Source organism: Cinclus cinclus, chromosome 1 (genome assembly GCF_963662255.1).
Source record: "Cinclus cinclus chromosome 1, bCinCin1.1, whole genome shotgun sequence".
NCBI classification, from domain to species: domain Eukaryota; kingdom Metazoa; phylum Chordata; class Aves; order Passeriformes; family Cinclidae; genus Cinclus; species Cinclus cinclus.
This window is the reverse complement of record NC_085046.1, coordinates 105488989-105550670: the sequence shown is the minus strand read 5'-3', so window position 1 is coordinate 105550670 and position 61682 is coordinate 105488989. Positions and strand designations below refer to the sequence as shown.

General features: G+C 39.5%; 1 protein-coding gene across 1 annotated transcript; it reads left to right on the top strand.

Moving 5' to 3' along the window:
• The first annotated feature begins 4373 nt into the window (after positions 1-4373).
• Positions 4374-59770, top strand: TMEM241 (transmembrane protein 241). The gene is made up of 15 exons (XM_062501179.1): positions 4374-4510; positions 7998-8044; positions 9834-9911; positions 14241-14322; positions 17517-17594; positions 18972-18997; positions 20671-20722; positions 21850-21898; positions 23912-23957; positions 24909-24944; positions 31189-31223; positions 32474-32543; positions 35233-35326; positions 55711-55775; positions 59175-59770. Exons 1-15 carry the CDS (start codon positions 4439-4441, stop codon positions 59233-59235), a joined length of 891 nt encoding a protein of 296 aa, XP_062357163.1. The 5' UTR covers positions 4374-4438; the 3' UTR covers positions 59236-59770.
• Positions 59771-61682: the final 1912 nt, after the last annotated feature.

Below are 61682 nucleotides of genomic sequence, written 5' to 3'. Positions count from 1 at the left end.
GGAGCACATGTGCCATGAGGAGCGGCTGAGGGGGCTGGGGGTGTTCAGCCTGCAGAAAAGGAGGCTCGGGGGTGACCTTTCCGCTCCAGAACCACCTGAGAGGAGGCTGTAGCCAGCTGGGGGTCGGCCTCTTCTCCCAGGCAACAAGCAACGGGACCGGAGGACATGGCCTTAAGGTGCACCAAGGGAGGCTTAGGCTGGACGTGAGGAAGAGTCTCTTCACAGAAAGGGGGATTGGACATTGGAACGGACTGCCCAGGGAGGTGGTGGAGTCATGGTCCCTGGAGGTGTTTAAGGAAAGTCTGGATGTGGCACAAAACGCTATGGTCTTGTCGACTTGTCGGTGTTTGGTCATCGACTGGACTCAGTCTCAGAGATCTTTTCCGACCTAATTGATTCTGTGATTCTATGAAATGAAATAGTTGGCATTTGTTCTTATTTCAGGAAATAACTGAGGGAACAGAAAAAAAAATACAACAAATTAACCAAACAAATTATTTTGATCCCAATTCTCTAAGTCACTATAGATGCAAATTTAAATAATTTGTGTGTGACATGCTGCCTTTTACATCTCAATTTTATATGCAATGTTTATCTGGAAAATAGTATTGTGACTAAAATGCCCTATTTCCAGGACAGCAGCAACAGCATAGGGTTTTGCTACAACACATTAGGTCTACTTGTGCAAGTTTCCTTAAAGGAAGGAAGCAATGCCTAGAAATCTCCTCTGGCCTGGCTCATCACCAGCTGTTGAAGGCATCTGTCTGCAGTCAGACAAATGCATGTCACAGTCTCTGTTGATAATCTGAAGATCAGCCTGGGAAGGCTGGGTGGCTGCAAGGGCAGAAGTGGTAAGGGATTCTGTAGCCTCTGTGGCATCCCCCAGCCTGCTTGGAGTAAGTTCCCTGTTTTACATCTAGCAAATCCCATAGTGCCAGGCAGGCCCAGTGAAGGCTGTTCATATCAATTCTCAGGCACACAAGAATCAGCGTCGGCCAAAGTTCCTCTTATTTGTCCTTAGCAACCTGCAATGACATAACACATTACCATCTCCTAAGACACTGTTCCAGAGTTCATTACCCCAGAAAGTTCCCAGCTAAAAGACAAACCATTTGGAAGAGGGTAGGGACCTGGGTTGTAATACATAACCTGCAGGCATGACACAGGCTTGTGCCACGAAGGCACTATAGGATCATAGGATCCTTTAGGTTGTAAAAGACCTTTAAGATCATCAGGTTCAATGGTTACCACAGCACTGCCAAATACTGGTGAGAGTGGCTTTGTGTGGTGATGCAGTACCAGCATGTTTCTTACCCTCTCTGCACTTAGCCCTGATGAAAAGACTATTTCTTCCCCTTTTCAGCTGCCTTTTGGGGTATGAAGATTACTGCCATGTTCCCTTCTATCTTCTTTGTCTAAAATTAAGTTTTATATATGGGCAGAATATCAAAGCAATGTCCTGCTGCCCTGGGAAAAATCATTATTCTTGCACAGCTGTACAAGCACTGATTAAGAAAATGGGTTTTGGTAGGTTTTGATTCAGAAAGACATGAACAGTGACTAAATATACCTATGTCTTCTTATTGCATTTTTAATTTCCAGAAATAAGTCTTCTATTCTAGTCTCTTAAATATTTCCTGATTAAGCCTTGACCTCTTATGTGAATGGATCAAGTTTTGAACTGAATTGTGTTAAGAAGAAATGTTCTGTGAAATGATGTGTAAACAAATAATTTGCAACACATTCATACCTCCCAATAAAAATAGTTAAAAATCTAGATAGAGCAGAAACTTCCCTTCATGTTATCAAAATAATTCCAAAGCTGCATAGTGATTACTTTGTATGTAATTAACATCAGTGTTGATAAACAACATTAGCAGAAATTAACATCTCCATTCTCAATCCCTCACTGTAAGTGGCCTTCAAGAATTCAAACCTGCTTCTGTATGTGGCTGTAAGAGACTATATCATATTTTCCCAAGTCTCCCACTTGCACTAAGAAATACTTCAAAAAGCTCAGAGGTATCACTGTAATATTTTGCATGAAAATGATACCCCACTGTAATAAAAAGTCAAAAGTACTCCTACTGCATGCTAATGTTAGTCTTTGTAGATATCCATAAACTTTACTTACTCTTTTTTAAAGCTTTACAGGCTGAACTTGTGGCACAATGCAAAGTCTGCCTTTGTTTGCCATATACACATTTGACATTTATATATAAACAGGTGCTCTGCAAAGTGGAAATGCTGTATCACTTATCCTGCCATCTCTAACACATCCATTACAGAGGCTCATCAGTGATCTCTGTGAGCCTGCGTGGACCAAACATTTCAGTATGGGAAATCCATGTCTGTGTTGGACCACCACCTTACAAACCAGGTAGGATCATGTCTGATGCACCAAAATGCTTGAATTTACCTTGGTGCAGGTCAGCTTTCAGCTGTTGCACTCTGATGACCTTGTCTTTTGAGGCTAAACAGCAGGTTAGACAGGCTCATTTTATGGCCTGGATTTGACAACTTAGTGCCTCCCTCCCTCATTTAAGCCATGCTCATAAATAAGATTCTTTATTTATGCTGCTTTGCTCCGTCCTCTAGAAAGAGACTGTACGTGCACAGAGAGGACCCTGTACTTTGTGTTACCTGAGCAAAGTCAAGGTAAAGATAGGGCCTTGCTAATACCAGGTCTGGGAAAAACAAGGCTTACCTAGGCCATAATAAAAGATCACCCAGTAACCATGACCTGACAGGGTGTGTCTTTCACTGCTTCTCACCTGCCTGGGATATTTATAGTTCACATGTCACCTGTGAATCATAGAATCATTGAATAGTTGGTTGGAAGGGGCCTTTAAAGTTAGCCATCTAATCCAGACCCCTGCAATAAGCAAGGTCTTCTTGTCATGGGTGGGAGTGGGAGCTTCAGACAAAGTTTTTTAGAGAAGCCCTTTCACTGAGCCCTGAAGTGCAGAAAGGACCCCCTTGCTTTCTAAATTCCTTCTCAGAGAGGAGCCAAGGTGCAGCTGGATCCAACCTTAGCCTCAGACTGTCAGTGGTTTAAGAAATGAAGGTGTGATTGAACCTTTGTACAACTTCATCCTGTAGGATAAATGATGACAAACCAGATCTATTTATATAAAAATGAATGATTCATTATGATAAATTATTAGACAAAGAGATCTTAATCAGAATTATTTACTATGCATTATAGAAGATAAAACAACTAGGATAGGGTGATGCAGTATGCTCTATCAAAACAACCACATTAAAACAACTCTTAAAACTAGCAAGAAGGAATAGTTATTAAAGCAGAGATTGGTGTTACTCGCCCATACCAATGACCATGGGCAAAATCTCTTTCACTCACTCAGCCTTAAGGACTGACTTTGAGGGGTGTCCCTACCCAAAGGAGGAATCTTCACATACACTCCAAGAAGGGGTACATTCGAAGAACCTAACCATATGAAAATGGACTGGACTTTTATAGTGTAAAGGGACTGGCTGCCAGTCATATATCTGCAGGTAAGCTCAACAGCTTGTCTGCCAAATCTTTACCTCACTGTCAGGATGTTAATTTGGGGTTGATGTGTCTGACTGGTGTTATCACAATTCAACACCGAAATCAGCTTGATGTCCTCTCTCAGTCCACCACTGAACTGACAGCCTTGTAAATAGGGCATTGTCCAAGTTGCTTGACTACGTTCCAGGGCAGAGCATCCTGCTAAACTTCAACTAGATAGGTTGCTCTGAGCCCCATCCAGCCTGTCCTTGAACACTTCTAGGGATGGTGTATCCACCACCTGTTCCAGCATCTCACCACCCGCGCCACAAAAAATACCTTCCTTACATCTGGTCTAAATCCGCCCTCTTTTAATAGCTTAAAGCTATTCCCCCTACCACTACATGCCCATATGAAAAGCCCCTTTACAGCTCTCTTGCCGGACCCCTTTAGGTACTAAAAGGCTGCTGTAAAGTCTCTCTAGTTCTCTTCTCCGCGCTGGACATCCCGAACTCTCCCAGCCTGTCTTCACAGGAGAGACGCTCCAGCCCTCTGATGATCTTTGCGACCCTCCTCTGAACTCGCTTCGACAGGTTTTTCCCGTGCCGAGCGCCTCGGAGCTGGACGCAGCACTCCAGGCGGGGTCTCTCAAGGGCAGAGGAGAGGGGACGATGTCCTCCCTTCCCGGCCGGTCGCGGTTCTGCCGCTCCGGCCGCCCTGGATCCGGCGCGGCACGGCACGGCACGGCACGGCACGGAAAGGCATGGCACGGAAAGGCACGGCATGGCACGGAAAGGCACAGCCCAGCCCGGCCCGGCACGGCACGGCACGGCACGGCCGCCGGGCGGCAGCAGCGGGCCCGCAGAGGCGGCGCCGGCGGAGGCGACGTGTCCCTGCCGGGCCGATGGCCGCCGGTCGCCGCGCCGCGGTCCGCGCCCACCCATGTACTTGAAAAGACCCGCGGGAGGCCTCGCCTTCTGCCTCTTCTACCTGGCCTCCAGCTTCACCAACAAGGTGAGCGCGGGCGCGGGGCCGGCCCGGGCTCGGACGGGCCGGGCGGGGCGCAGGGAGGTGCGGGGGCGCTGGCTGCCGGTCCGCAGCTATCGGAGCGGGGGGCGAGGGAAGTGCAGGGATCCAGGAGCAGGAGAAAGAGGAGAGACGGTGGCCTCTGCTTTCCCTGTCGTGCTCGGGGAGAGCCAGAGGACCAGCCGTTCCCGGCCGGGAGTACCCCACTAGTGAAAAGTCCGTGGCTCTCCTTCCCGCTGCCCATCCCCGGTGAGCTCCCGAAACTGCGGATACCGTGCTGGTTTCGTTTTGCTCAGTGTGTGACATCTTTACATTTCCACGACAGATAAATTACATTATTGTCTTTTTTTCGGGAAGCAAGGAGGTTGACATCCTGTCATTCCAATGAATGAAGTGTTATAGACCCACAAGTTATGCTGCACTGCAAGTATCGCTGATGCTGTATATATTTCATTACTGGGTGTCTGGCAGCTGCGCTCAATCCCAAAATAATATATATCTGTTAACTAGAGCAATGATATCAACTATCCAACGGGAAAAAAGTGAAAAATTCGAAGTATTATTTTTGTAATGAAACAAATATTAACTTCCGTGGCAACTTTGTTCCTTTAACAACTTAATTAACCAACGAATTAAGGGCAAGAATTTTGTTTTCCACTCTGTGACAATTTCTTATTAGTGCTGCTGAAGTGCCTAAGCGGAAGCAGGCTTAGACATTTTATTCACATTGTGAATAAAATTGTATCATTTGAGAATAGTTTGAAAGTAGTTTTTTCACTCTGGGAGGAGGAGATAGAGTAACTGCTCTGTACTATCCCACTTGTCAGGGAGCATGTCTGTATTTCTGTTGCAGATTTCCGAAAGAAAAAAATATTGGTGAAACAATCAGGGTATGAATATTCTGAGGGAGGATTAGAGAAAAACAGCATTTCAGAGGTGAAAATGAAGTATTTCCTGGGCACTGGCCAGTGATTTCTGTTCCAAGATACATTTGACATTAAGGATGATCAGAAGTAGACTGAAGTCCAGACATGAAGCAAAGGGAGAGGAGAGATAATACACTTGATTTGATAGACTGCTGGGAGTAGTAATTAGTTAAACAGAAAGAGGCTAAAAGAACTGCCAGGTTGCATCATGGATTTGGAAGGGTATTTATTTGGCTTGACTGTGCTTGAGGGGAAGTCATAGGGACATTAACATAGGGCCCCCCTTTTCAAACCTGAACGTAGGTTTTAGTGTAATAAAGTTAAAAATAATCAGAATATAGACCTTTCAGTTTTTTGCAGGTGATGTGTGAGTGCAAGCAGGGGTACAGATGTGTAGGTAGATCATCCTGACTTAAATAGCACGTGACAGTTCTGACAGGTGCATCTGTAAAAGGATATGTTGTGAATCAGTGTGTCTTGTCTCTGTATACTGATGCCAGCTTCTTAGTGACACCCCACAAACCTGATAACTGGACCTTGCAAGGTGCTCAGCACTGTTTTCTCTCTCCTGAAAGCTTTCAGCTTCTCCTTTTGCCCTTGACAGCTTCTGCTGGCTCCTGGAAGGAAACTTTATTTCATCTGAGAAAGCTTCCATCATTCTTCTCCTTTTCAGAAGTTGTATTTAAATACTTCATTATGGGAAGTTGTTAGACCTGGAAGACATATATTTATACCTCACGTTTGCATATATACATATTTAGTGTGAAGAGACACTGGCATCCATAAGTGCACACCCAGGCAAAGCAGGCTAAAGCAATGACACAGATTTTGCTTTTTACCCCCATGTATTACATCTCTGATGGGCTTTATGGGCTGCTTAATATTTTGCACAAAAGAGGGTGTAAGCAGAATATTAAGTCTGTATGATACATTAATCATAAGGAGAAAATTATGTTAAGATTAATGCTCTTGGTTCTGCCAAAGACTGACTCTTTGGTATGATATGATTTTAATTGACTGTGCTTATGACTTTTTGTTCCTGTTAATCCTTTTCCATGCAGTGTGATTTATGGACTCTGCTCAGAAAGTGAAAATGCAGTTCAGATGAGAGCCTCCTCCATTGTTTGGTCTGTTCACTCCATGCCCCATGTACTTCAGTGTCTGTTACCTTCCACAGTGCCAGAGGCAGCACCCAGCAGTTCTGGCATGGGAAGTGTTGTGAATGGGTGTTTTAGATCACTCAGAGAATCACCAGCAAAGGGAAGGGCAAAAACAGATTTAATATTAAAGTGAAATCAAGATGAAGTTTGTTGGCAAGGTTCACTCTACTACCATCAATGCTACATTATGTATACTACATTACTACATCATTACATCTACAACATCATTATTAGATGGTTAAAAGCAGACAGAGGAAAATCAGACTAATATCAATCAATCTAAAACCAATCAGCCTAAAATTATCTACATGGAAGTAAGAACAGGATAAAAGAAATAAGACACTCACACTGAGTCACAGCATTCATAGTGGAACCACTTGCCAAACTTAATGCCAGATTTGATCAATGGTTTAGTCTAAAAGTTTCAACAGCACTTAAACATAGCAGCTCTTAACCAAAAGCTTAATTTAAATAGTTTAACAAAGGATTAATATAAAATTTAATATAGGCACGACAGTGACTTGCAGGCCTATCTTACCTACAAACCTAATGTACTTAAGAATCAAAGACAGCAATATTCATAATGAATTTGCTACAACATACCCGCATTCACACACACTCAGACCTAAAGGAACATATAGGTGCAAGGTATACCTAGGAAAAATTCCTCTCAAATTCAGTGAAGTACTCACATTGGGTGTCCTTGCATCTACTTAATGGGAAAAGGGTTGAGTCTCGAAGAGTGCATGGTATCAGCCCATGACCCATCATCATCCTTTAGAGATTTCCAAGTGTAGCAAACATGGGAGTTTGCTGGCTTTGAGAGTTGTCCCACTCAGAGGGAAGTTGCTGGTTGCATCCTGCTGTGGTCCAGGAGAGCTCAAAGGGTCTCACTCAGGACTGCTGCTTAGAGGGTCACATGAGAGCTGGATTTAGATGAAGTAATTTTCCTTCCTTATCTCAATGTAGGCTGGTAACTTTCTTTGAAAATTCAATAACAAAAATTATATCACCCCAAGTTTTTCCACTTGGGTTGTCATACAGGCAAGAAAAAGAAGTCTCCAAGGCTTTTAAAAAGCAGGAGCTCGTTGGACAGCATTAAGTTGCTGAGAGCAGACAGTGTTTCTGATAAACTCAAGTGGAACTTAGCCCAGATGCTGTTCATCAAGATTGAGTCCTGTCAAGGATTTCAGAGATCACAGTGCAGCCCAGTGAGGGAAGGGGGAGGAAATACACCACAACAAGTGAAATTGCTAAATGTTTTTTATTTTTTCTACCAAAGTAAAACAGAATGAAAACTTTTTGTGTATGTTGTGTTGCTTGTGATTGTTTGTTGATATTATAAATTGTGGGTGTTTTATGTCCATTAATTTGCTATTTGTTTTCCAGTATGTCCTGTCTGTCCTGCAATTTACCTACCCTACCCTTTTTCAAGGGTAAGTATGGTTTAAGAATTGTTGTTTGAAAAATTACTTTGACATCTTGCTGTTCCATGCTGAAGCTAACTTTACTACCTCTTGTCCTTACTGGCTTTTGCTTTCTAGAGAACATGCTTCATGAGGCCTTAATGAATCATTCATTAGTGTGTCTTGGTTAATTTTTAAACATCATGGAGGTGATGTAATTGAGATAGATAGAGCCCATAATTTCTCATTTTCCCTGAAGTCCTAAGCTTCAGCATAAAAACGTAGAAATTACAGTATAGCCTCTCTTCTTTGGAAGACAGGAAAATGTGGAAAATGTGTAGTTATGGTGCATTCTTTTGCTGTTCTAGACAAAACGAACCTTAAATCCGTATTTAGGCATTCACAAATACTATGTTTCTTCTTTTCATGCTTAACCTTGCTTGTAATTCTGCATCACAAGTCACAATCATATCTTAATGAACATAATGAGAAATTTAATGTTTTAACAAGTGTCCATATATACCATCAATGCTGTTGATGAGACATTTAGTGAAAATCTGGCCTCTTAGAGCCAAGACTTCCCCCATTTTTGAGATTATTAAAATTTTGAGATTATTAGTTAAAACCTGGAAACACTGGATATCTTTACTTCCTTTTCTGCTGCTTAGCATGACTTACATTTTTTGCCTGACTTGCAGTCCCAGGACTGCAATCAACTATAAGAAAAATTGCCTTGGGAATCTCCACTTACTTTGAATATATTCAGCTCAATTAGATATACAGTGAATGCTTTCTTCAGTTTTGGCACACATACAGAGACTGTCTCTTGCACAAGGATTTTATCATATGGGGAGAGGGTTTTGAGTAATTTGTGTAAAATAGTTTTGGTAAATCAACAGAAAAGTGTAATTTAATGGCAAGCAACTGCCTTATGGCATCTGTGTTACCACAGTTATTTCCTTTTTCTATTATTTGGAAATGCATTTCAGCATCTTAATATTTTTCTGCATGTTCTGGCTTTTAAAAGTAACCTTTTCTTGACATTTTTTTAAGTGGCTCAGATGCACTTTCATTTAGACCTATGACAGATGAGCAGAGAGGAAAAGAATGCAATTCTCAATTCATGCTGTTACTGTTCATTGTTCTTGGTTTTGTTCCCTGTATCATCTAAGATTATACTGCATAGTTCTAAGCGTCTGAAACTGTCACAAACTTCTGTCCCTTAAAACCTGAGACAAGAAGAAATTCTTCACTATAAAGTTGATGGGATTTCACCACTGGCTTGGATAGGGCATAGTCAAACCTGCAGCAAATGTCAGGGAAACCTGGCTTTTCATCTCTCATATGCTCTTTATAAAAAAAAAAGGTGAAGTGTTCTGTGACAGTAACATTGAATATTTACCACATCTATGTGGAAAATGAGCCCACTCTTCTCTGACAGTGTCCAACTGCGCTAGTACTGCATAGAGTGAATATTTCTTTATTTGTGTATGCGTGAGCAAGATTTAAAATAATTGCTTAAATGCATTGCAATGAATGTGAAAAATAAACAAGCCCACTTCAATACCTGTTATAGATGTTAATGTCATTTAGCATTTTAATACAATATCTCTGTCTGAACTGTGCTAGATATTCAAGGATTTTTACCCAAGAAACATGGAACACCTCTCTGAAAACCACTAGTGTAAGGAAGAAGAAAACTGTTACCTTACTTTAAAGTGTAAAAGAAATCAGTGTGCATTACTTGCTACTTATTCTAAGTTATCTGCACATATTCCCTAGGCCTCAAATATTATTTCCTACTGTTGTTCTATTTCAGATGGCAAACATTGGTGGGTGGACTTCTGCTTCACATCTCCTGGAAGCTGGGCTGGGTGGAGATAAACTTGTGTTCAAGGTACTGTAGGTTTTTTGGTATCTGCCAAATGCTTATTTTCTGTAGCTGGATTACAAATAGTTAAGTTGGTCATGGATGTTATTAGCTGGCTAAAATAGAGTTTGATGTGTGTAGGGGTGTGGGTGTTCTGCTTCACAGATGTAGAAGAGAACTCACATTTTCATTAAATGGGTGTTCAATGACACACACTTAAACTGAGTATTAATATAAAGTGGATTGAATTTAACCTTGGTAAGACAACCCAAGAGCCCTTAGTGAAAACAGTAAGGATGTCTTATCCAAACATCTGTCCATATCTCTTCCCTGGATTGATTTTGTTGTAAGAAAAACCCTGGTAATGTTAGTTAAGAGCATTGACACAACCTTCTGCAAAACCCTCAGGCTTGTGAAGTCTACAAATGTGATCTGCCTTTTTCTGAGAGCTGTGTTTCATAAATGGGGATCACTCACCTTTTCTTAATTAATGTTAACCACGAAACTGCAAATTAAATCATGCTTTGTAGACAGAGTTCAACTGCTTGAGCTGAGTGTGACATCACAATTCAGAAGGGTCATCATGCTGTACTCTGCTCAGGTGGATCCATTCTGCAGCATGGAATACAGTATCTATTTTATTGTGCAAAATGGTATCATTTAGAAATGTATGCCCACAGCAATCATTGGATCTTCATCTCAGGAAATACTAAAAGCTCTCCTGGGCAACAACCTGAGTAATGGGACTTGACTCTGAAGATGTGAGAGTTTGGACTAAATCACTACCAGACATCCCTTCTAATGAACTTTTTCTCAGTCATTCTGTATTAGCAAGTGACAGTTGATGAACTTCCTGTTTGAGATTCAAGCAGTTGGCTTGAAAAATTGAATCTCCTCACTTGGAATGAAATCCTATGAGCATGTCAGAAAAAACAGCCTGTGTTCTGTTTTTGTATCCATACAAGTGATTACATCACCATGGAAATATAAATGAGGTCGTAAATGAAAACAGACTTCAGTTTCCTATTTTATAGCTGCAATAAACTGAGGATATTGTAAAAGCTGTCAGTGATTGGCAGAGACAGGATTAGGGTGCAAACCTTGCTTTACTGGCAGTTACTGATACATATATATATTATTATCAAATTTACATTGTTTATGCAGAGCAGTCTAGAGGAATGCAGCCATCAGTAATGTCCTTTTATAGTTCAGATTTTCATCACTAATGTTTCCTTCTGCTTCAAATCATGAAATTGAAGAAGTTGATTCTTTTTTCCCCAGCTTTTCATCTTTTCAAAACCTGGGAGGACATTAAAGAAAATAGAGGACAAGAACCGCTCGCTGTTGTTGAAGAGGTTGTTCTTACCTAAGAAAGGCTTGGATGAAAAATTAGTTCATATTTTGACTCGGGAGACTTGAGGCCACTAGATGTCAGCACACTGTAGGGAAAGGGGTTGAAATCCCTGTTGAGAAACCTCTTCATTAGCTTAGTTAATACAGAATACCTGTTCTAGAATAGACTGAATGGAACAAGCAGAATTAATTTACATGCTTTGGCTATAATTCATCCAGGTATTTAAGCATGAGTTTAAACCTGCCTTTCTTTGCAAAGATTAGGCACATGCTTTAATGCTTTGCAGAGGTGGATTTGTAACATTTATCTCCTGTATTAAAAAAACCCAAACAAATCAAAGCCAAAACAAACAAACAAACCAGCCTGAAACCCCTCTAAACCTCCAAAGCACTACTAAGCAAAAAAACTCACCAGCAAACAAACCAAAAACCAAATATATTGCACAAACGTGATTTTAATGCTACCACTGGGATATGAACATATCCATCCCCCCCTTATAAAATATCTGTCTTTGAATCTGTCTGCTGGTTTGAGGGGAGGGTTTTCTCTATGTGTAGGACACTTAGGAATATCATAGCCAGTCTTCAGTCTCATCATGCTTCAAATAATAAACTGCCATCTATTTGTTTGTTTATGTCCACGACGTCTTGATTTTTCTGTCACATGGACTGATCTCATATTCTTTCTAAGCCAGTTCAGGTTATCCCAAAGTGTCTCAGCAGAATTAAATTATTATATAGAGATCATTGCCCTTTTGTCTAAAGTCCAGAATACTAACCACATTATAAAGACCAAATAAAAACATATTATATATAGTAATCTCACTCAGGTTTTGTGGATAGTCTGCTTTTCATCTGCTTCCTCCTAGGCCATACTGTAAGGGACTCTCCATCATTGCTTCTAAATAGCAAATGTTGACCATCTGCAAAGCTTTTATCCAAAACAAGGGCTCTATGAAGCACAGAGCAGCAAGCAGCATCTGCATAATGCTTCCAGTCTGCTGCCCAGCTTCTGCCTACCCCTTGTGGGCACATAAGTCTGATGTGTTCTGATTGGCTTTTCTTGTAATGCTGCATTTCATCCACAGCTAAGCAGCAGCCTAGACCCTTTCTTCAAGTGTTGTTTGGGGGAACCTACCCTTTGCCTATTGGGGGATTTAGATTTAGTCCTACAACAACCACAAATTCATCATTCTTTCCCTATTTTGTATGCACATCACTGTATTGCCAACATGAGAAGCTGCTAACTGGATTACATACAAGACAGATTGTTGATGCTGACACGTTATATCAAACATCCGTGCATTCTTTTTCAGTCCTGAAATTCCCATTTGGCAGCATAAAATTCTACCCTTACATCATGGAAAAAGCATCTGAAGTACTTTTCCATTGCACTTCGCAGAATTGCATTGGAGATGAAGGCATATTTGGGATTCCTACAATTTAGTGGTGGGGAACATGAAAGAGTGATATTTTTATGTTCTAAATTAAAATTTGTTTTTCACCATGTGTTCCTTTTATCTTCCCAGACCCACTTTCTTTTCTTCCCTTCCCCTTTCTTCAATTTGTTGCCTTTCCAATAGTATGGGGGTAATTTTGTTGGTGTCTGATGTGAATTCATTGGTAATGAGGTATGACAATATTGAATCTTGGTCTTGATGACATTCCATTTGAAGTCATTAACCTCAAAAGAAACTGTTTTTATGAAAATTTATGGTGACTAGTCAAGAAAACGCAGAGCAAATATTTATGCCAGTGAAGGGATCTAAAGATTATTTTTGTGACCCTGGGATTTTTATTATCTTGGAAAATTATATATATATATATATATATATATATATATATATATATATATAACAGAGGAAATGTGATATTTATGGTTTTTCCCTTGTTTGTGATTACATGAATCTTTGCACATGTTTTATCTTCATTCATACTGTTCTGATTTCATTGTTTAGTGGTCTGTTTTCTTGTGTTCCATGAAGTGTGGTGGTGGTGTACCAGTATCTGTGATTGCATTTCAGGTCTTACGTGTTAATTGGAAGTGTATTGCAAACTAAGGAACTAGAAGCAGTTTGGTTTTGTTCTGAGAACCAGCACTGCCCACTAATGTTTTCTCCACTTTCATTCAAAGCTTGGGAAGAGTGAATGGGTCAGCCATGTCTTTCTTCAGTCCTGGGATGCCCTTGATTCAGGCCTTTACCTCACAGCTACTCCTTCCTTCCCTTGCCAAAAATGTTACATTATTCTCTCTGAAATTTACCACCTACCTGATCCTTTTTTTCCCTTAAGCAACAAGATCAAAAATAGGAAGAGCGCAAGTTCTGAAGCCCCTTCTCAGAACTGAAACCTGACCCTACTGCAGTAACCGTGGCTAAAAAAAAAAAAAAATCAGATCAATCTGATGACTTCATTCCTCCATTAGTTCTCAAACTGCCTCTAGGAGTTTGGCTTAGTCGAAGGAATATCATTAGGAAATCTCAAGAGGTAGGCTCCCACAGAGACAATCTGATCTTTAGGAAGAATCTCTTTGTAAATCTGGCTGAGAAATGAATGTGTGGGTGGCCAAGTGTATTTGTACGTAGTGCAAATTTGTGCTGTTTGTGCAAGTAAGCCATTTTATGCCTTCATTTGTAAGGTTTCGTTCCTTTCACAGAACACCAAGGAAATTAGTTGAAACGTCTCTTCTTGAAAACCAATGGGAGTAATTTCTAAGGGAGGAAAAAAAGAACCCCACGATTTTGGAGGGAGAGGAGCCAGGGAAAGAGTAAAACAAAAAATATATCTGCATTTAGTTCCTCTCTTGGACAAAAAGAATAATTTCTGACTTGGACTCCTTAGCAAATGGGAGGAATACTGAGCAATCAGATACTGACTTTAATGTGCATGTTTGAAACTAATGTACATATATGCATATTATTAAATTCCTTGCAAACAACTGTTGCTTTTTTAAAAATGTAAACAGAATGTGGTGAAATAAAGGGGTTTTAATTGTTTTTGCAGATCTGAAATCCTGTCATGGCTTCCTGCATCAGTACTTTTTGTGGGCATTATTTATGCTGGCTCCAGGGCACTGTCTAGATTGGTAAGAAATGAACCAGTAGAAATCAGTTCTTTATTACCTCTACTTTGTAAACAAAGATCATTCCCTTCACACAGTGTTTAATGCTGCTCCTGGGTTGAGGGAGAAGGAGGGAGGAGGGGTTTAAATAATAGATCTATTGTTAATGGACCTAATGCAGTGGTCCAATTCTACTAAGTATCCAGAAACATCTCTGTGACAGTCTGAAGCACTCAGCATCTCTACAGAGTACTCAGTGTTTTTCTGAACAGTTCATCAGTGGTCTGAATTGTACCGGTGGTAGGGAAGAGGCTGAACAAAACACTAACTGTAACTTTGCAAAACGAGGAATGGAGTTGTGGGATCTGTGGGAAATCCTTCCAGGAAACTGATGAAGACCATTTCAGTGAGAAGGATTTGATTATTTTTCTTTGAAAAAATGAAATAGAAAGTTGGAAGTAGATTGTGGAAAGGGTTAGATTACTCCATTTTATGATTTATTTGCATCACAGTAATTTACCAAATGTTTACAGAATGCCAAATCTGCTTCCATGAAACTTGGATGTTTTATACTTAAATTATACAGTCTTCTTTTTAAAAAGTAAAATAAATTAGTGGCATTTATTTTTTTTAAAAAACCAACAATATCTTGCTGCTGTTGGGTAGTCTGCAAGCTCAGATCCTGCACTAGTTCCCTTCTGCATTCTGTCAATGCATCTTAGTGTAACTCCAGAGCCAGCTTGCTCCTGTCACCTCCTCAGCTCTAAGGAGGATCAAAAGAGCCTTTTTATCAGATTCTGATTGTAGTGATTCCTTGAAAATCTCAGTAGAGAGATAGAGCAGAAAAGAACAGGAGGTATCTGTTCTCATAAGCAAGGGAGGGGGGCTTATCTTGGACACAAATAATCTTGGGAAAGCACAGGCGTGTGCTCAGAAGCCCCATGCTCCCAGACCAGCTCTGTCTCAGTGTGATTGCATTTACTTCCTCTTGCTTCCTTGTCCAAGGAAGTTCCATTGGACTTCTTTGGTGGTAAGCAAAGTCTCCTAAAGAAAGCCCTGTCTGGAAGCACCAATAAAACCTTGGCAACAGCATCTTTTCTGCTTGCTCCCCTGGGTGATGGAGGAGCTAAGAATCACATCCTCTCTGTTATTTCTTCTTACTTCCTTGTCATCCTGAAAGTTACTGTATTTACCTCCTGCTCCTGCTCTGGTCATTCATCTGTGAACTGCACTGGAGTGGCAGAAGGGCTGTGAAGAGTTTTGATTTGTATCCCAAACCTTTCTTAAGGCACATCTCACATTTCTTAATGGCTTTTGTTGTGCATGAATGGGGATTTAGAGATCTAATTCTGTGGCCATTTTACTAGGCAAGACAGAAGTACAAGCAGTCTTAGGCAATAATTATCATGTGCAGCCTTTTAATGGAGCTAAATTCAATCCTATGTAGAAGCTTTACTTATAATAACTTTGTGTACAACAGTTTTATGACGCAGTGAGAATGAAAGAGGACTCTCCCAAACTCATAGATGAATTGGCTCAACAGCGTATTTTAATTAAGTGGGTTTATTCCTAAAGCAAAAATTATGTGTATTTTTATTACCAAATCCAAGGGGACCCACTTTCAAACACTCCTGTATACTGGCAAAGCTACAACTTTAATCTCTGTTTGTGCCTCTTCCCAGAGGTGCTGGCAATCTCCCCAGACCAAGGATTCAGGGCTAGAACTGGAGGAGGACTGCTTAGCTCTGGACTGTGATGATTAAAAAAAGTATGCAGAGCCATGAGGGGAGATTTGTGCAGAGTCTATTCACCCTGCCTGCCCAAACAGTAAACCTTTCTTTTCATGAGCATTAAGCCCACTCACAAATTTAGGAAATACTTGCATCAAAGGCAATAGACATATGGAGAAGGTTAAGTGGGCTAGGCAAACTGGAGCCATTGTTGGCTCCAAAGTGCATTTGGAAGAGCCAAAAGCAGAAGAGAGGAAAGAAAAACCAAAAAAGTTGGTTTCACAAAGGGAAGAATGCAAATTCTGCTGTCAATTTTCCTTGTTTATGGGTATTTCTTGTATTTCCTATTACTGTGTCAAGCTCAGAGTACTTTTATGTTAAATACTTCTGGGTTTATGTTCTCAGTTATCCAGCAACAAGATTGAGGATTGGTTTTCAGTGCTGGTGAAGCTGGGTCCAGCAACTTCATACCAGTTGTGTTTGTGTGATTTTCATTCTTATTTTGGTGCAACTCTTGTGGTTATGGATATACCCCAGTTGTCATTATGACTTAAAATGTTTAATGAGCAATGCTTATTGGCTTTATGTTAAAGAAAAGAAAATTACAGAAAATCTGCAATGTCACATTTGAGAAATATTTACTGCTTATATTACCTGATACTTAAAGGTTTGGACATCACTAAGAAATTAATTTGTTCTCTGCTGCTGTGATTTAATTACCCTACACGAGTGGGGAAATACTGCTTCCTAAAATGGCTTAGTCCTTAGATTATCTTAATCAGAGCAGAGAATTGCTTCTGTTTCAGCTGTCTGAGAGACCATGAATCTCATTTGGAGGAAGTATTATGAATTAATTCTGGTTGGGTTTGCCTGGGGCAATGGGTGTTTGATTCATTATTGTTATCATTGGGGTTTGTTTCTTAATGCTTTCATGTTGGGATGGTGTCCAGATACCTTAGTGGGTATAATTTCAACATCATTTGCGTATGAACTATTGCATTTCTATCCTAATTTTGGGCAGCTCTTCCTAGGAGTAACTGAAAGCAATCACCTAAAATCATCTTGCCTACAATTGTGTTGCTAGGAGTCACGCTGTATTCTTAGTACCAGCAGAGATGGGACAACAAATGAGAACTGTTTACTGTGGAGGCTGAAGATCCTGGATCAGAGAGGGAAAACTAAAGGCAGAAACCTGGAGCAAATCTCACTGAGGCAGCTGAGTACAAACAAACTCACTGAGCACTCAGCAGTGGGAGACACAGCAAGTAGATCTGCAGCAGAGTCTGCATTTAAAGATGCCTGTGATCGTGTGCTAGTGATTGGAATGGGTTTAGTCTCTTTTAGGTGGCATGGCATGGGTTTACAGCTTCAAAAACAAAACCCCAAACCACAGACATGTGGGACAGCTGTCTCTAGGAAGAGTGCCCCTTCCTATGTGTGTGACTGCTGTGGGTTGATATGAGCATTTTTGTTCTCTCCCCATGGCAGCCGATCCCGGTGTTCCTCACTGTGCACAACGCAGCAGAAGTCATAACCTGTGGGTTCCAGAAATTTGTGCAGAAAGAGGTAATTGAGCTATCAGTCAAGGTAACTCCTGTGGTAGAACTGCTCCAGAACAAGATATCTAATTTCTCTTAATACAGGCATTAATGCCATGTACTTTTCTAGACTCACTCTAATAGCTACTCATTAATGAGACCCAGAGAGAGCTTTTTGCTGTTGACAAATATCTATACTGATGTCTCCTTTTCCCCTTTGGTTGATGAAACACTACAAATGCATATCACCAGCTTGATCTGCATTTTTAAGACTGGCTTGACCCTGCTTGTTTTTTCCTTTTGAAAATTAATATTCCCTCTCTCTCACGACCCACATAAAGAAGCTCATTGTTTGAGCTGGGAGGAACAAGGACTATGCTCTTAGGTCTAATCAGTATAATAGATCACGTGTATTGTATGATTACAGATAGATCATATATCCACATAAAAATGCAGGAGGAATGATGCATTTTTGAATTTGTTTTGAATGCCTGAGATTCTGCCCCTATGAAAGTCATCAGAATAACTCCTGTACCCTTTTGTAAGAGCTAGGTTTTTTTCTCACAAACTGCATTGGGGACCCTTCTTTTTCTACTTTTTTTGAATTTTTTTTCTAACTGATTACAGAGTTGCTGTGTGAGCTAACACTGGGAAATCATTCATCACAAAGTTGTTTCTACAGTGGCCTCTGGCTTGCTGTGAAAGGCATCTTCCATTCATTATAACTGTTTTCTGTATAGAAGGCAGATAAATGAGTGTTTACTTCATCTAACAAACAGAAGAGATCACTAAGGTTATGCTTAAGGGACATAGCAGTCAGTACCATGGCATGTCCCTGTGTCATTGTCCTCTGATAAGTGTCCCTGTCAAAGTGTTTCATATTTTCCTTCTATGTCACAAGCTTATGACTCCTCTCTTTAAAAACAAAAGCACTACAGACAAGGATAATGCAAACACAGTCCTGACTGGAAGCTTCTCAGGAATAATTTCATATCAAAGAATTGGGAAAATTTAATGAGTTTAGATCAAGACTGATTTTTATGAGGTAGTACCTAGTTAGGAAAACTCAATATTTGAGTACATATGTTACATGGTTTTGGTGTAATTCAAGTCAAGTTTTAGGAGCAGGTATAAGGTTCATGTCTGGGTTTAGGTTTACTTGATGGTAAATAATCTGAAAATACAATTCAATGTGAAGTAGGCTGATCCATAAGTCTGATTTTTCTTCAGGAAATTAAATTTGCTAAGCAGTGCTCAAATTTTGAGTGCTGCTCATTGAAGTTTTAAAGTGTGTGGTGCAGTAAGGTCAGCTGTTGTCACTTTCCAGTTTTTGGAAGGAGAAAACACTATTTTGCCATTTTTATCATTACATTTTAATGTTTTAATCATGCTTTCTTTTTTACAGCAGACCTCTCATCTGAAAGTCTGTAGGTAAGCTTTTAAAACTACTCAGATTCAGACTTGTTTTGGCTCCAGCTTCTGTATTTGCTTCAGATAATGGCACACCAAAACAATGAAGAATGTAAGGCACATTCCTCTGAGCGGTGAGCCTAAATTGCAACATAGGAGTAATTAATTTTTTTTTAACAATTACTTGAATAGTTTGATATGTTTTTTTGTCCTTACAAAAATGAAATGAATGAAAAAACAGTTTTCATCACAATGCCTTTGGAAAGGCTTGCAAGGTTTGAACTTCCAGTGGGTAATTGTAAACAGTAAGAGGAAGATAATTAATGGGTAAGAAAGTAGCTGAAAATTCCCTTCCTTAGAAATGAAAGGTACATGAGATCCATTTCTGTTAGAATCATTGATAGTGAGCTGGGGGTCAGCCTCTTCTGCCACGTCTCAAGTGAAGGGACAAGAGGAAATGGCCTTTAATAACACCAGGGGAGATTCAGATTAGATATTTGAAAAAAAATTCACTACAAGGGTGGTTTGGCATTGGAATAAATTGCCCAGGGCAGTGATGGATTCACCATCTCTGAAAGTGTTTGAGAGTTGTCTGGATGTGGCACTTGGGGATATGGTTTAGGATGATTTTGGTGGCACTGGGTTGACAGTTGGACCGATGATCTTGAAGGTCTCTTCCAGCCTTGAGGATTTTGTGATTATTTGATATTAAGCTGCACAACTACCAACCCTTGTTGGCCCTGGTTATTTAGGCTTTGAAAAAGAGATGAAAAGGGACAAAAAAGTCAACCAGTCATGCATGAAAATTTTGATTCTGTGCCTCCACATTCTCTTGAAGAATGGATATTTGTTGTCTTCCACATCCTGTAATCTTTGAGCTGTACTTTAGAATGGATAATATTGAGTTATTTAGTGTACTTAAAGGCATTGTCTTCCTAATTTCTTCCTGTTCTTTCCATTATCTGACTTACTGTGGCCTTGTCTTCTCCACTGGATTATTGTCAAGGATACAGTTCTTTTATAATCTTTACTCTGTCTTTTCCCATGCCCTTATAGAATAGGAAAATAAGCTGCAAAACTAAGTGTATGTTAATATTAATAGTGACAGTCCACAGAAATTCCACATCAGTGTATTCCATGTAGCTTGAAGAAATGCTGACTCAGTCACAGGTTAAGAATTTATTTAGCCTAAGTCAGTGGTCTAGCAGAGGACTTGTGCTGTCCTTAAAATATTTCTAGTGTAACACCAGCTGCTTCAACCTTGCTCTGTGCTCTGGAGTAACAATGTCACTTGTAATGGAGTCATGTCTGCTGGAATTGCTGTAACAGGCAATTCATCTTAATGAAAGAAATTTTTGGTAGCCATTCAGTCAGAAATTTGAGATCTTGACTTTCTGAAAAAGCCTGGGGAAGCCAGATGGCTAGTGGAGAAAAATATTCTCTAGCAAAAAAAATGTGTTTTCTGTGTTTTCTGCTGCTTCTCTTCTCATAAAGCTTTGCTGTGTACAAGTTGTGAGGAATGCATAATGTAAAAATTCTGATGGCACAAATTACTTTTTAATACAGAATAAGAAAATTAAATAAGTGAAGTGTCAGTGTAATATTGACTAGAATTGCCTCTACTTTGCTGAGAGTACAAATCCAGGTTGAAAGCTTTTGGTCTTGCAGGTTTTTTTTCTTTCTCCTCTCCATAGTGTCCTGTTCCTCCTGGCAGCAGCAGTGTGCCTTCCTTTGTGTGACACACAGGTGAGCTCTGCTTTGTAAAGCAGCTCTAGCTAGGCCTTGATGCTTGACATCTTGTTAGCATATGAGGGATTCAGCTTTTACTGGTGAGCTAGAGTAGGATTCCTGCAAGGGAATTGTAAATGTTTGCTCTTGCTATGTTTTAGGCTTGCTGTGTTTACTGTTTTTGCATCACGGTAAAGCCTCTGAGCAGTGTGGGCATACAGTTCTTTGGTGAAGGTGGTCACTGGGGAAACCACGATTTGACTTCTTAAGAAGGCTTACAGCAAATCATTTAGGTTTGAATTAATTGTGTGTACTTTCAGGAATTTCCTGAATTAGTTTTGTATTCACTGTACACACTTTCTGTAGCTACCTGAGAAAGAAAGAAGGTACCTCCAGAGAGTGCTCTGTCCAGCAAAGATCTATTCATTGGAGATTCTCTTTCAGAGATTTAGGAAAACTTGCTTTAGGTACCTCGGTTAATATCAGAAGTCAGATGAGTCTGGAACTTGTCTGGACACATCTGATCAAATGTGGCCATTGGAAGTGTTGCACCTGCACTAGCTCTCGTCATAATTCATGATGCAGAGCAGGATCTCCTGGTACATAATTTCTTACCTGAAAGCAGACATCTAAAATATGCCAGGTGAATTCCTCAAAAATGTTTGGTTTTCCCTATTGGTTGGGAAGAGGACTTACTTTGCTCGAACAATTGTCTATTTGAAGACCTCTTTTGGATACTCTGTTTAGTTGGAGCCTTGGGGAGAACTGCTTAGGGGCTTCAGAGGTTCAGGGGGGGAAGGAGACAAGACAAAAACCTTTGTGATGGTCCTCTGATTGCCTTGCCCAACCCTGATTGCCAATACAAGACTAAATATGCTGGGGCCCATATGCTCAGACTGCTTAAATTGGTGTACACATCTGAAATAGAATTATTCTTGCTGAGAGCCTGCATAATTGGCATATGCCAGGTTTCTGAGTGTGAGAAGAAGAATTTCAGTCCTCCTAGTCTCCTTAAGTAATTTTCCTTTTCTTTTTAGCACAGCTCCCACTCACTGTACTTGCTTTGCAAAGCTCACTGCAGAGAAATTGCAATATGTATGTTTACATGATAGTGCTTTTATTTATGTAGACGTTCTTTATTGCAGTTTGATCCAAATGGATATTTATGGGCTCTAATTCACTTGATCTGTGTTGGTAAGTAATTTTTTTCAAGAAAAAGAATTAGGAAGAGTAAATGTGTTGGAGAAACCAGTTTTATCATGAAGTTACTTATATTTGAGACTCTATACATAAGAAACTCTTGGAAAGAATGAAGATCAGTAAATATAAGAAAGTGCATTCTTATTATAGCTTTTTTGCTGAAAACAAGAACAGAACAAACTGCATATTGCAGTCTGTTAACAGTGGATGAGAAAATGCGCACACAATATTAATCAGGATAAAGCTTTTCTAAAAGGTTGTTTTTTGATGGTTGCCTGCTGAGAGAAACTTCTTTCTGAGGGGAGAAGAAACATGAAAAAAACAGGCAATAACTTGTACTTGGAGCTCTATTGTGCACACAGATTTTGTTTTAAAACTGAAAAAAATGTAGTAAATATCATGGATTATGGTCCCAGAGGAAGAATGTTGAAATGTTGGAATTTTAGGCAATTATATGCATTTAAAAAAAAATAATAACAATGAGTTGCATAACCTATCAGGTTTTCTTTTGTCTCTTTTTCAGACCAAATGTTGATTTGGATAAATTGTAGCTGTTCTTTAAAAAGCTAGAAACAGTCACACCAGAAAATCTGAAGAAAACAAGAGTAGTAATATTTAACTAGGAGATTTTTTTCTTTTTAAGTGTTTTGGGTGGATAATAAGAGACTTGTATTTGATTCTTATCTGTCCTATTTACTGAGTGAGTAACTCATTCATATGTTAAGTCTTGTCTGCAGATTAGGGATGTTTCCTTCTTTATTTCTTCTATTCATATTGTAAAATTTTCAGGGAAGAGGTAATATCTTTATTCCTAGGGAGGTCTAGAGATCCCCATTTGAAATGCTGTTAACCTACATGTAAGAACTAGTTTTTGGTTTTCTGAGAAATATTGGATGGCAAACATTTGCTCATTTATATAAAAAGTAAAATCTATGGATTTTCCACTTCAAATACTTTTTTGCTGTGATGAGTGATGTTCTTGCTTTCTCAAAGCCAGGGAGTCCTATTTGTAAACCAGTGTTTGGTCATGGAGGTGGAAAATTGCTTAGAGAGTCTTCAGAATGCTTCATTTGTGTGTTTGAAATGTGTAGGAAGTGCCAACATAATGTTTATGCTTAAAATATAGCTGCCTTCCATTTCTCTTGGTTTTGAGGGTTGTTGATATCACTATTGGGAGTCACTTGTGTAATTAGATTTCCTATCAGCTGAAATGAAGGTGCTACGAGAAAGGGCAAACAGATAAACTATCTTACTGCATAGTAAATCAAGATAGAGCATTACAGAAAGGACATGTGTTCTACCCTTCAACTTGTGTATTGGAGGCAGAATTGAGGATATCTATTTCGTAGTGTTCTACTGGATTTACTTTTCATATTCTGGTTTTCTCTGTCAATCAAAAATATTAGCCCAAAGCCTTAAGGAAAGAGTCTGAAAAAATAGAGCGTGAAGCTGTGTCATTTCTTCCTTGAGTGCTCAAATCTTTACCCAGGACAGAAATGGAACCTAACAAGAGTGGATGGGTGGGTCAGGAATATAAAGGGCTTACAGACACTAGAGCTGAGAGAGCTTTGAAAAAGAAAGATGTCTCAGAGCCAACAGCTCTATGTAGATGAACATATTTATCATAGAATTTACTCCCAAAATGGTGTGGGCTGAAGAATCCATTCTGTGGATTCTACATACACTTTTCTGTGTGTATTTACACACAAAACCATGCACACACACACACACAATTCTTCTTTGTTGTTTCTGTGAGCTAGGAGATGTCTCGTCCTCAGAAGGATAAGCAGAACCACAAGGCATAACTGTGCTCAGACCTGATAACATTTTGAAAACCATTAATGTGAAACAATAGGTTCATTTTACTCATGATTTAGGAATCCTGTGTGCTGTGTTGCTAAACTGCAATTCAGAGAGGTTCCATGTCTGCTAATACCACGGCCAAACATGCTGTTGTTTGTCAGAATGATTGCACGTTATGGCAATTACATGTCATCTCAATTACAGGAGCTTACAAAGTATTTCACAAGCTGTGGAAACCTGGATCTTTAAGGTAATGTGTTTTCTTATTCTTTTATCAAGAGAGATGACTGTGATGCAGGGAGCTCTTCATGATCAGCAGGAGCTGGGCCACTCCTGGTTAATCATTAATGACTTCTCTTGCAAGATGAGCCTTATTTATTGTTGGTAACAAAAGTATGTGGTTATTGATAGTTATACTGCTAACTGGAACGCTGAATTAGTTTTAAACAGTATATTACCCAAGGGTGATGACTCAGCCCTGGAAAAAGAACCCCTAATTACTGGTACAGGTGTTAAGAAGAAATGTTAGTCTGTGTTCCTGTGGAAAGCTGCATGATTTTAATATGTCAGTGTCTCCCTTTGTGACCCAGTCTCAAAAATGTTCAGCAGCTGGTGACTTACCACAGGATGGGAATGGCTGAGTACCCTAAATACCTTGAAACTTTGCACTAATCCCATGTGCATGTTAGAAATGCAACTACACAATAGAAGTCTTGGAATCAGGTGGCATTTCATGTTCACAGTATCTGTAATGTGCTGTTTTCTTTATAGATCGAGATTCGTAAATAGACACTGCATAAGATGTATAATATACATGCATGGATAAGCTTATTTATATAAAAACCATTTTCTATCTCTGGTTAAAGGGTCTTAATTTTTATCAGTCTCACTTTATCTTCACTTTAAATGAAACTCTACTGACAGTAACAACAGAAATAATGTGTGGATCCTGTCCAAATTAATATGTTGGTTAACTGATAATTAATTTATTAGTGTTGATAAAATTATTACTCTATTATGTTTATAATGTATATAACTATAATGTTAGTATTACCCAATATAACCTTATTATATAGTGTAAAATTAATATAATGTAATATTACAGCATTACTGCATATTACTGCTTAATATATTGATCTATTACACCAAATGAAGTGCATTGCTAAAAATAAAACCTTTTTTTCTTTCTGTCCTCTCCTAGTGATCTGGACCAACAGTACATCAACTATGTATTCAGGTAAAATGAATAAGTCTTTGATACACCACAGCTGTTTTATTGTGGTATATGTTTTCATTTTCAACCATTCCTTGTTGAAGAAACAGCTACCACTACTTAAATGTATTTATTTAGCAGGAGATTCACTGAAAGAACAGTGCTAAACTGTATGGTTTAGCAGCTGAATTTTTTTGGCTCCACTTGTAGATGGACATGCCAATATATACCCGAGAAGGTAACGAGGTGTTAATTATGAATTTTTAAATCATCTTGTGCACAACTGATCTATCACTTCCAGAAATAATATTTACAGAGTAACTCCCTGGCAATACCCACTTCAGAAAATAAAACTTGTACAAAATTGCCATATGAGGAGGTAGTGATTACAAAAGTACTGTGTTCAAAGAACATGAGCAGTAACTGATTGTTCAGAGCACCATTAGTGGGATTGAGTAATTCTGACTTTCAGTTGTTTTTCTGATTTGGAGATATACCAGTGGCTTGTTATTTTGTAGCTAGTGAACGAGTCTGAGTCACTGACTAGATTCCCCTGCTTTTTAAAATCCAGTCCTTTCTTCAAGGAGCCCCAAACCAGGACATTCAGTGTACGTGGCTTCTGCTGGGTTTTTGTGAGGCTTTATTTCAAATAAGGCATCTGGAGACTTGATTCAGTTATCTTCCATCCTTGATCACACCTAATATATGTTGGCCTCTTTTCTTGAGTTCATACCTAAAGTCATTTGGGAGCACTGTGAAATATGAATAATAAATTCAAAGAAAATCCTTCTGGTCAGAAGGAATGAGAGAGGGAGCAGAAGTTGGGAATAAGTATAACAAAAGTGAAGTTGTGCCAGTCTATTTGATTAGATGGATATATGCTCTTGTCTGACCATATGAAAGATCCTTGATAGGACTACATCAGGGACGCCAGTGCAGGACAGTTGTTTTCCTTCAATTCCCATTATCTCGTGAGCATTGTCAGTAAGATAACACTGTGCATCTCTTTCTGTTTTAGTTCAATCAAATCTCCTATTTCCATAAATAAGTAATGCAGGCCTCTGCTTTTGCTTTTATGATTCACCAGGGTCCCATTAATGGACAATATCTGGATATCAGTTTGCTTGAAGTAGGCTCTTGTTTAAGTCAGTTGTTGTTTTCCATCTACTATGAAAAGCAAAGCAAATCAATTTTACACAAAGAAGGTAGGTGTGTTTATTGAGATTTTGGAAGAATTAGTCATGGAATTTACAAATATGCTGCCACATGCAGAAATAACCTATGAAGTCTGGAATGAGATGTAGCTACTTCTCTGTATTGAGGGGAAATCATGAACCAAACAGTAAAATCAATTGATTTTTTTTGTTTGGCAGCTGCCTGACTATCTCTCAGTTGTCACTTTAGTTGAAAATTGCGTCTAGATCCGAACATTTAAATTCAGATTTTGGCAGAAAGTCTTAATTTTTCAGCTTTGAAAAGTCAGGGCTGGGTTGCTTCTCTGTTAGTTCATAATCTTGTTCCTTTGAAGTCTGTGAACTTGTGTCCAGCAGAGAGCAGGAGTCCCACATTACATGGAAAGTATGATAATATATTTGAAAGCTTTTGAAAGGGAGAAACTTCTAGCTAAGGAACTGTGAGTTGCAGTGGTATATGTATCTTAAAACTGTTCTTTTTACAGAAAACAAACAAACAAACAAACAATCCAACATTGGATTTGTGCAAATTGGAAGATGGCTATTTTCAGCATCTGCTTAAGAGCAAAAATTTGTTACCAAAGCTCCCACAGTTTTTCCCCAAGAAGAAGCTTAAAGGTCAGCATAGCTCACCAGATGATGGTGCAAAGCAGCTTGCTGGAAAACAGGTGGCCTAAGGGAAGTGGCAAACTAGATGCTTATTTTTTTGGCTTGGGTCTGTATATATCTGTATGTCTATGAGTCTGTATGTGTATGTATTTCGATGTGTTAGAGAAGCATTTGGATCTCGTCTTGCCTAGGGAAAACATGCAGTGCCATGGACAATGGGATAAGTGACATCTGAATTATTTTAGAATTTTGTTTTGTCAAAATAGCTAATGTCATTTGAAAGGGTGTAAAATTTGGCAGAAGCTCTCTCCTCATCTCTGTGGCGCCATGACATGCCACCTCAGTGTCTAATGGGGCTAAAATCCTTCTGCTGCAGGAGGTACTGGCAGGGTTTGTCTCTGTGTGAGACCTCTGCACATGTAGTTATCTTAGAGATCACTGCCACTTCCCAAATCTGGATGAAGCTGTTCAGTGTGTCTGAGAGCTGTGTGGAGCTGTACACACAGCTTTACTGCACAAACTTCATTTCTGTAGAAAACAATCAGAACTACTTTAAAATATCACTGACTGAAGGAATCCTCTCTGAATGAGCACTAATTCTTCATACAGCTCTGGGTCAGAATTACTGGAGACGTGGATTGTCTCTGTCAGAGGGTGCCAAGTGCTGAATTTTGTGATTTAGAAGGTGTTAAGGTATATGCTGCTTCTTCTTTTCAGGCCTTCCCAAGGACTGTTCTGGCCATGACAGGTTCCCAGGACAGGACAGTATAAGGTGGTACTAAAGGCCTTGTCTATACAAGCATGATTGTATGTTCCTGTGATTTATGAAGGAACTTGCCAGTGTGGTATCAGTGCAACTTTCTGCTCTTAACACTATTATCCATAGGTCTTTAAAGCTCCTTATTTCTTACCTAGATCAGACAGCTGACATGCAGCTATGTGGGCACAGCCAGATAGTGTTTCGAATCATTCAGTCTTTTAGGTTGGAGAAGACTTGAGGTCATTGAGAGTATTAACCAAGCACTACCAAGCCCACCACTGAACCTTGTCCCTAAGCACCACGTGTCTCTTAAATGCCTCTAAGGATGGTGACTCAGACACTGCCCTGGGAAAACCTGTCCTGATGCTTGAGTCCAAATTATTTTAGTGAATTAATTTTTCCTAATACATAGAAAAAATACATAGGATTATTGTAATAGAGGCTGTTCAAAGTATTTCTCAGTATGAAAGCACAGTTGTACTCTACTGAGTGTAGAGACAGCCTGCATAGAGCAGATGAAAAGATCTGCCACAAATCCCTGGATGTTAGAATCTATCAATATGTTAGAGTACAAATAAATAAATAAATAAATAAATAAAAAAGAAGGCTCTGTTGGATGCTGCCAGAAGTGCAACTGAAATGAGCAGTCTCCTAACATATGCTGTCCTTACACACCATGCACTGTTTCTTGTTTTAAAATATGGAACAGTTTGGGAGAAAAAACACCCTAAGTAAATGTACATGAATGGGAACTTTCCAGAATCAAACAGATCTGAAGAAATATTTGCTGATTTTGAAAGTCTGGTGTTCTTCTCACTTCATCACTTCCAACATGATTATTCAATGGCTTTTAAAAAGGGAGACAGACCAGGAACAAGTGTAGGAGGGAAAGCAGAGCTGTGCTATGCAGAGAAGGGAGGGGTCATGTTGCTTCTCTGTGGCCAGCCCCATCCAATTCATCCCTCTCCCTTGTGTTTAAGCATCTGGGGCAGGGAGGAAGTGAAGAGGGTCAATGTACTTCCAAGATCCTGCCTCTAATCCTCCAATCCTCTTGATCCCACTTCCTTTTTTAAGCTGCAGTTTTGTATTTCTCTGTACTCTGACTTCTGCATTAATGTTCTACTTCCTAGTGTTTTGTTTTGTTTTTTCTTGTAATCTTACATTTTCTTTTATTCCTTTCTGTTCCTCTGCTTTTTTATCAAAGGAGGAGCCAGATTTCTCCTCCTCAGCAGGTGGAGAAATGTTACTATGAAGGGAGGGGTAGTAATGACTGCCTGGCATGTTGAGGGAGACATAAATGTCTTAGAAGCAGGTTATAGCTCATCTTGGGCTTTCTCCTATGCTGAGGCAGTAGAGAATTTTTACTTCTTGTGAAGAACCTCCAATAAAGTTTCAGTACACCCCAATATCTGTCCCTGTCTGAAATTTGTTCACAAAGTCATGCCCAGATGGCATAGCAGCCATTGGTGAGGAGAATTTCAAATGGTGGATAAATGGCACTGACAAAGGTATGAGGTAAAGGCTCTTCTCTATGCAGCAAAACTACATCTGGCTTCTGGAAGAGCTGCTAATCTGTCACTTTTGTGAACTAAAAATGCTGCAGTCGATTTTCTGCAATAGGGGAGGGCAGCTTTGCAGGCATAAATTGCTGTTCTTGCTGACAAAACCTCTTTTGAGCCAGAAAGGAAACCACGAGTGACCAATCCCTCAGTATTGAGTACAGGGGGAAAAGAGAGGAGCAGAGAAATCCAGTGTGGGGAATTTGTTTTTGCTGCAGCCTCATATCCAGGCTGTCCTGCTAGAAACCTCTGAATCCCTAATCTGGTTTAACAGCATCATCGTGTCTTTTTTACTGATGCTTCATTCAGAGCAGAGCTACAGAGCAGCTGTAATGCCATCTAATCCATTTGCCTTAACCTGCCCTGCACCTCACATTTAAGGTTTTGTTTTCTTCTGATGTTTTCTTTTGGACCAAAACCTGGGGTGTCTGTTAGGCTTATCAATTCCTCTTAGTTGCAGAAGGAAGTTTCTCTCTGTCTATTTCCCAGTCTCAGTGGGTTTTTGTTTAAAATATAATAATTCAGCAGGAAAGTGGAGAAACATGGTTTAGCCCTACTTCTCATCACTGTTGATGCAGTTTCACTTGCCCTGTCAGTCTCCTGTTTTCTCTGTTATTCTGTCAAAAGCATTAGACCTTTGCTTCCTTTTCTTTCTTTACCAGGAAACTGAGGAACTGTTTTATTGTGAATTATTATTATATTATTAACTGTTTTATTGTGAATTTATTGTGAATTACTCTTGGCATCCCTTTACAGGGAGAGCACCCATGTGTGGGGAGGAGGAGTAGGGCAAATTACCTATTGTAAGTGATCTGCTTTGCCTTGTTTAATACCTTTGTGGCAATAATGTCTTTTAAAAGCATCTTTTAAATATTGAGAATTTGGACATACTGTACCATGTGATGCCTTTCAAAGACTTACAAAATGGGAAGCCTAAAACACCTGTCTGTCTTTCCCTCATAAACACTTTGCTCCTTCAGCCTGTTGTGTTCCACAGCTGATTTTAGTGACAAGCTTCCCCCCAGGGCTTCCTTGGCCATGGGATTTGCACGCTCTTTATGGTTCCTTCTGCTGCAGGTGACTCTGTGAATGATGCTGGATTTCACAAAAGCTTGCCAAGGGTAGGTGGCCAAGCATGGAAGCTTGGTTGTATAGAGAGCTGGGATCAGCTGTGAGTGAACAGGTTTGGAAATGGTAGCTGTGTTAACACTGGAAAAGGGAGTTGGCCTGGAATGCTTGAGTGGTCATAACATTAATGAATGCCTTTTTACCTCTGTAAGTGCAGTGCTTGTTGCTCATCAAGAAGCAAACTTCTAAGATGCTATTTTCTTCTTCTCCCACTTGTCCTTAGTGTTTGTCATGGATGTAGGTTGTTGATAGCTGGAAGAAGCTGTAGCTCTACATGCATATCGCTTCTCACAGCACCCCAGAATGTTTCTGTAGCCTTCTAACCCTGGAAGCTATTTGGAATGTAAAATTAAAAAAAAAAAAAAAAGAAGAAAAAAAAAGGAAAAATCTACAAGAAGAATCAGTAACACCAAAAAGGGCTCTGTAGAACTTATACTGCAAATTACAAAGGGTGAGGTCTTTGTAAGACCTCAGAAAACTTAAGTGATAATACTTCATATAAAGAACTGGTAACAGCTGGTTTTCTTGTTTACTTGTATCTGAAAAGTATGAACTATTTGGGCTGGTACTTGGTTTTATTTTCATGTGTTTTTAAACTTATGCAATATTCAGCATAAGATGGAGCAACAACTGTACATTGCAACTTTGATGGTTTAAAAATGGAACAGAAGGAAAAGCTTCTTCACTAGAAGGGTGGAGTGGCTGTGAGACTAGTTACACAGAGAGGTGTGGGATCTCTATGCTGGTAGGTTTTTGAGACATGCCTTTCTGAGACAGAACCAGAGGGCATGATCAAATATTTGTGATAGTCCTGCTTCAAGTCAGAAATTTTATTATGTGACCCCAGACATTCCTTTCCAAACAACTTTTGTTTTCTTTTAATTGATACTTGTGTCTTGGTTATTCTACTTAACTGGAATAAGTTTCACCATGAAAAAACAAACACAAATTTGTCAATTTATAGTCTTCAGCCCATGTCATAGATTCTGTAGTATCAAATTATTTTTTTTTTTTTTTAGTGTAGTGCTGTTGGCCTCTGCATCCCATCCAGCAGGTAAAGTGAACTGAGTTCTTCCTTTTTTAGATTTCCATGTTGCTCTGGCTTTCTATGCATGTTTTTAGAACCATTAGGACTTCTGCCCTGAATATGACCAATATTATGTTATCATGTAGGAAGAGGAGAGAAGGGGATATAGCTTGATGTAAGCTGCATGATATTTCCCAATACCATTCTTAGCTGTCCTTTGCAAAGAAGCGATATGGGACGGACAACAAAGAACAGTTTATGAGGTGGTTCATGGTAAAGAACAAGGATTCTCTAAGTCAACATGTCCTCTTCAGAGCAACATCCCAGCAGTCCATATAGAAATGGGTTTCCTTCCCTGCATTGTCCTCTCTGCTATGCAGAGTTTTTGTTTTGTTGCTTTCATAACATAGATCCCTTTGCTTTGGCCCATGGCAGGATTTGAAGTAGCGACACATCAGGTGGTAGAAATGGAGAAATTTAATATTTTATGATGGCTAATATTCCTACCTTCTGGTGTGTTCATAATTAAGAGCATGAAGATGATTTATTTGTTGCTTTCATTAGACATTTGTTCAGCCAGAAAAACAAAGAAGGAAGCATTTAAAGAAACATAAATTCCTGCTTTTTCCTGGTGGTGCAGATTGTGTATATAGGAAAACCCCACCAGGAGAGACATGCATGTTAAGCCAAACAGTCCTGCATTTCAAAATGTGAAAGATGGAGCTTCTTGCAAATCTGTAGAGCCTGAAGCCCAGAGAACCCCTGAAATGGCCACCAAGAACAACCAGGGCCCAGGTTCCTGGAAATGCAACTATTTGAGAGCTCTACTTAGACCTAGGAGAGCTATTTAAACCTCTCAACATGCTCTGTGTTACAGAGTTCAAATGCCAGAGGGGGAAGCAGCCACCATATGTCTGTGTTTCCTGTTGTTTCAGTAGGAGCTATCACATGCTGTGCAATAAAAGAAGTGGATATGATGCATGTCTGTCCACTGGCAAGTGTTGCTTAAGCAGGATCTTCTGAATAATAGCAAAGAATACTCTTAGGTATCCCTTTTCCCTTTTTCAACCAAAGGCAAGATCTGGCTAGAAGCAAGGTCAGCCAGAAATCATTAAACACATCAGAAATGTGGAAAGCATCGCAAATGAAAAGTCAGCCAGCTGTAAAGGCTCAAAGGAATGTTCAACTAGTAATGTTCATGTAATTGCTGTTGCATTGCTTGTAACAGTGGGTAATTTTTTTTTCCCACCTACTGAGTGTATTGCTTTGTCCCTCAGGTGATCTCTTCAGTGCCTTGGATTTTCCATTCCTGTACTTCTATAGGTTTCATAGCAGCTGCTGTGCCAGGTAACCTCTCTGTAACAGGTCGTGTAAATTTTTTTCAAAATAGGATATTCAATAGACTTCCAGCCTATACTCTCAGTTATAAAATTTGTAGCATGTAAAGCTTTACTTATACTAGTTTCTACTGCCGTAAGCCAGTAGAATTACAAAGAATAAATCTTTGCATGTCTGTGGATATGCATTTGGTGGCCTGAGATTCAAATGTGCTGAAAGTATACGTGTTTCCTTGAGTGAGTGCATTCTGATTGCCAGTTCCCAGTCGCCAGTAAAATAATGTTCACCCAACGTAGCAAGGCTTTGATACATAGCATGTCTCAAATGCTTCTGAAGTTAGATTAGCTCAAACTTGCTGTTCATAGCAATTACTAAGTATTAGTCTTCAGCAGTATATGGGTGTACATGGATTTATTTGCCTGTACAGTGTTGTTATTTGGCAGAATGCCATTTTGGGTAAAAAGGAAAAGCTTTATCAAGCCTTGCATTATTTTCAGTAGCAAAAGTTTCACTGCATACTGGCGTAATTCTCATAGGACAATATAAATATGTTTCCCATAGGTCTTAATTTTTTAAAAAATTCTTGTCTTCCCCCCCAGTCTTTTACCAAACTAAAGTATTTTGTAAGAGGGGGAAAAAAAAAACATTTTTATGCTAACTAATGGCAAAAATATTTCCTGACTGGGGTTTCCTGACTTGTATCTGGATTTTCTGTTGAAAGGGGATATTGAAAATGATTGTTAAACAATTTCCAGTGTGCATAGGTTTTTGTTATATTTTTCCAAGTGTGGTCTAGCCACACTACAAGTAACTTGCAATTAGGTATTCTCTAGGTAGGTGAAATCTATTTTTCTTGAAGGTGAGGTCTAACTGCAGACACTAATGGATATCTGTCTAACCCAGATATTCTTCTATTCCCTTCATTAGAACTTTACCTCTGTGGTAGCTTCCCACTTCTGTTTCCATTGGCCCACCTTCAGTACATGTGCAGTAGATAGCACTGTACAGTACAGGAAGGGGAAGGGAATGGTTAGATGGAGAAAAAACATCTCAGTTGCCCTCCTACATTTTATAATCTAGTGTCCTTGTAGATATGTGGGATTTAGAGGAAAATCTGTGCAATGTAAGGTAAGGGCAATTCATGCAACTAAATCTACTGCCTCTGCAGAACGTCTGGAGCATCAGAAGTAAGGTGCAAAGTGTTCCATTTATTTAATGAAATAAATTGGTGTTAATTGAGGCATCAATATTTTAGATATTATAATTCACTGTTTCACTTTTTAATGTCTTGAGTTGCACTAAATATCTTCAAATCTAAGAGGCTGAAAGCCCTTCAGAGCAGGGCAGAAGATCTAGAATAAACTTAAGCTGCTGGACTCTTAAAAGTATGGGCAATGTTGGTTCATTGTACTCACTCATTTCTCAGAGTGGAATGCTGTACTGCTCAGCGCCCCATTGTCTGCAACAAGTTGCTGAGTTTAGGCCTATCCTTTGTCATCAAAGCAGCCAGCATCTTCTTCCTTGGCTTCAGACTTCACACAAATCCCAAAGGATCTTGTGTTATGGCTCAATGCAAAAATTCCTAATGCCTTCTACTCCTGGGGAGTTATCTTACCCTGCTCTTTGGTGCCTGTATGGACATGCAGCTGAGATGGAACTTGCCCACATCTGTTGTGCTGGGAGCCGCACTCGGTTGATATACTGGAGCCCAGCACAGAATTTCTCACCTGAGGAGCCACATTTTCCACCCTTCCTGCTGCTGTAGAGAGGGCTCCAACTGCATGCAATCACTGTCCAGAACAGCATACCCTCTGTGAATACCAAGGCATTTTTGCTTCACCACCTGTCTGCTGTGTTGATCCTGTCTCCTTTCCCATGCAGCTTCCCACAGCACGCTGTAATCTCTTATGCCTCACAGTAATTTGTGCCTTACAGAATTTGAAGTTTCCTGCTTGCTGATTTACACTGTTCCACTGGTTCACAATCAGTGTGTTGTACATATGTCACAAATGAAATAAAATCCAAAGCCAAACCTCATAAACTCCATGAAGTCTGGTGAGATGTGGAACAGAATTTCCTTAAGGATAGTCTTAGCTACAGGAGTGCTGGGATTGCTGTCCTATAAGAACTGAGAATCAAAATTCTCTTAACTGTTGGCAGAAAACTTTGGAGTATCCTGTTCTCAGCACTACTGAGCCATCTATTTGTTGTACAGTAAAGATGTATTTGACTTCCTAATTGGAATTTAGGCTTCATGAAGTTTGAACAGCTTGAAAGCTTCAGGCAGAAACTTTCCAGTGGTTATTTTTTCAGTTCAAGGCTCTGTGGAGGTTGAAGTGAGTTAGTTGCCAAATATGTGTGGTTCCTACTGAAATTAGCATTGCTGTTATTCAGAGCCATTTCAATGCCTGAAGTTAATATTTCACCTCATGTTTTCAATAATCTCTGCTTTTCTGATTATGCAAGTGCATTAGAGACCAGCCATATGAGTGCCAGACTTACTTTATTCAGATTCTAGTCACTGACTGAACAAAACCCTAGATGTACTGGACATAATGTAAGCTTCTTGACCACCAGCTTTCTTTTTACAAATGGGATTAACACTGCAGTTCTTCATTAGGAAAACCAAGATGCCTGTAAGAGGTTGTTTAGTTGAAATTAAGAGATTTTATTAACAAGCTTGTCCCCTCCCTTGCAGCGGACTGTTGGGATTCTTTCTGATGTTGCACACAGTGAAGCTAAAAAGCAGCACAACCTCAGGGCAATATGCAGCCTGGAGTTTTCTTGCAAAGGTAAGAGAAAGACCCTCACAGGAACACAGTGGATCTGTGCATCTCACAGGAGAACTGAGGAATTCCTCCATCTCTCTAGCTTCTCTTGCTATTCCTTGATGCTTCCTTGGTCCCGTCTGTGCAACCTGCATATAGACCTAAGGCAACAAATATCAAATGTGTAATATCCCAGGATCATTATCTGAGATTAAATACTGTGTATAAACTGAGTCTAACGGAACTGGAATGATTATTGCAGCTAGGGATTTGGACTACTGAATCCCAGTAATACAAACCTATACTTTCCAAAGGAGAATACTCCTTCTGTGAGTGTGTGCACCAGCCATTGTTTACAGTGTGTCTTTCCTGAGCCAGGAGTTACAGCTAATTCCCTGAAGTTCAATACCAGAACTCTCATTGTTTTTGTTGTAGGAGAGAACTGAGGATGTCATCTGTCTTGACATTACCAGGGTTTTTGGTGCTATGTCCCACAATATTATTGTATAGAAATTAGAGTACTACAGTCTGGATGGGCAGACAACTAGATGGGTAAAAAAATGATTGGAGGATCAGGTTCAGAAGGTAGAGGTTAATGGTTCCTACTCTAACTGGAGTCTTGTGACAAGTGGAGTGGCACAGGGGTCTGTCCTGGGTTCTTTCCTATTTAGTATCTTTATTGAAGAATGAGAAGTACAAGAGTACACTCACATTTCCAAGGGACACCAAACTGGGAGGACCTGTTGACAACACTGGAGGATAGGGTTGCCTTCCAGAGGGATCTGGACAAGCTGGAGGAATGGGCCAGCAGAAGTCTTAGAAAATTCATCAAGGGCAGATGTGAAGCCCTGCACATGGGAAGGAAAAGTCAGAGGCAATAATAGAGCCTGAGGACTGCACAGTTGGGAGGCAACTCTTTGGAAAAAACCCTGAGATTTTAGTAGGCAGCAAGCAGTACATGAAGCAGCAGTGTGCCCTAGCAGCTGAAAAACCCCTAAGTATCCTGGAATGTACTTAGGATAGACAGTAAATTAGTAGAAGTGTTCATGACCCTCTCCTCAGCATTTTTTAATCGACATCTGGAATAGGGAGCCTTGTTTTAGGCACCTCAATACAGGGAAGATATTGATAAACTGGAGTGAGTTTGGCAAAGGGTTGCCAGGAAAGTCAGGGGACTGGATCACTTGCACTCTGGGGAGTGATTGCTGGACCACCAGGCTTGTTCACCCTGAAAGAGGGACATCTTTGGGAGCACTTAAGAAACAGCAGCCACTCAGTAGCTATGGAGAAATCATCCAGAAGACAGATCCAGGCTATTCACAGTGCTGTGTAGGGGTGTGTAAAATAAACAGGGAGGTTCATATTAGATACAAGGGAAAATTTTTTCACCCCAAGGACAAGTCAAGCAAGGGCAGAGGTTGCCCAGGAAGGCTGTGCTGTTTCCGTCTTTGAAGGTTTACAAGACCCAACTGGATAAAGCCCTAAGCAACTCAGTCTGACCTCCTGAGGTCCATTCCTTCTGGAATTATGCTATGATCTGTTGATCTAGGGTCTGGCTGTGCTTGATTTAAGCTATTAACTACTCAGTTTTTCAACTATCAGTAATCAATGCAGTCAAAAGAGCTTGTCAGACTCCTTTGCCCTGGTTAGATTTTACTTTGTTTCATCATTTTCAGCTAGGTCATCTGAAAACCACAACCTTCCGATGTGGTTTGTGATCTCACCTTTCCTACCACAGTAAATGAAGCTGTTACATTATCACCCCCCCCCCCCCCCCTCCAAACCATAGATTTGCATAGAATGCTTCTTTTGAAACTGTAGTCAAATGAGTCTGGTTTTTTTCCAGGGATAACAACAGTGGAGTGATATGACTTTGTGCTTTGCAAGCTGTCTCTCGCTGTGCAAGTCAAGTGGTGTTTCTCACTAGTTTGAGTTTCTTCCAAACTTTCTGACTGTGCAGATTTTAGTACATTAGCTTTCTTCTTGCTCCTTGGTAGCAAAGTAAACTGATCTAAAACTTGCTCTTGAGTATTTTTTGTTGTTGTTTTTGGTTGTTTGTGTGTTTGTTTGTTGTTGTTGCTTTGTTTTGATTTTGTTTAACTTTCTGTCTTGGAGATTGGAATAACTGGCTCTGTTAGTAGGTGTTGTGAATGAGGGTAAATGGTTCTACATGTGGTATTTATGACCTACTGGAAAAAAATGCAGGCAAAGATGTGTTGTGAAATATATTTTAAGCAGATTTGGGTCCGTCCCAGCTGAAGTGGATCAGAGCCATTAAGTCTGGACTAGATCAAAGTTTTCCCAGAGTTCAAGGATTTCTAGATTTGTGAGGGTTTGGCCATATCTAGACATAAATGATACAAAGTTTATTCTAGCCACTGTTGTCAACGAAATGATGTGCCTTCATAGCAACTAAAAACTTGTCCCTGTGTCACTGGGAGGATTTAATCTGATTTTAGCCTTAAAAGTGTGTGCTTTTTAATGTACATGGTTTAATTATCTTGCTTGGAAGGTTTTTGTCACAGAGCAATTAGTTCTGTTCCTGTTGTAGCTTCTAACCCAGTGGTCAAATTATACTTCTTATCTTAAGTTTGAAGAGGGAAATAATGATGAAGACATCAGATTCATCTGTAGCACTAATAATTTTATCAACGCTAAAAGTGTTTCTAATGTCTTCCACTAGTGTTTTAAAGCTTGCTATGTGACTTATTTTTGAGTTCCACCATACTCATCTAAGGATGCATGAGGAGCATGGAGGAACTGCTGCTCCAAGTGCTGAAATGCAGCTGATTTGGGGTTAGAAGTCAGTGAATGCTTGAAAAGTTTGGAAGCACCATACCATCAGTTTAGAACACGGATCAAAGCAGAGACAGACAGACAGAAAACAAGAGCTGAACTGGAGCTTGCCTTAAGAGTAGGGGCTGATCTACCAGCTCCCAAAAAACTCTCCCAAGGAAACTTGTATCTATAAGGAACTATAGATTTATGTACTGAATAGTTAAGATTTGATTTCCATCTTTTTGGTCATTAATACTGCTTCCTGCAGGTGTTTGAAAATGTTAAAACTATGTACTGATCCAGCTCAACATTGCCCAGGTATGAGGGCTGTGTCAGTCACATCTTAAATCATTGTAAGTGCAGAAAAGCAGCATTTAACTAGCACTGTAAAAATCTGTTTAAGTGTCTGGCTCCCTTAAAAAAAAAAAAAAGAAGGAAGTTAATGTGGATAAAGAATAAAGATAGAAAGTATTTGTATCTGGACGTGCAGAATGGGATCCAGTGGGGGGAAAAAACCACCTCTGGTCACAACAACAACTTTGCGTTCCCATATGAGCATTTTTCTTGGATTGAGTAGTGCACTAGATCTTCCTCTTAATCTCTCAGACTGACTGGAGTTTTCACCAGCAGTTGGAAAGGAGCAGCGTTTGAGGCCAGAATATGTTTATCTTGCAAATGAGCCAAGAAAGGAGAATGCTGTAGTCCTCAGACAGCAGCACAGGCCTCTAGGGAGGTGCAGGGAATCGGAAAATCTGTTTTCCATTTGGATGCTTTGTACCTATATGGGACTGATGAGCTGGGGCTGAGATTGTTGTCACAGCTTCATTTCCAATAAATTAACCATGAGATCTGATCGGCTCTGCTTTGCATGTCCAAGGACACATTCTTTGTGAAGCCCACATATTTGGCCTCCCTGCCCTCTAATTCTTCATTCACTTAAAAACTGGAGCTGGGTTGTAACTTGTTGTTATGAATTTTCTTTGGCTGTGGCAACTTAATCAATGCATGAGGTTTTTAAATTCTTCCCTGTAATGATTTCTGACAGCTTTCATGTCAGAGCATTGCTTTGTACAGAGACAGATGAAACACAGGTTTCATCTGTGTATAAAGTCCTGTGTGATAATTATAGTGATAAATGCTCTCTGCACTTTTTCTGTGAAAGTAGATAGTGTATGTGTTAGTTGTATCTCTATAAATTCCTGAAAAATTACAAAAAAAAAAAATATCAGTGAAGTGGTCTGTATTTAAAAAAAAGAGTTTTTAAGAAGTCCAAAAAATATGAAATGCTTTGTCATAACCTTGCACAGATTTAATCCCCAGAAGAGCAAGGATTTGGAGCTGTTCTGAGATTTCTTGTTTTAATTTGAAAGCTGTGCTAGTATCATGGGTCTTGTACTGGAAAGAAAAAAACTGGAGATGCTCATATATCCAGACAGAAGCATCTGGTGAGAATGCTAATGAGCTCTAACAGTGCTGTCAGTGAGCTAGTTTTGATTAAGGTTGCCAATCTATATCTGGTGATGAAGCCTGTTAGGGTCTCTAAAAGTTAAGCAGCAGAAATAATTTAAATCATTAATAGAATGGAAAAATCCAGCAAGGTACTGGTTACTTATGAATTCATATTCCCATATCATGTTTAGTGTTATCCTAATTAACTTGTAGTATGGAATTCAGCTTGTTTCCAGTAGGAACCTATTAAAGCAGCTTGTTATAAACAGGAAGAAAAGATGGGAAGGTCAGTGGATTTTGAATTCTCTTTTTCTTCCTCCCTCACCTGAAGAAAGGAAATTGAATAACTGAAATTAAGTACCATTGAGGTTTACACTGATTTTCCTATGCATGGGTTGGAAGGAAATATAGAATAATTGGATCAGGAGTATGCAACTATTTTCTGTATAAACATCCCAGGCACTATTATGTAACTATAATTTATCTGAACAGTGTTGGAGATTCCCTAATACATAAAAGCATCCTCTGACAGCTGCTTTGGTTCCTTGTTTGTTAACTTTAGATGTGTATGCCCCAGGTCATCCTGTGTTTAATGCTGGCTGCCAGACATTGCGAAAGCAGCTTTGCAGAAGTGTCTGAAAGCATCTCTTATCTGTGGGCTCTGTGTACCAAGTGTATTTATACTCCAGCAGGTTTAGTCTTCCCCCCAAATACATAGGGTCTGTTCAGAATCCCTCCTGCTATTCAGAATGACTCCTGTAATCTTGGATTTTATATTTTGTGTCTGTGTTTTTACTTCTTTGCTCCCCATGGTGTCTTGAAGAGAATGGATAGACTAGATCCCTCTTCATGTCAGTGCAAAAGTAATTGATGATATCCATCTTAATAGCTGGGAAAGTACTGATGTTCTTATTAAAGCAGAAATTCTCTTTTTTCTGCTTCTCATGAAATGGAGAGGCCACAACTGCAGGTCTTCTGGGGCTCTTAGCCTGGTTATGCTCACTGCACCTCTCTTCACATATAGCATTTCACATGAGAATTTCATCTACTGTAATTCCAGGGGCAAACCAACCAAGAGAAATAAAATGAACTCATGCTTTTCACATTGCTGCAATCTTAAAGCCTCTGCCAAAACATGTGCTTCAATTTGTATACCTCTTAATTCCTCTCTCACTGCTGTTTAGCATGCAAGTGCTAGAAAATATTCTGCTGGGAGCTATTTAATTGCAGGAAATTTATAAAGGAGTCCTGCCATGGGTGCCTTCTGAAGTAAATGTCTCTCCCTTATTCTTCTGTATTCATCCATTATGTCTCTCTTAATGGAACAGGATTCTGGAATTAAAAAGTCTGTTTAAAATTTTTATATGTATATCATAACTAGAACAACAATATGTTTGGTTTTCTGGAACTTGCCACTTGGTTATATTGTATACTGAAGTAGTGTCTTCTTTGCATGCTGCTGGCTCAGGCAAAAGTGACAGTGAGATTCCTGGCTGAAAATCCCATTGCTTTCTTGGCTTAGACCTCATAATCCTTTAGGCAAAAATGTCATAAACTCCCGCTGAAGTTCCATAAACAGTGCATTCTCATTTGGCAAAGACCCTGCACTTCATGCAAGACTGTCTCAAGATCTCTGCTCACCCAACCTGGAAAAACTGTGCAGCTGCAAGCCAAAACCCTGGGAGAGAGGGGGAGTTGTGTCCTAGACCCATCTGGACTCTACTAGCAGGAGCTTTTTGTGGCAGCAGTGTGGTTAGAGGTGCATCTCTAATCTGAGAGAGGGAGATTCCATGACCCTGAAGTTTTCAAGGACTCCAACGAGGGGTTCATAAAAGTAGAATTGAACTTGTTCCATCTACACACCTTATGCACTGTCATGCATGTGGATGTGCACATATATGGATGAAGACAATTAAAAATGGTAAAAATCCTTATTGCATTGCCATTGGTCCTCTCTGTATGAAATATATACATTTATTCTTGCTACACATAGTTGACTCCTGTGAGTCACTATGGGGACTATGCAAATATCTTGGAAAAGAAAATGTGTTTCTCAGCTGTGCTTCAAGCAGAGAAGGCAGTCAGTGTGAACTTCACTGCATTGTAAGGGTCTGTAAAAGAGGCTAGTTGCTGAAACCTTAAAAATACAGGGTTTTGGGTAGTTTCCATGGAGACAGCTTCATAGTTATGTTGTAGCAGCCAACACTAATTACACCATATAATTGCTGGGGAGACATCAGTCTCCATAACAACTTCATTGTGTGCTGCATGGCCACTAAGCTAAGTGACACAGGCTCCCTGGGGCACTGTTGCAATTTCAGGAAGCTGTCTTGTAAGAACAGCTGAGACTTGTTGGAGATTTTGAATCACCAGGTAATGGAAAATTTTAATATTGTGAGAGTGGTGTAAATGGCTGCAATTTTGTATCCACTGAAAAAGCCAGCTTTTGGGCATGACATGGTCACATAAAGTTATGTGTTGTGACTTGGGGGTGGTACTGTAGCACAATTTTCATCTGTGCTTAATATAATAAACAGTCTCAGCAGTCATTAACTTTGAGCCCTAAGAGATGCTCTGAAATAGTTTGTTTCCTTTCATTTATTATGATATCCATTTGAAGTGTATATTTGGTACTGGCATATTCTTTAATGTAAATGATGTAAATGTAAATGTAAAGAACCGTGAGCTTGGAGTGTGTCTTTGGAAGACACTTTTTCATTGCTAGAATTGACAAACCATCTCTATATGTACAGTACAAAATGACAATTCAGAAATAATTTTTTTCTAATCTAACAGAATTTTGAATTGCAGAGAATGCAGGTTCATTTGTTCCTCTGCATAATAGATTCCTAGTCCTCCATGTTTTTATTTAGTCTCCTGGAGTTGCTACCATATGGAGAGCTGAGGCTGGGAGATGAATCATTATTGTGACAAAGAGAAGTCAAAAGAATGAGAACTGTTCTGGAAGTCATTTCCGTTGCTAATGCACTGATGTAAATGCCAAAATTACATGGAAGAACTGTGCACTCTAATATACTAATGTAGAAGGCTCCTAAGCTAGCTAAGGCTGGTCTTCGGAAAACAAGAAAGATGTAGCCACAGTCTTCCGCTTTGCTGGTTCTCTGTTCTTTTCAGAATGTGCCCTGTTGATTTTTAAATACCTCCATGGGTGAAATGTCTCCAGGCTGTCTCACAGATCTTGAGCTTTGACCTCAATGATAGGCACTGGGTGTCACACTTCAGGTGGCTTCCTTCAGAAACTTCAGCTGCTGCTCTCTCAAACATGTCTCTGTGTCTTTCTTCTCCTCCCCAACTCATACCAGCTCTTTGCCAAACCTCAAGTGCATTCATTTCTCAGTCCAACTCTGCACACCTGTTTAGGGATTAGATTTTGACTTTCAACAGAAGTCAGCAAACAGCCATAGAGCTCTAGGGTAGGCAGACTAAATGGATTATGTTCTGTTCCTGAAATATGTGGTACTCAGGGAAGTAACATAGGCTTCAGACAATCTCAGGAGATGACTGTGGGCTGTTCTTGACCTATACACAGCCAGCATGGAGAGGAAGAGGGCAGAGTTTAGCTTTCTCTCCATGCATGTTGCTGTGGAAGGCTGTTCTAAGGGGCCAGAAGGGAATGGGTCTGCCTTGCAGAGGCTTCCCCAACTCTTTTTGGAGGAAATGGGAGGCCAAGAGTTTAGTCAGCTATAGTCACTTTTGTCACTGTCTTCCCATGCATGGGACACACAGAGACTGCTGAGGCCCACAGTGTGTAATCTTGTGACATTGCTCATAAAAGACATTGCTCAAAATTGATCAGCTGTATAAATGTTTTTCTAAAAAACATTTTTTTCAAGTATCACATTTTTTAAAGTTTCTGATGGAGTATTTTGATCTTTTGCAATATTTAATGGTTAGAAAGCCCTGGAAAGGCTGTCATTTTTAAATGGAAAAATAAAACCTTGAAAACCAATTCTTCCTTGCAGTCCTTAGCATAATAATAGTAATAATAGCATGTCACTTTCTTTCCATTACATCATTACTAAAACAGCATAAACACACCAAAGAATGGCAATGCAGAGACTGTGCCTCTGTTATTATTGTTGGGTAGTATGGAAAGGGGTCAGTAGGGAGATTTAGTTATCTTCTCTGGGAATTGTTTGTTTATGAATTAGGTTTTCCCAAAGGAGCTGTGAGATGGGAAATACAATAGGAAATGGACTTCATACATGCATAGAAATACCAAAATTCTAAGTGTCATCTGGGAGAGAGGTTGATGGAAACTTGCTATTTTTGCTAGCAGATTTTAAAAAAAAACGTGATTACGCATTCCAAAGTTTCCTATGCTATTTTGATACCGCTGATATCCTCCACAGAGTTCTGAATTAGTCATGACAGAAAAATGTTTTACATCTCATAATGTTGACAAGGAGCATAGGCACTTCAGGTGTGTCTGTGGATTTTAACAATGGAAAATTGCATTGCATTTCTTTTCACTAAAATATTCCCCATAAGCTGGGCATCCTTGTTGGTTCTCACAGCCCCCTTGAGCCCTTTCAGCAGCATTTGGGCTTTCCATGCATAAGAAAAGCAGCATGCACAAGGAATGTCCACCTATAGCAGTGACACTGGGGGCAAAGAGGGGTTTGAAAATGCACTTAAGAAAGGCACAGATCTTGAACTGACAACAGCCCCAGTCTGCAGTGTTCAGCATGAGACCTTTGGGCAATCCTGCATGGAAAGAGCAATCTCTGAGAATGTGTGCAGCATCTCATTCAGCACCTCCCTCTACAGCAAGGGGCTCCAGATGTGATCAGTCTTGGGCTGGTCTTTGGGTCAGTTATGGCAGTGACTTCAGAGTGCTCAGCTGGGTGGGTGTTCACCCTGAGGTGAACAGGTGGAAAAGGCCTAGGTGGAAAAGTTTGCAGTTGGATTCCCAGGTTGCTCAGAGGGCATTTGCTGTTCTCAGGCTTCTGGTCTGCTTTGTGAAGGTATTATCTGCCTACCTGTTTATCTAGCTCTACACTCTGCTGGAACTGGCTTTTTCTTTTCTCCTGGATGCCAGCTGAGCCTCCACTGAGCGGCTGCTATGAAGGTCATGGTTCACCTGTGAGGAGCTTGGAAGTGCATCCTCTCCTGCAAGACAGTTATAAAAACTCTTCCTGATTGATGCCCACTCATGGGCATCCAGCACTTGGGAAGAAGATAGGCACAGGCAGATGCTGAGCTGATTCCTTCCCAAGGAGCCAGTTCCTTTCTTGCCAGATATACATAGCAAACTGTCAGTTTGGCTGTTAAATTCACCACTTAAGTGTGGCAATGAAAATCATGGTTGTTTTGTCTGAGTTATCTTCATGATCTCATGAGATGAAGAATAACTTGGAATGCCAGAAGGTGAGCTGTTACTGAGCTTTACATAAAATGAAGTGTATTTTATTGTGGTATTTTGCAGCAGCAGAGGGTTAGTACAGCTGACTGCTGCCCAAAACTGAAAATCAATACTTCTCAAAACAGATAGAAAAAGTATTTTTTTTACACAACGTATCATATTACTGATCAGTAAAATTCAGTGTCTCAAACCAAAGATAATACTGAGACTGAGTAAAAGTAAAGAGAGGTGTATGTTTCTTACAGGCTTGGATCTTCTTGAAAGGTTCCAGGAACTGAACAATTTCAGAAATGGTAGACATTATATGGAAATTTTTCTAGGGCAGAAAGGGAAATATTAATAAACTGCATGCCATTAGATGTAAGTTTTGTGTCAACTAAGGTCAAGATACAAATACCTCCCTTTCTCTGACGTGCCCATTGATGCCAGACTTGCAGCATTAGGGGAAAATCATAAATTCTCCCAAATTCTCTGCCATCATCCAGTACTTGATTAAACCTCATCTTAGTCCAATCTAGTTTTTGTCTGTGTTCCTAGTAGGTAATATATTTTACAGTTGTTGTTGTTGCTGTTGAAATGCTTATTTCATTACACAGGTATTTAATAATTCATTAAATATTAACAAGATGATGAATCACATTGCCCTGTCAGCTTCTGAACTTAGAGGTTTCAGGGGAGAGGCTAAATGTCAGGAGCCATTTAAGGCCTTTGCAGTAATGAGGCAGCATATAAGCAAAAGAGACTCCTTGACAGGCTGGAAAGATACAGGAAATAATGCATGAAGCATCTACAGGAAAAAAGGGCTGTTGGGTCTTAAGTTTGGTGAAATAGCAAGAATGGGCAAAATGCTTCTTGGCAAATTCAAATAAAATTGAATTTATTTGGTATAAAGAAGCCTTCTTGTGTCTCCCATTAAACGACTTGTTGTCCTTAGCTGACAAAGCTTCAGCTGCCTGGATCGTGCCTCATTTGCAGAAGTGACCTGAACAGATGCTGTTAGTCTGGTGCATGTGCACATACCTGTTTGAATCATGATTTATTGTGTTTTCATATCAGCAAAGCATGCGTAGGAACAGCAATTACAAGAATTTTGCAGGCTGTTCCCTTTGTGACCTTAGAACTGGAACTCTGAAAGTAATAGCAGTTTCTGGACTACAGATGGGCACATTTAAGAGGAATGTTTAAAATATGAGCAGAGGTACTGTTAAAGTTGAGTTCTGTACTATACCCACTTTATAGGCTGAAGATTGGTATCAGTGCTTGAGCTCTTAGTCTTAGAAGGGGAAATGGATATTTTGGCCATAATCTCCAATAGTAGAGGGCAAATGATTCTTCTTTTGGCTTTGTCTTTGATCAGAAAGTCTGACCTTTATGTCTGAGTGAAGGTTAGTGTGCAGTGGCCACTTGATGTTCAGAAAGAAATCACTACCATAATTTTCAACCCAATGTGGTATTTTCCAAGGAGCAAAGAGTTTTGATTTTCTTTAAATAGCTCACTTTTTTATTTTTTGAGGAAAGCAGAATAAGTTATAATGTGCTTGTAATAGTTCAGTCCTATCCCATCAGTCATGTATGTTTATGTATTCCTGCGGTGTACATTTATATAGTACCCGTTTATATACAAATGCATATAGTGATGCATGTTTATACATTGATAGATGTAGGTCTTGCTGAAAAGGAAGAGTCTTGTCTTGACTTGTTCCTCTTTGATCACTGTAAATATGACCATGATATCATGTTTCTCATAAGAGGAGAATTTTCTTCTATAGATTCTATTAATTACACTCTGTAATCCACATCTTTTTTCCTTACTGTGCTTTAATGCTGTAAAATGTTTTTGCAACATAAAACAAACATCATATCTTTGTGGTGGCTGTTGTAAAGTTTAAAAAAGAGAGCGACAGTGAAGAGACAAGAAAATTAAAGCCAAGAGTAAAAATGGCTCTCTATGAGCTATACTTAAAGTCTTGGTATGGCTGAGAGCTGTAAGACAGGTGCCACATACCTTAAAGAGGTGAAGACAGAGGATCCATTAGAAGTGATTCAAAGGCAAGAAATGAAACTTTAATGGTTCTTTTTCTCCTGCAGCCAAACTTCTGATGAAATGCATATGGTACAAGCACAACAGCTTGGCCACTTTCATCTTATATGGAATTAAAAAATGATGAAGTTAGACAGCAGTTCAGCAGTTCTTCTGTTATTCACATGATGCTCAGGGTTAAAAACTAGTTACTGTAGCATATTAATCTGAAAGGATTATACATTAATCATGTATTAATCTGGCAAAACAGAATGACTTTAAGGAAGCTTTAAGGATGCAACCACCTGTTGGTCCCACCTTGCATGTGCAGAATCAGCATCATGGTTTTATTGGTCATCAAATCCTGGAAGCAAAAAGAACTTGCTAAAAACAGTACTAAAAAAAAAACTTCTTAAACGTGATAGAAAGTAGAATATGCACACCTAATTCTTTAAAAACTGGAACTGCATGTAGTTACCTAACCACAGAAATACAGAGTATTATTTTCCCTCTAAACACACACTAGGGCTAATTAAGAAATCTACTTCCTCATAGCAGTCAAAAAGCTAATACATATAAATACTCGTCTGCAGTACAGAGATTATTGGTTTAGGCATTTGTAACATAAAAAAGAGAAACCACCCTAAAATATCTGATGATTTTTCTAGAGGCAAGCATTTGTTCTGCTTTTGTTCTGAAAATATTTTCGAGGGCAAGCTGCTGATTGTGTCATTTGATCTAGCCTCTCCCTCTGATTCTAGTATGTTCTGTATTTTAAATGTAACATGTAGGTAATTTTAAGCTTTGTCAGAATCTATTGCTATAAAGAACAGACTGATTTTACACTAGAACTAAGTTTTATCTTTATCATTAGGCATTTGATTGCTAAGGCATGTTGAAACTCTGGCTGCTTTTGTGTCACAATACATTGAGTTGACTGTGTTCTTAGTCCCTGGAATTTACCATCATTGCTTTTACAATGCTAAAAAAAAATAAAAAGAAGGAAGATGAAATATAAAAAAGGGGCAGAAGAGAGTGACCAAAACCCCCTTTGAGAAAAAAGGTGCATTAGAAAAAATGGAGATGAGTGCAGGCATTTAGGCAAATATGAAATAAACATTCTCAAAGAAATTCACAGTAACTGAAGAAACTTCTCTGTGGCTGGATCAAACCTGTGTGGATCATGAAGTTACTGTCACCGTTGCCATGGTGCCACTGTTGCCATGGTGCCAGCATCACCGGGCTGTCCTTTAAGGAGCAGCTTGTATTTCAGAAGGGTTAAAGGGTTTTCTTCCTTCAGAAGAGCAGAGCAGAGTCCTCCTATGAGCAATGTGCACCTAAGTATGCTGTAATGCACAAACTCCTTACGTTGTCTGCTGATTCCATAGACTGACAGTCTCCAGTTAAGTCTGTCAGGGGATGAAATCCCTCAGGGCACATTTGCACTTCGGTCAGGCTGAGGGTAACACAGCAGATGTGCTCGAGTTAGTGTTAAACTAATGAGGAGAATCGAGAGCAATGCCTGTTTTGCTTTCTCCTTTCCTCCAATCTATTTCACTTTGCATTGTTTCTTTCCCTGTGTTTGGGCTCCTCAGCTTTGCAGGCAGGATCATAGCTTTGCTGTTTCTTTTGGAAAGAGCCATTATTTTAGTGGTTCAAGGTTAAAGCTTCATTAACTTCCCTTGGAAAAAGTTGTGTGGCTGATTGTCAGTGGATTTATTAGCAGTGCTCCTTCAGGGGCTTCATTATCACCTGCAACCTTTACGTTAAGCAGCCAATTTTGTCTTGCCTTTTGATTGGTAACAACAGATCCTCAGAACAAAGCTGAAAAGTCTCAGATTTTGTTTCATTGTATTGATTAATATAGCTAAATTCATATCTAGGGAGAAGAGACTTTAAAGGAGAGTTGGTCAGAGGAATTTTGCCTGAATTTCCTGTATCTTTTTTAACCAGAGATTGACCTTGGTACTGTAAAAACATTTTGTGAAGAGCCTTTGAGGTTCTAATGATTTTACTGAAAGTTTTGTCATTGCAATAGGCAATATAATTGAAGGCTTCCAGGGAAGTTTTTATTTCTGTGGTAGATCATCCCAAAAGCTGACCTAAAATTAAATAGTGAATGCTACTTTGATTTTGGTCAGTTTCTGCATGCAGGATTCATTCAGATGCTTAATTCTGCTCATGACAGAGGACATCTCCTGTGCACAGTATCTGCATCTGTTAACAGTGCTTTATTTTGTTTGATGACCATAGGAAAAAAATAGGCTTTTTTCTACACACTCTGTATTTGTTTTTTCCCTGTCCTAATTGCCAGTAATCCAGTCAGACTTGACATTAGTTCTAGTCCCATCCTCTGTTTCTTGTGAGGGAGAATATGTACCATGTTTGTCATCTTTAGCAGGGATTTTTGTTGCCAACTAATGGCAGATTTCCAATGAACAGCACCAGCCTTGCACAGTCATGAGCTTACAGGTGGTCATTGGTGCCTCTTCTTGCTCATTGCTGACTTTCTGCAGTTTGAAACCTCACAGTCAGCACCTGCTTTATAAATATCTCCCAAGTCTGGGTTATTTCAAAAAGACTTGTCAATACATGCTGGATCACTTCAGTCAGGGTTTGGACAGCAGAGATCCCAATCTCTCAGTGTTCTTCCATGTATTTGGCTGTCCCAGTCAATGCCTTCATCTGTCCATCTGGCTCTGTAGCTGCTGCATGTCTGTGAATGAAAGTGTTCTTGCTAAGGTGCAGAGAATTTACCCATCTGGCAATGTTCCACTGTCTTAAATTTGGATGAAGGATAGCAGAGGAGGGCAAGATGGAAATGGTTTGTAGACCACCTAAGATGGAAAATGTGTGTAAAACAAAGAGAAATGGTATTAAAAGCTTAGAAAATTCATGTGATTTAATGAATACAGAGGATAGCATTAAAATATTAATTGTTCTTTTCTCCTATTCTGAAGATTTTAGGGGTTTTTTAGACATATTTCCATTCCTGGCATAACATTTTGTGTGCACATGTAACATATGCTTACTCTGAAGTAAACAAAAGTACAAAAGAGATGTAACTCTGAAATTTGGGAAATTATTTCAGTGGCTGTCTCTCGAGAAAAAAAATCTGTGTTGTTATTGATATTTGCCTGCCGTAATTTTTATCTTTTTGGTAGTACTGGATTATCTTGATGTAGCTGTTTTCAGTGGCACTAACAATGATCCATTTCCCTGGTGATTTTTGATGATTATCTTAGCAGCTGGTTAAACCACGCAGAAGAGGTACAAAACAAATATTATGTCTATAAAAAGCTTGATATTACTTCAATTCTGACAGTAGAATGAAAACAAAGGCTACGTACATCAGAATCTTTTTCCTGATGTTTTGAGAAGATGACCCGATGGTAAATAGAATGATTTATTCTGAACAGTGAGTGAACTTGATGAGCTGTTTCAAAACATTCTCTTTGGAAAAAATACGCGTTTCTGTAAGGACAGAGGTTTTGGCAGTTTGGGGAAGTGAAGTTACAAGGATTGGCTCTGTGTACACAAACTAATGAAAACTTTTGTAAAGTATTCTGTGTTCACTTCACAGTGAGAACTATGACATTTAACTTCTTAGCAGTTTAAAAGTTTCAGAGAAAACATAGTTTTATATGGAACGTACAAGTAGAGTCGTATTATTAACAAATCATGGTCATGTCAGGACTAAATCCCCACCATAACTTTCCATTCCAGATAGAAAGATTAAATCAGAATCTAAATTTTGAAAATGTCCTCATTGTGTTCTTGGCTATATAAACAACATGTTCCTGAACAACTGAGAAATGCTAGATATTCAAAATCTACAGCCAGCTTCTGCAGCCTGAAAATTTTTCTCTGAAATGATTGTAAAATCAGGGATGAAAGGGATCCATTATAGCTTGGTCAGGAATGACACATTTATCTGGCCAGTGATGTCTGGTTTGAACTGATCGAGATTGGACACTCCAGAGGCTGTGGTTATACCACAACTGGTCAGCTGTGGTATAACCACAGCCTAGAGAAGGCAAGGCAGCAAAGAATGCAGAGTTCCACATTCCTCCATCTCCCAGGATCCAAATCTGTGCATTGCCAAGGACCAGGATCCCTTAGGATGCCATCTCCTATCTTCAAGCTACATGTCAGATTTATCAGTTTTCTCATGTTATACATTCTAGAAAAACATCTAACAGGGAAGCTGGCTCAAGAGTGATCTTGCCTGTTCTTAAGGTCTACAGGAAGAAATCCTCCAATCTTTATTTTTTATTTTGTTATCTGTAAACTAAATTAATCCCTTATTCTAAAATAAATTCCATCTCCCCCCCCCCCACCCCATTTTCCCAAAACAACATTTATGAGACAAGTTTTACTTTCTCTCTGGAAATTTTTTCTTATCTTACCATAAAGTAATATGGAGAAAGGAGGAAATCATTCATGTCACGATTTGTGCAGCGGTCTCTATCAAAGTTTCTTGGGAATCCTTTAAAGCTAGTGGTAATTGTGTCTCCCTCCACCTGGGAATCACTACAGCAGATACAGAAAAAGCAGACGCATCGGAGCACATTTTTTCCTATGCCTTATCTTTTCCTGTGCAAATGTGATTTTGTGTGCTGAATCTGTCCCTACTGTGCAACAAGTTCTTCCACACATTGGGATATTTCTGCTTCATGGATCTTAGTCTGTTACCCAGCATTTCAATGATGCCATTGTTTTTCTAGTTGCCAGTAATTCAGCTTGGTAATGGGCAAACTCTGGAGCTTTGGAATAGAATAAATCTCTTCGGATCCTGAAGTTGAGTGCTGTGTTGTCCTTGATAGGAGCTTGCTAAGTGTAAATGGCAATGTAAGCAGTGTGTGGAATGTTGTATGGCACCTGAGCCTGTCTCTGGTTCACAGAATAATGGGGACACCTGAAGTTTTCACCTTTTATGTGGGAACCTGAATTTGGGAATCTCCTGTAACCAATAAGTTTGAAACCTCTAACTGGCTGAGTTGCTGTTTTTTCTCCTGGTTCCTGTTCAGCCCTTGTACTAGAGTATTTATGTGAGGAATACCAGAGTATTTGTGTGTTTTGTTTCCTGACTATATGGGCCCAATCTCTTGTGTGGAGGAGATTAGCTCACTCTTCTCAGACCTGATAATCCCAGATAAGTATGCATTACAAGGATACACTTATTTCCTGCCATACTGATACACATTGTAAATAACTAGAACTGTTTTTGGTTGAGGTGCCAAGCACAATTTGAAATGCCAAGGTTTTTGATAATTTTTAAAATTACTTGTGAATAACTCAATGTTTGGAACTATAGAAATAGCTGGAATCAAGGAAGATAGATGTTAATAAAGTGTTCTTTTAAAATGGGTCTTGTTTTCACAGTACAGTGGAATAACACAATAAACTTAGACTGAATTATTTTAAGTAACAATCTTGAGGGGAGGTTGTTTTGTTTTGTTTTGTTTTGATTTGATTTTTCATGCAAGGAAGGGTTTTAAATGATTTCTCAGGAAAAAATTCAGCTCACACGGAGATGTTTTGTTAAGTTATGCCATGCTTGAATTTTTTCCTAATCATGGAAAGCTGTGTCAGAATTTTGTAAGAAAATTTTAGGGTATGAATGTTTTTAAAGTAGTTTTTGTAATGACTGGTCACAGCTCCTTTAAAAGTAGAAGAGTCCATGGAGCTATTCCTGTTTCCAGAATAGTTAGCATTCAACCAGCCTGTATCATTTGATAGAATTAGTGACTGTATGTCAAAATCTTGGGGAGCTTTGTTCAAAATAGGCATATTATAGCTAATTAAAATTTTCCTTTCCACCTCTTAGTTTTAAAGATCCAGTATCAAAATATATTTGGAAATCATTAACTTCAGTTTGCCCTTTAATTTTCTTTCTTTTGTCTTGAAAGCTCATTCCTTTTAGTAAAGTATCTGCATGCCTAGGAGGACAACTGTGACCTTTAAAGTGAAGAAAGAGAGATGACTGCACTTAGCTTGTTGTAAATTCATTTTGTAGGTTTTTTTTTGGGTTTTTTTGAAGGCCATTCAGAACGTCAGTGTAGGTGGAGTTTTTTTTTTCAAAGTAAATGTGCACTTAAAACACTTCAGATAATACTGAAATGTACTTAAAGGAAAATTACCTTATCTCCTGTGTACCTAGGATTCAGATTCTTCCCCTGGAACAAATTACATTGCTAGCTTCTCTGAAAACTTGTTTGTCATTTTTAAACATATTCTTCTCTTAGATAAACCATCAAAGGTAGACATTTTAGCAACGTTTTTTCCTTTGGTTTATTTGTGATTTGTTTTTTCTCTCCTTACACACACTTACTTCATACACTCTTCCAACCCACATTTTGTTTGTCTTTGGCACTGAGAGACTCTTACATAATTTCTCAAAAATACAACAGTGTTCAGCTATAATAGTCCAAAAGGCTACAGCCTGCATTTTTGCAGAGGATTGGGATGATCACAGTAGAATGGTGTATTGTTTCTGATAGGGCCTGTTTTTGGAGGTTTCTTGAATGCCTGTTTATCTGCTCTTGGCCTCTTCTCAAGTTTCTAATAAACAGAACTCAACAAGGGAGTGGGTGACACAACTTTAACTTGTGCCACTTCTCAAATACAGCACTTCAGTTTCTTTGAGGAGACGAGCTTAAGCAAAAGAACACTCTGGACGTACCACAACTGCCATCCTTCATTAGGTTCTGTTTATGTGGTCAGTAATTGGTATTGGGTATTTTTATATAGTAAGTTAGTATTAACCTTAAATAAGCTCAGTACAGTTAATTCCACAAACATTCGCACCAGAGTAAATGAGAAATGGTTCCTTGTAGGTCAGTGCATCTGCTGCACTGCTTGTAAGAGGAGAACCCAGGCCAGTAGAACAAGGTGCAAATGAATTTTACAGCACTGTTTTTTAACTAATGAACATTCAGCCTCAAAGCTGGTTTTTAGGTAAAGTGCATGAAATATTCAGCTCCTGAATAGTTACTTGTCACTGTTTGGAGTAGGTGTCAGCTCTCTCTAGCTGCAAATGACTGTGAGACAGGCCACTGAATGTGCAGAGTTGCACTTGAGTTTTGAAGCATAACTCTCTGTTTGTGACTTGTCCTTGTCCTCTGTCACTCTCCTTTGGGTATGTATGTTAAGTTGTATATTTGCTTACATGTACAGATACGAGGCTATAAGAGTAGATGCATATCTTTGATTTTCCCTAGGAGTAGGAACTCACTTTTTCTGTTGGCTTAGAGCTGTACAGCACTGCCTGTGTTGTACACTGCTGTGGCTGGCAGTGTGAAAACACTTAAGGCAGATGAAGTTTGTGTCAGGAGGTGTGTCTGTGGTTGTGTTGGTACCAGCCATTTGGTTTCTGAGCAGGGATGGAGTGTGTCTACAGTCATGAGTTATCCTGCTTGGATGAAGTCCATCTCCTGCCTCGTTTCCTCTGACAGGGGCCTGGGCTATATGCACACGGAGAACAGTCATGGTGTGAGTTATGACAATGTCTAGGAAGAAAAAAGCCACCTGCATGCTTGAATGTCCCTAAAGTAGAAAACATCCCCAAAGAGGCCAGAGGAGGTACTCCTTGTGTAGTCCCCACTGAACTCCTTTGCTCCTGTACCATTGCATGGTCTCACTGCTGCATTCAGATTGCTGTCCCCTCTCCACCTTACTCATAGAGGGGGACTGGAGAGAGGACACACAACCTTCTCTTCTTCACCTGCCATTCCTATATGTGATCCTGCACTAATTGCACTCCATGCAGATTCAGAGCCTGCGTTTTAAAATGTGGCTGTAACAAATGTAGCAGGTATTGACTAGCAGTCCTAGTCCAAGCTCTGCTGCACAGAATCCACTCTGAAATGGCATTTGCTTCCCTGTTGCACATGTAGTAATGCTTTAACAAGTAATAGATTACAGAATGAAGTTTCTGCTGTCTCCCCTGGGAGTCAACTAGGCAAACAATAATTAAGAAATCTTCGCTGATAATTGTTTAAATGTTTTGTTTCTTAATTTCATCTTTTTCCTTGGGCAATTTTGTCTTAAGAGAAATAATTCTTTTCATTCCTCAGTGCTTGTGTTTCCCAAGTTTTTGTAAACCACTACCAAGTCTTCCTTTCCCACAGGCATTGCTTATCCTAACTGTTGACTGAAAATCAATCCCTCCATCTAATGACTGTCACTGTTCTTTGAACTCTTTCCATTTTACATTATCCATCTGGCAGCAAAACATCCCAAACTGCACGCAGGCTGCAGATGTGGTAGCTCCATGGCTGCTGCAGCAGGGATCTAATACAAACCATTGTATGTCAGGATCTAGCTGTTTCTGGGATCAGTACTTGGAAAGTATAAAGTAATTTGTCTCTAGTTTCTGTGCCCAGGGCACCTGGGGGCAATGAAAGATTTGTAGCATGAACCTACTGAAGTTGTGTTGTTTTACTTAGCCCTATACCCTGTTAATTTTTGCTTGGTTTTTATACACCTATAAGCACATTTCAAGCCCTTACTCTTCTCAGAAATACAAGGCTTTCCAAACCTGGGATCTGACTGATCTCCCCTGTCTGCTGTCAGCAAGCAAAAGCCAGCAGGATTCTAGGCCAGGCCAGCTAGGATATGTGACAAGGGATCTCATGTGATGTGTTACTATCATACTATCTTCTCCAACTAAAAGAAGAAGATATGACTGCCCACATGGAAATTAAATTTCAGCAAAAGTATTTTAGTTTTCATTTTTCACAAAGTGCTTTTTCCTTCTTTTCAATTTAACAGGTTATCACTGCTAGCTTATCACCGTTCTTCTTTGTCATGACTGCCAATGTGCTAACAATTTCTTGGTAAGTGCCTACATGAGCTTTTTGCTTTATAGTAAAGATGAATTTTCACACAGTGCTTCATGTGGAAATACTTTAAAATGTCAAGTTCTATTGCTGTCAGTATTATTTTGAATGTAAGAAGAACCAGGTGTGCGATGATGGATGCAGTGCACCAATAGAAGAGTGTTTCTTCTGCCTCTGTGGAAGAACATGGACATTTTGGACATTAAGCCTCACCACAATTCACTTGGAATGTTTTACAGTGAGGCAAATGGATCCAATAGGCAAATAAATGAACCATTCAAAGTCATGCTGCAACTTAGTGGCAGAACTGGAAATAAAATACAGGACTCAAGGTTTGCTGACAGCATCTTTTTAACCAAGAGGGTACAAGTTTCCCTAACATACTGTGCACTGTAAATGCATGAAATCAAACTGAAGAAAAATAATATTAATAAACGTTTACCAAAGCTGTATTTGGATTTTGTAACGTGTGGCCACACATTACAAATCACCTAACCTGAATTCTTTTAGGTAGTACTATAATTGACCGGAGTGCAAACTCCCTTGGTCAAACGCAATATTTTTGATCCATGTTTATATAGCACACAGTGAAAAGGAGTCACAGAGCATGGCTGATGCTCCTAAATGCTTCTGCAAATGACTTCTCAATATGGGGTTAGGCATGTGTCTCTGAGGATGGATTTGTTAATGGAAATAAAAATCTACTTGCTTTTGAAAAGCTTTAAGCTTCCTTTTTTCATCTTGATTCATGATTCTTTCAGTTTGACTGCCATCCTAAAGATTCAGCTCTGCACTGAATGGAATTAGCATATCCTTTCTTCAGGTGTGATAAGAGCCTTAGAGAAAGGAGAATCTCCATTTCAGACTGTCCTCATTTACTTATGTGTGAATATGCATTCCTATCTGTATTTTAGGCACATGTAATCTCAAATGCTAAAGTAAATTGTGCATTTTTTTTAGCTCTAGGAAATACATGCTACCTGTGCATGTCAGAGACTTAACCAATACCAATGCACCTACAATACTCCTGGTCTAGGCCATTAACTTGCTGCTCTTCACCATGTTTTACATGTGTTTGTGCAGGTCTGTCAGGTGTGTGCTAGAGGCAGACTTTGATTATATGTCTGTATTCACTGATATGTGCACTAAAAATTAATGTGTACCTTTGTTAATGTGAGCGCATGGACTCGTATAGTTGCACCAATGCCACCTGCCCTGTATGGATTGAAACTTCTATACATGATGAACACGTCTGTATGTTTAAAAGAAAATTTGGACCACTGTTATACTTTGATTGTCATAATTCAAAAATAAAACAATTTCTTTTACTTATTTATTTTTAAAATTTTGGTTCTGCTAGTGCTTGTGCACTGGCATTGGCAGTGGCTTGACTTATCAGCAAAGATCTGGAAATAGTTTGTTGGATGATAGCAGCTGCAAAGCACTCATGAGAACATTAATCACTGAGGATTTTAGTGCTGCTCCACTGTGGTCATGGACAATATCATATGTTAATTTTTGAACTATGGGCAAGCGTAGCTAACTGTGACCCCACTATAAACAGAAGCTGGAGGATTTGCCAGATGGGAAAATGAAGGTAAAATAAAGGGTTGGCATTTAGGCATGGTTTTTGCTCTGCTTCATCTTGAAGATATAACAGTGGTTTCCATTTGCCTAGTAATTCGGCCTGCATGGGTATGTGGATCCCAAGATTCAACTCCTTCAGAAAGGGATTCTTCTTCTCTGATGTAAGACATATGATATTAAAGAACAGCTCAGGTGCAGGTGTCTTTTTACAGAGCAAGGCTCTGTAAAGTTTAACTTTATTATCTTTTGTACATAATTGCCAATCTAAATTTTGAAGTAGTATGTCAGAAATTGCTTTATTTTTGAATGTCTCTGTTAAAAATTTAGAAAACAACACAACTATAGAAACAGGGGGAAAAAAATCCAAGGCTCTGTCGATTTTAGGTCTTCCATATGTAGTGTTTTGGTTTTGTTTTTTTTCCTTTAGGATAAAGGATATATTATCCAACCTTAGCTTCCAAAGGAATTAATGCATAGGGTGTGTTTATAGCTGGAGCTGAAATAAGACATGGGGTTTAGCCCTCTCCAGAAAAAAGCACTCAGAAGTTGTTACAGATTGCAGGTGACCAGACTCAGTGGTTTAGACCTTTTTTGAAAAGCTTGCAGCCCTTGCAGCCTTTTGCTCCTTGTCAGTAATTCCACACCAAATCTATTCTGTCTCGCCAGTGGACCATCACAGACTGTCTGTAGAACCTACTTTCCAGGACTATTTACTGTGTAAGATGTTGTGCTTTTGTTATACAATATTTTTTTTCCTCTCAGGAACAAGGGCAATTATGTGTTTTTTAAAAGAGCTCACCAAAGCTAAGATTTAACTGAATGTAATGCTATTAGACCAAAGAGCCTTCAGCTTTTTGTGCTTTTTTTCAAGGAAAAAAAAAGAGTACTCTTAGAAATGAACTTAACAGAAGTTTGTTTTGTTTATAAAGTTCAGTAAGGAGCTTTTCTGTTTCATAAGCTAATTAAGCCATGGGGCTAAGATGAAAGGTCAGTACACTTAGCTTTGCACTGTTATAAAAGGGGAGAAGGGTCAGCATCCAAGCATATTCCTGTCAACTGTGAGAGATAACAGAGGACACTTGGGTATTATTAACTCTTGCATACAGTGAGTGGGTTGATAGCATATTTCAGTGAGGGTTTTTGTAGAAACATTCATCCTGACTTGGAGCCCTGCTCCCAGGCTGACTCCTGGGGAGCAACCTAAGTGCCACAGCTGTGCTGTGAGCAGCACAGGAAAGAAGTGCTTGGGCCCATGTGCATTCTTGGTTAGGGCAGCTCCTTTCACCTCACCAAGGGAAGCAAACACAGGAGTTACTACTGACCTCACTATGCCAATGGGATCACCCAGCACAAAAGGGTTTCCCCAGATTTCGCCTTGTCTACAAAACCTAGGTTTTACATCTCCTGATGCTGTCAAGTGGCAAATTTTCAGGACAGAACACAAACAGAAATTGCAAGAGGGAATCATTAGTCTGATAAGGTTCAAACTCTCTTGCCTTCCTTTCCTATTCTTGCTAGTGTAGGGGTCTGCAGCTATTCTTGTAACTAAGGGCAACCTTCTCCATTTAGATTCTTGTGTATGCGTTTTCACTGAATACCACCAGCCCTAAAACACAGGAAAGGTAGTTTCTGTTGAGATCATTTAAATACGATATTTTGGGTTTCAGCACTTTTTTTAGCAAGACAAATGAAAAGATCACCTGGGTTACTGTCTCTAGGTTGGAATGTGTTTTGATAAAAGATAATACCATTTTGTATCAAGTAGGAGGACTTGTATGATGCTAAATTTGTGATATACTTTGTTTACAGCCTTGTGATCGGTGGAGTTGGAGAAGCATTGCTTGTTTACACTGAAAGGACAGGCACATAAAGAGGAACCAGATCTCACCAGCTGGAAAAGAGCTGACTTGCAGCCTAGAGACACTATCACGAAAAAGAAAAAGCGGCAGCAGGAATGAAGAAGTGCAACCAAACATGAGGAAAAGGATCTACTGTTTGTTTTAATTAAGAAAAGAACCTATGCTCTTAATAGTGCTGGTAAGGGTGCAGCATGGTTGGCAAAGATGGTAAGGAGCCTTTGCCTCAAAGCACAAGACAAACTCTATCAAATTGATGTGATAAAAGAAAAACTGCACTGCCTCATGCTGATGGCTCTGTGTGAGCACCACTCAGTAGCAGCTTCTTGCACAGGGAACTAAACTCAGGAAAAGCAGAATTCCCCATTGGATGCCCCCAGTGTTTTGTTTTGTTTTTTTATTGTTTGAAGCAGACAGCGGGTCACACCAAACAATGTCAGACCCCAGATCCTGCCATAAATTCAGGATCTGGAAGGATGGATTTTGCCTCCAACTGTTCTGTAAGCAGCAAGCTGCCACACACAGGTCTCTAGTCATGTTGTCTGAACTGGCACAGGGGCTGAGGCCAAGGGGCTTGTGGAGATAATCCCCTTCTGGAACTGTGGCAGTTTGACAGCTTTGCAGAAAGGGAAAATCAGCAATAAATCTCAATATCTATAGTGATTGCTCTTTGTGAATTTTTTCCTCTCCCATTCGCTGAGATTTCTCTTGAACTCTGCCAACTTTTGTTAGCTGGAGGGGGTGGAGGGACAAGTACTGCTCCCAGCAGTGGTTTGTCTCCTAAATTATTGCAAGAGGACACAAAGAACATGAACCTTGAATGAATGTCATAAAGCGTGTAAGGAAATTAATCTCAAGAGTTCTTAAAATAATTTCACTTCTGGTTGCTTAATGATTATTAGAAATTAGTCTTGATATAATAAAGCCTGGAACCTATGTGAAAGTAATATTAAATGACAAGTTTATATTGTGGGAAAGGCCTACATGGTAAAAGCAACTTGGTAACAAATCTTCAGTGAGGAGAGGGACTTGTCTCACATGATGTTAGATACTAGTTTCCTTCATAGTCAGTAGAAAGAGGGTTGCCCTCACAGAGATGATCCTTCTTGAATAGATTGCTGTGTTAGGAAGTGAATGTGTCTCTGTAGATAAAAACTGGGTGACTAATCTAGACAAGGCACATGATTTCTGCAAGGCTACAGTTACCAGAGGCATATTTGCTTCAATCTAGCAAATTCCAACAGAGGGGCTTGAAAATACAGCTACATTTTAATTTAAAATAAAATACCATAGGTCAACAAAGAAGGTAAATTTTGCAAATATTTGCAGTCAGTTTCTATTACTAGAGAATTTTAGATAGAGATGGTTTTTCAGGGAAAAAAAAAGTGCTGCAAAGAGAAGCTTATAAAAGAAGTACTCTAGTCTATATTGGACCTAAGCTTATCTCAGTTTATCAAAAAAGGTCTCTTTACATGTTCATGTTGTCTCTGTATGTTGGGTCCCACTTTGGCTTGAGTTTGGCATAAGCCAATTTTTTTGCTAGATGGTAAAACTCAGTTTTGGGAAGAAAGGGGTAAGAGAGGGACAAGCATGAAAAAAAAAAGGTTGCACTTAAGCTCTAGTCCTGAAACCAGCATGAGCCACATGGGAAGCTGGGCCCATACTCACACCCAGTGAGCCATGACAGAGCCAGCCATGGATCCTCATGGCATTTCAGTCTGTAAATTCAGACAGTGCTGGGAGTGATGGCTGCAGCATTCTGGCTTTCCCCAGACAACTCTCTCTGCCAGCCAGTTGTGGCAATACAGTAGAATCCTTGCTATGCCACCTTTCTGCTGACTTTGAAGTGAATAGTGACCCTAGGAGACCTCATGGAAGAGTCCCTGCGTGATTGCCGAGGTTTTGCAATCATAGCTGGAACCTTAGCTGTGGGAAAAGCTCATCGTGTACCTCTCTTCTTGCGTAACTTTCAAGGATAGGCTACAGTCTGTTTTTATAGTTTTTTTCTTCCTCTATCTTGCCTATGCTGTTCATAGGAATTTACCAAAGCAGAATACCCATTTGCTTTCTTGCTGGTGGTCTCAATGGAAAGGCAGAGGCCAAATGAGCAGCCAGGGTTGTTGTAGCACTTTGATCGGGGGCATCTCTGTATGGCTGCAGGAAACTTGTTTGGCTGCAACAGGCATTTATGTTGTCTGGGCTTTGGGAGAATTCAGTCCCAGCAGATACTGCATTATTAGCCCCCTACACAGTAAGGCAACTGCTTTTTAATTTAACTTATATGTGTTAATCGACACTGAACTGCTTTATGTTTGCTTGCAATTTTTTACCTTAGTGCAATGTGCTTGCATTTCTGAGACTCTGCTTGAGGTAACTAAAAAGTGCAGGTTTAAACTTATTGCTATATAAGCAAATCAAAGAACCACAGCAGTGGAGTTGGGCTCCTCTGTCAAACACAATT

Coding starts and splice junctions, on each gene's coding strand:
- TMEM241 (XM_062501179.1), top strand. CDS start 4,439: ATGTACTTGAAAAGACCCGCGGGAGGCCTCGCCTTCTGCCTCTTCTAC. Junction 4,511..7,997: donor CCTCCAGCTTCACCAACAAG/GTGAGCGCGGGC, acceptor TTTGTTTTCCAG/TATGTCCTGTCTGTCCTGCA. Junction 14,323..17,516: donor CCAGGGCACTGTCTAGATTG/GTAAGAAATGAA, acceptor TCCCCATGGCAG/CCGATCCCGGTGTTCCTCAC.